Below are 71,175 nucleotides of genomic sequence, written 5' to 3' on the forward strand. Positions count from 1 at the left end.
TAAGAAGTTAACATGAGCTAAAAACCATAATGTAAGAGAGAAAAAGATACGTTGCACAAACATTTTTCATCTCCTAGTCTCTAGAACACACTGAAATCTTCAAAATTAATCTGATATCTTGGATTCAGTTCAGTTCAGTTCAGTCGTATCTGACTCTTCGCGACCCCATGAATCGCAGCACACCAGGCCTCCCTGTCCATCACCAACTCCTGGAGTTCACTCAGACTCACAACCATCAAGTCAGTGATGCCATCCAGCCATCTCATCCTCGGTAGTCCCCTTCTCCTCCTGCCCCCAATCCCTCCCAACATCAGTCTTTTCCAATGAGTCAACTCTTCGCATGAGGTAGCCAAAGTACTGGAGTTTCAGCTTTAGCATCATTCCTTCCAAAGAAACCCCAGGGTTGATCTCCTTCAGAATGGATTGGTTGGATCTCCTTGCAGTCCAAGGGACTCTCAAGAGTCTTCTCCACCCACAGTTCAAAAGCATCAATTCTTCAGCACTCAGCCTTCTTCACAGTCCAACTCTCATATCCATACATGACCAAAGGAAAAACATAGCCTTGACTAGATGGACCTTAGTCGGCAAAGTAATGTCTCTGCTTTTGAATATGCTATCTAGGTTGGTCATAACTTTTCTTCCAAGGAGTAAGCGTCTTTTAATTTCATGGCTGCAATCACCATCTGCAGTGATTTTGGAGCCCAAAAAATAAAGTCTGACACTGTTTCCACTGTTTCCCTATCTTGGATTGGGAAACTATAAAAGAGAATGTTTGTGCTTGCAGGGAAATAACACAACATGTGTTTACAACTAACACTGGAGACATTTTAACTGGAGACTATTTTGAGCTGATGTTCTAGGGTGAACATGTAGACAAATGAGTGTCTACCTGGACATGGGCAAACCAATAACAGCCTCATATCTCCTTTCCCCACACAGGTTTCTCACCCGCAAGGGGATCCTGCTGGATGCATGGATTTGAGAGATGAAGTTCCTTCTAGATATTTCCCTCAACATTCATCAATTCACTTAAGAAGGAAACGTAATGTCAGCAAACGGTGTGGAAAATCACATAGTCAAGGGTCATTCCTTAATGCACAGGGTCACATTCACAGTAGAGGCAAGTTTTGTGAATGTCCTCTGTGTAGGAAAGTATTTAGCAATTGCTTTAGCCTCAGACAACACAAGATGATTCACACTGGAGAGAAACCATACAAATGTGGTCTCTGTGGAAGTGGCTTTCTTCAAAGTTCTGACCTTAGAAACCACAATCGGGTCCACACTGGAGAGAAACCATTTAAATGTCATGTGTGTGGGAAACTCTTTAGTCAAAGGTCCTACCTGAAACAACATGAAAAGACTCACACAGGAGAGAAGCCCTACAAATGTCGTCTGTGTGAGAAAAATTTTAATCAAATCTCTTACCTTAGAAAACATGAGAAAATCCACCCCAAAGAAAAGCACTATGAATGTCATCAGTGTGGAAAAACATTTAGCCAAAACTCTGGCCTTAGTCAGCACAAGAGAATCCACACTGGAGAGAAACCACACGTGTGTCTCGTGTGTGGGAAGGCCTTCAGTCAGAGTTCTGAATTGACTCGGCACAAAAGGACCCACACAGGAGAGAAACCCTATAAATGTCAGCGGTGTGGGAATGCCTTCAGTCAATATACAAACCTGAGAAGGCATGAGAGAACACACACCGGTGAGCAACCCTATGAGTGTCAGGTCTGTGGGAAGTGCTTTAGTCACGGCTCTTCCCTTAGACGACACGAGGGAACCCAGCACCAGAGAGAAAACCAGGAAGGCCCTCAGTAGACTTTCTCATCTGAGGTGACACGCTGTTCCTTCCACATTCCACACATGAGGAATGTGGAAGGAACAGCAGCCATAGCGTTAGCATTTAAAGTCACCAAGTTCACACTCACTAAAGTAACTGTAATCAATATGGAGGCTCCTTCAGGCATCGCACTCCCCGGTCCAGACAGGAATCACCTGTGGACATGGATCCACATGTGCGCTGTCTCTGTGGCAAAGCCTTTAGTCACTGGCCTGACCTCAGGTAACTTAGCAGAACTCCCTCTAAATACAATATGGGTGTTTTCAGCAACAACTCCCAACTCTGAAGCCCCTGAGTACCTAGAGGTCATGAGCAGAGGATAAGCAACCCCTAGTTCTTTCTAATTGTTCAACATGAGCCGACTCCATGAAGGAAACCAGGAGGATTGTAATCACTATTAACATTCAGCGGAGCCCCAGGCTTGATGTGCTCAAGAAACTCAATGAAAAAAATAAACACTAAAACAAGAACAAAGGTGAAGATCCTTGAGAAATACTAAAGTATGTTGAACAATACCAGGGCATACTTCGAAATAATTTATCCTAGCAAAGTGACTTCATGGAAGGTTCTGAGAAATTCTTTCTCCGTAGATCAACCACTCTGCTCCAGACGTGCTCAGTCTGTATGACACACCCTCGGTGTTGTGAAGGAAGGGAAGTCTTTGGGGACTTACTTCTCAGTCAACACGAAATTATCACACTGAGAATGCAGCGATCCTAAAGTCACAGTGGAGCTACAGACGGATTTCATATCAGAAAAAAATGACCCTGTGCAGGAGGGGAAGCCTGCAAAAGAAACCTGTCACACAATCAGGCTTCCCAGGTGGCTGAGTGGTGAAGAATCCGCCTGCAAGGCAAGAGATGGGTCCAATCCCTGGTCTGGAAAGTTCCCCTGGAGAAGGAAATGGCAACCCACTCCAGTATTCTTGCCTAGAGAACCCCATGGACAAAAGAGCCTGGGGGTCTATGATCGATGGGTTCACAACTTAGTGACTACACCACAACAACCATAACAACAAACACACAATCAGGCAGATACCTTTTCATGAAAATGTGGCATAAAACGGACCATGAAGAGACCTGGCAACATGGAATGTAGAGTTTTGTAAGAAATTAAAATGTGTGTATAGAATAATAATTGTTCATATTCAAACAATAAAGTCCGTGACTAAAGGAGCTCAGTGTTGCTGTCTGGTTTCTTTGGGCTCCTGTAAACACAGGGACGCAGGTCTGCACTCTGGGAAAGTGGGCAGAGACACACCCCCGCTCGCTGAGTCTCCCCTTTCTCCACTGCTCTTTCCTCACAACTCAGCTCCACTCATTCCAGCGGCGCCCCCACCCCATCCACCCCTTCAGGCCCTGGCGGTGACACAGCTCTGATCTTCAGCTCCACTGGCCAGGTTTCCAAAATGTCATGATCCTGCTCAGGCAAGGTCCTGGAGGAGTCTCAGAGACATCTGGTCCTATGTTATTTGAGCTGCTCAACCTATGTCTGCAGGCTTCTCAGATGGTGCTAGTGGTAAAGAACCTGACTGCCAACGCAGGAGACATAAAAGACTCAGGTTCCATCCCTAGGTCGGGAAGATCCCCTGGAGGAGGTCATGGCAACCCATTTCAGTATTCTTGTCTGGAAAATCCCACTGACAAAGTTTTGGGATTTGGGACTCTCTATCTTACTCAGCTGATTCCTTAATTTTGGACCCAGCCGTCTCACTAAACAGGAACCCTGCCTTGTTACCACCACATAAGCTCATGAAATAAATCTGCATGGATATAAAATGCCTAAAACTATCAGTCAAGCAGGTTTTTTAAATAATTAGCACGATGTCTTTTTCCAAATAAAATGTTGTCACAGAGCAAATCTCCCCTCTTGTCTGCAGGACTTGGAAAGTTATCCTTTGACACACATCTATATTGAACCCATATCTCCAGAGAGAGTCTTCCCAGATATCCACTCGGATGAGGTGTGTTCCTGTCAAAGCAGTACAATTCCCCAACCAAGGCCTGAGTCCACTCACAGAAACACACACAAGGATGGTACTGATCCATAATGACTTTTTTTAATTAAAAAAAATTTATTTAATTTTGGCTCTGCTGGGCCTTCATCACTGGGAGGGCTTTTTCTCCACTTGTGGCAAACAGGAACTTCTCTCTCATTGCAGCGGCTTCTCATTGCAGTGGCTTCTCTTGCTGCAGAACTCCGGCTCTAGGCTCCTAGAGCCTAGCTGGGGCTCCTGGGGCTCTAGGACATAGGCTCAACAGTGGGTACAGGCTCAACAGTGAGTACAGGCTCAACAGTGGGTACAGGGGCTTAGCGGCTCGTGAGATCTTCCCAGAGCAGGGATCAAACCTGTGTCTCCCACTTTGACGGGAGGATTCTTATCCATCACTGGTTTTCAAAATTTCCACAAGGAATTCTGGGGGCAGACAAGATGGGAAAACAAGTCCTGGGTGAAGGTGATGAGCAACCAATTCTATTGTCTCTCTATTGTGACATGTATCATTCCGTGGGTACAAATGGCTCAACAAGGTCATGTGACCTTGGAGCAGTATGAAGGTCAGTTTGCAAAGACAGCTTTCCACATGGACACTTCCTCAGCCTCCTTGAAACTTCATCTCATCCAGTGGAGTTTGTCCAGCACCCACTTTTCTGTGATTCTAGTTACAGACAGGAGTGCAGCTGGATTTAAGGTTGGTTTGAAATAAATGTGGTGTTAGCTAAACCCCCAGATAAATAGGACAGCAGCCAAAATATGTAGTGTTGTGGCTTTAGACAATGGAGTAAAGGTTCTTTCATTTTCTTTAATTTCATCTCTATGTTATACTGAGCTATCATTGTTATAACATTAGATGAGTTTTACATTTACAAGTGGATTTCAGCTCCGGCATACCGTGCGCCTGCCCAGCACCAACACGCTATCTTCCCTCCTTTACTCTCCGTGACTGTGTTTCCCTCGGGCCCTCCCGCCTGCCAGCTCCCCACTGTATCCACCACTTAGTTCTGTGTATGTGTTCTTGGGTCATTTGTTTAGTTCCTTAATTTTTTTTTTCACTTGTTTTCTTTTGGTTTCTTGGTTTCTTCCTGCTTCACACATGAGTAGAGTCAATAGGTGTTTCTCTTCTCTGAATCTGTCTTCAGACACAGAGGGAACAAAGCTGATATATGACTTGGATTGGTCGGGAAAATCTTAACAAGGTCACACACCTTGGAGCAGTAACAAGTCAGCTAAGAAAGGGAACTTCCACCATGGACCCTCAGCTGCCTCCGAGGCTGCGTCTCCTCCAGTGGACGGTGTCCAGCGCCCACCATTCTGAGCTTCTACTGACAGATGGGAGGCACCCAGCTGGATTTCAGGTTGTTTGGCTTTATTTGGTGTTCAGTGTATCCCGCAGAGAAAAAAGACATAGACAAAATATGTACACATATGGCTTTATGCACTGAGGCATGGATAATTTTTCATGTAATTATTCTTCCGCCCATGGAATTTTCCAGGCAAGAGTACTGGAGTGGGTTGTCATTTCCTTTTCCAGGGGATCTTCCTGACCCAGGGATCAAACCCGGGTCTCCTGCATTGCAGACAGATGCTTTACTGTCTAAGCCATCATGGAAGCCGTTAATTATTTTTCTAGAGTATCATTCATTTGGTTACGATATTATGTGTTTTATTTACATGAAATACATTTCAATTTCAGTATGCCATAAAACTGACCTGCACCAAAAACGTTGAAGTTTTTTCTTTTACCATCCTGTGGACGTATTTCACTCAGCAGCCATTCCGTTGCTGGTACCCCCTGACATCCATGGCTCTGTTCTGTGAATGTGTTTATTTGCATGTCATTTGCTGTCTTAATATTTATTTTTTACTTATTTTCTCTTTTTCCTTGTATTTAGTGTTCCATATATGAATGAATTCATCAGGTAGTTCTGTTTTCTAAAGGTATCTACAAGACATTATTAGACCAAAGGTGATATATAACCTTGATTGGATTAGGAAAAACCTCATCAAGGTCAGGTAACCTTGGGGACAAATCAAAGGCAGCAGGAAAGGGAAGTTATCCCACTGGCCCTCCTCAGTCACCTTCAAAGGTGCAGAGTGCCTAGCACCCAGCATTCTGGGCATCTACTGACAGGTAAGAGGCATGTGACTAAGGTTCAGGTTGATTTAAATTTGATGTTCAGTTTGTCCATCAGAGAAATGAGACAGTAGACAAAACAGGTACCAATGTAGTCTAGGCCATGGGCAGGAATATTTTAATTTTTTAATTTAATTATTCTTGTAGGATATCATTCAGTGAAGATGGTAGCTCAGTTTTACATGTACAAAAATATATTTCAGTTCCAGTAGATCATAGAATTGATGAGCACCAACAACTTAGGTGTTTTTGTTACCAACTGTGGACCCGTTTCACTTGTCAGCCATCCCCTTGCCACTATCCTCTGACACACCCTGCTCTGCTCTGTGGGAATGTTTGCTTTTGTGTCATTTGCTTTCCTTGCTTTTTGTGCTGACTTATTTGCTTTTGAAATTTGTGTTTAGTGTTCCACATGGAAGTGAATGCACAAGGTATTTCTCGAGTGTCCTCTGCTGGTGATTTCTGCTGTTGAGTCGCTCAGCTGTGTCTGATTCCTTGTGACCCCCTGGACTGTGGCCTACATAACGTTGATTGGTTAAGAAAACCTCATCAAAAAAAAAGGGGCGGGGGGAAGAAACCTCATCAAGGTCATGTGACCTTAGGGGAGTAGAAAGTCAGGAAAGGGAAATTTCCCCTCTGACCATCCTCAGCCACCCTGGAAGCTGCATCTCCTCGGCTGGAGTGTCCAGCACTCATGATTCTGAGCATCTGCTGACAGACTGGAGGCTCACAGCTGAATTTCAGGTTGTGTGGTTTAAAGTCGGTGTTTGGCTAGTCCCTCAGGGAAACGGGACAAGAGGAAAGTTATGTAGTGATGTGGCTTTAGGCAGCTGGGGATCGATTCTCTAATTTCTTTGTACTTTTAATTGTTTTAAGTTTTGATATTATCCCATTGTAAATTTAGTGAAACTTTAGGTGCATTACCATACATTTCAGCTTCTGTGAACCACACACCTTCTCAGCACCAAAAACTGCAGGTTTCCTCTGTGACTATCTGCTGCCCCGTTTTCTTCACGGCTCCTCTTCTGATTCCCTTTACTCAGGTCTGTGTACCTTTGTATTTGCCATCATGTCAGCGTTGTCTTCTTTAAAATTCTTCTGTTTACTTGTTTTCTTTTTGTCTTTTGTGCTCCACACACGAGTGAAATTGTGAATAATTTCTCTTAACAAGTCTTCAGATGTCGTTAGACCAAAGGGAATAGATGATGTCACTTGGCTAAGAAACTTTCGACAAGGTCGTGTGACCTTGGAGCAGCCTCAGGTCAGCTGGGAAAGGGCAATTCCTCCTTCACTGGTCCTCGGCCACCATCAGAGCTGCATCTCCCTCAGTGAGGGCATTCCTCCCCCACCTCTCTGATCCTCTCCTACAGAGAGGAGGAGCACAGCTGGAGTTTAGGATGGTTTGCTTTTTCAAGCTGGTGTTCAGCATATCGCTCAGAACGAAAGTCCATCGTAAACTTATGTAGTGATTTGGCCTGGCAATAGGGTAAGGTGTCTTGAACTTTATAATTTTATTTTTTGAATTGAATAAACGTTGATGTTAATATTAGCTGTTTCATTTGTACTTTTTTTTTTTGCAATTACAAAGCTAATTTTAAAACTTTGAGGTGAACCCCACAGGAATAAAAATGACTGGGAAAGGATAACCCCCTCACCCTCTGAGAGTGGCCGAAAGGGAGAGAGGCTACCTGAGGGGAAGGAAGCACAAAAGGGACCCGCTGCAGACTCAGGGCAAAGGGAACGCCATCGGTCCTGGGGCCTGGGAGCCCTGCGGCAGGAAACCCCAGCGTGGGGGCACTGGCTTCAGGCACACAGGCCAAGGGCAAGAGGGTTGCACACGAAGCCCCAAAGCTACTTGGCTTCCCCCTTCCCTTTTGCCTTTCTCAGCTTCTGCTGCATGATCTGGGTGTCCCTCTGCTTGGGGGACAATCGCCCCGGCAGCTCAGTGCTTTCCCTTCACCGAGCGGCTCTGCCTTTCTTATTCTTCTGGCGGGCAAGCTCCTGCTGGTCACCTGGCTTCATGGGGACTGCAGCGACTCTGCCCTTTTGTACATGATCACATTTCAGCTTTCTGACCCTTATTCATGCTCACCACCCAGATTTTCCTCTCTCCCTGCCACTACACATTTGACCACAGTCACCATCCTGCCTTCTGCCCTGAAGCTTCCTCCCTCAGTTCAGTTCTGACGCTCAGTCGTGTCTGACTCTCTGCGAACCCACGGACTGCAGCTCGGCAGGCCTCCCTCTCCATCACCAACTCCCGGAGTTTCCTCAAGCTCATGTCCATTGAGTCAGTGATACCATCCAACCATCTCATCCTCTGTCGTCCCCTTCTCCTCCTGCCCCCAATCCCTCCAAACATCAGAGTCTTTTCCAATGAGCCAACTCTTCACATGAGGTAGCCAAAGTACTGGAGCTTCAGCTTTAGCATCATTCCTTCCAAAGAAATCCCAGGGTTGATCTCCTTCAGAATGGACTGGTTGGATCTCCTTGCAGTCCAAGGGACTCTCAAGAGTCTTCTCCAACACCGCAGTTCAAAAGCATCAATTCTTAGCTAGATACAAATGAGACGTTGAGGACAAAAGTTCCAGAAAACAGACTGTCAGCCGTGAATCATCTAATCTAGTAGTGAAGTGAAGCCGCTCAGTCGTGTCCGACTCTTTGCGTCCCCATAGACTGTAGCCCACCAGGCTCCTCTGTCCATGGGATTTTCCAAGCAGGAGTACTGGAGTGGGTTGCCATTTCCTTCTCCAGGGGATCTTCCCGACCCAGGGATCGAAGCCTGGTCTCCTGCATTCCAGGCAGACACTTTAGCCTCTGAGCCAGCAGGGAAGCCCCTAATCTAGTAGACAGGAAGATAATTTGAAGTCAGTTTGTACTTGAAAATTGTCTTCCCTGATGTCAAATGGGAGAATCCAGTTTTCAAAATTGATCACACTTATTTTTGATTTTCAAATGCCTATTCCTCAATATTAAGTGTAGCTTTCCCCTAGAACAAATATTTGTATACATGTAGGGAGATCTTTTATCTCCCAGAATGTGATACATGTAACCCAAGTCTCTAAACTTAGCCTTCCGAGGATGCAAATCCAAGTGCATGTTAGTCTGGGTCCTAATCTGTGTGTCAGTAATCAGGGGAGAATACAGAAATGTCTGAGCAGTTTTTCAGTTCAGTCGCTCAGTCATGTCTGACTCTTTGGGACGCCACGGACTGAAGCACACCAGGCATCCCTGTCCATCACCAACTACGGGAGCTTACTCAAACTCCTGTCCATCAAGTCGGTGATGCCATTCCACCATCTCATCCTCTGTCGTCCCCTTCTCCTCCCGCCTTCAATCTATCCCAGCATCAGGGTCTTTTCAAGTGAGTCAGTTCTTTGCATCAGTGACCAAAGTATTGGAGTTTCAGCTTCAGCATCAGTCCTTCCATTGAATATTCAGGACTGATCTCCTTTAGGATGGACTGGTTGGATCTCCTTGCAGTCCAAGAGACTCTCAAGAGTATTCTCCAACACCACAGTTCAAAAGCATCAATCCTTCGCCATCCACCTTTGTTTACAGTCAAATCTCACTCCATATATGACTACTGGAAAAACCATAGCCTTGACTAGATGGACCTTTGTCAGCATAGGAATGTCTCTGCTTTGTAATATGCTGTCTAGATTGGTCATAGCTTTTCTTCCAAGGAACAAGCGTCTTTTCATTTCATGGCTGCAGTCACCATCTGCAGTGATTTCGGAGCCCCAAAAAATAAAGTCTGTCACTGTTTCCCTATGCATTTACCATGATCTTAGTTTTCTGAAGGTTGAGTTTTAAGCCAACTTTTTCACTCTTCTTCCACTTTCATCAAGAGGCTCTTTCGTTCTTCTTCACTTTCTGTGAAGAGAAAGATCTGGGCAGAAGAAGTCAAATTGTCAGAAACCCGGTCGCGATGTCATGATCCCCATTTAGGGTCGATAGGGCAGGGATGTCTCTGTGTCTCTGCATCAATATGACAGTTTTTTCTTTCTTTTCACAGAGGAAATCCAAAAATTAAGATTGAGGAGAATCTCCAGTAGGTGTGGAAGATGGCTGGTCAGTACGGATGGCTGAGAGCCTGCCGACTCTTTCAAGACCAGAAAGTAAGGAAGCAAAACCCGGGACCTGGGAGGCAGACGGCTCCCCAGCCACAGGACAAAGACTCTATGGTGAGTGGAGGCTTGGACCTGCCGGGAATCTGTGGGTGGCAGGGACTGCAGAGACAGGGTTTAGACCTGGAATATTCTGGGTCCATAACTCACTAGTACATTTGCATCCAAAGATAGCTGCCTTGACCTCCCTCCCCAGCAGCTTGGGCCACTCAGAGCCTTGGAGGAACCACCTGGGCTCCTTGGGGTTATGTCTGCCCTGGCTTCACCCAGATCTTTCAGTGGGCTCTTACTGTTCAACTTACACCGCCAGCCTCTCCTCCTCCGATACTCCTGACGAGGGCTTTGGGAACCACAATATTGTAAATATCTCGGCACGTGAGGAACCGCGTCCTTTCTCCAGAACCAGCATTCAACCCTCTCCATCCGTCCTTGCATTCCCTTTGGACTCGTGCCTGTGGCTTCTGCTAACTCACTGACCTTCTCTTCCACCCACAGGTGAAGTGTAAGGACTGTGGAGCCTTTGGGCACACAGCAAGGAGCCTCAGGTGCCCCATGAAGCGCTGGCAAGGGGCACTGGTGCCCCTGCCCTTGGGGTCCAGATTCGGTAAGGAGAACCTGGCGTGGAAGCTGCAGGACCCACCGACCCCAGGGAGCCCTAACGCGGCTGAGAGAGAGGAGGAGGAAAGGCAGAGGTGAGCTGCGGGGAGGTGGGACCCAAGGTCGGGGCTGAAATCTGGAGGCGGTTCCTCTCCGTGTTGACACTGTGCTGAGCCATCTCTAGAAAGGACAGGGCAACTGGGGAGACAGAGACAGGAGCTACGTGCTCAGGGGCCACACTCGGGGGCTCACACCAGGCCCTGAAGTCACTAAGGAGAGTGGGGAACACACACAGCTTTGCACCTGACCGGCCCGAGGCCATAGAGATGAAGAGACAGGACTTCCTGGGAGACCCTGGAGGGGGCTCTGGAGTCGGGGAAGGACATGGGGGGTCTGCACAAAGGCAGAGGGCTTCAGGTCCAGTGTCACCCCCAAACTAGGAAAGGGGTGGGCCACAGCAACCGTGACAAGGACACTGGTTTCTGACACTTGACCCGTTCGTGTTGCAGGAAAGAGGAGCAGCAGAGGAAGCTCCTGCAGCGATTTCCCAGGAGGCCCCGCGCTCGGCAGCCGCAGAGCTGGAAGGAGGAGCCGGAGCCCGGCCTCTGCCTGAGGGTCAGTCTCTCGGGCCCCCTCCTTAATCCACTGGCCTCAGTCCTGTCTCTGGGAGGAAACTGGTCATGTTCTTTCCTGACCAATGTCAGCACTTAATTTTCAGATGCCATTTTTCGTGGTGCCTTTGATTTTACATTCTGATTCCCATGTCTGGCGAGAAGCTGGCAGGGACATGGAAGTGATTTTATCAGTAGCTTCCATCAGTTCAGCTCAGTTAAGTCGTTCAGTCGTGTCCGACTCTTTGCAACCCCATGAATCGCAGCACGCCAGCCCTCCCTGTCCATCACCATCTCCCGGAGTTCATTCAGACTCACGTCCATCAAGTCCTTGATGCCATCCAGCCATCTTATCCTCGGTCGTCCCCTTCTCCTCCTGCCCTCAATCCCTCCTAGCATCACAGTCTTTTCCAATGAGTCAACTCTTCTCATGAGGTGGCCAAAGTACTGGAGCTTCAGCTTTAGCATCATTCCTTCCAAAGAAATCCCAGGGTTGATCTCCTTCAGAATGGACTGGTTGGATCTCCTTGCAGTCCAAGGGACTCTCAAGAGTCTTCTCCAACACCACAGTTCAAAAGCATCAAGTCTTCAGCACTCAGCCTTCTTCACAGTCCAACTCTCACATCCATACATGACCAAAGGAAAAACATAGCCTTGACTAGACGGACCTTAGTCGGCAAAGTAATGTCTCTGCTTTTGAATATGCTATCTAGGTTGGTCATAACTTTTCTTCCAAGGAGTAAGCACCTTTTAATTTGATGGCTACAGTCACCATCTGCAGTGATTTTGGAGCCCAAAAAAATAAAGTCTGACACTGTTTCTACTGTTTCCCCATCTATTTCCCATGAAGTGATGGAACCAGATGCCATGATCTTAATTTTCTGAATGTTGAGCTTGAAGCCAACTTTTTCACTCTCCTCTTTCACTTTCACAAGAGGCTTTTTAGCTCCTCTTCACTTTCTGCCATAAGGGTGGTGTCATCTGCATATCTGAGGTTATTGGTATTTCTCCTGGCAATCTTGATTCCAGCTTGTGTTTCTTCCAGTCCAGCATTTCTCATGATGTACTCTGCATATAAGTTAAATAAGCAGGGTGACAATATACAGCCTTGACATACTCCTTTTCCTATTTGGAACCAGTCTGTTGTTCCATGTCCAGTTCTAACTGTTGCTTCCTGACCTGCATACAGATTTCTCAAGAGGCAGGTCAGGTGGTCTGGGATTCCCATCTCTTTCAGAATTTTCCACAGTTTCTTGTGATCCACACAGTCAAAGGCTTTGGCATAGTCAACAAAGCAGAAATAGATGTTTTTCTGGAACTCTCTTGCTTTTTCCATGATCCAGCGGATGTTGGCAATTTGATCTCTGGTTCCTCTGCCTTTTCTAAAACCAGCTTGAACATCAGGGAGTTCACGGTTCATGTATTGCTGAAGCCTGGCTTGGAGAATTTTGAGCATTACTTTACTAGCATGTGAGATGAGTGCAATTGTGCGGTAGTTTGAGCATTCTTTGGCATTGCCTCTCTTTGGGATTGGAAAGAAAACTGACCTTTTCCAGTCCTGTGGCCACTGCTGAGTTTTCCAAATTTTCTGGCATATAGAGTGCAGCACTTTCACAGCATCATCTTTCAAGATTTGAAACAGCTCAACTGGAACTCCATCACCTCCACTAGCTTTGTTTGTAGTCTTGCTTCCTAAGGCCCACTTGACTTCACATTCCAGGATGTCTGGCTCTAGATTAGTGATCACATCATCATGACTATCTGGGTCGTGAAGATATTTTTTGTACAGTTCTTCTGTGTATTCTTGCCACCTCTTCTTAATATCTTCTGCTTCTGTTATGTCCATACCATTTCTGTCCTTTATTGAGCCCATCTTTGCATGAAATGTTCCCTTGGTATCTCTAATTTTCTTGAAGAGATCTCTAGTCTTTCCCATTCTGTTGTTTTCCTCTATTTCTTTGCATTGATTGCTGAGGAAGGCTTTCTTATCTCTTCTTGCTATTCTTTGGAACTCTGCATTCACATGCTTATATCTTTCCTTTTCTCCTTTGCTTTTCACCTCTCTTCTTTTCACAGCTATTTGTAAGGCCTCCCCAGACAGCCATTTTGCTTTTTTGCATTTCTTTTCCATGGGGATGGTCTTGATCCCTGTCTCCTGTACAATGTCACGAACCTCATTCTATAGTTCATCAGGCACTCTATCTATCAGATCTAGGCCCTTAAATCTATTTCTCACTTCCACTGTATAATCAGAAGGGATTTGATTTAGGTCATACCTGAATGGTCTAGCGGTTTTCCCTACTTTCTTCAATTTCAGTCTGAATTTGGTAATAAGGAGTTCATGATCTGAGCCACAGTCAGCTCCTGGTCTTGTTTTTGTTGACTGTACAGAGCTTCTCCATCTTTGGCTGCAAAGAACATAAGCAATCTGATTTCAGTGTTGACCATCTGGTGATGTCCATGTGTAGAGTCTTCTCTTTTGTTGTTGGAAGAGGGTGTTTGCTATGACCAGGGCATTTTCTTGGCAAAACTCTATTAGTCTTTGCCCTGCTTCATTCCACATTCCAAGGCCAAATTTGCCTGTTACTCCAGGTGTTTCTTGACTTCCTACTTTTGCATTCCAGTCCCCTATAATGAAAAGGACATCTTTTTTGGGTGTTAGTTCTAAAAGGTCTTGTAGGTCTTCATAAAACCGTTCAACTTCAGTTTCTTCAGCGTTACTGGTTGGGGCATAGACTTGGATTACCATGATAATGAACTGGTTACCTTGGAGACGAACAGAGATCATTCTGTCGTTTTTGAGATTGCATCCAAGTTCTGCATTTCGGACTCTTTTGTTGACCATGATGGCTACTCCATTCCTGCCTGCAGTAGTAGATATAATGGTCATCTGAGTTAAATTCACACATTCCAGTCCATTCTAGTTCGCTGATTCCTAGAATGTCAACGTTCACTCTTGCCATTTCTTGTTTGACCACTTCCAATTTGCCTTGATTCATGTACCTGACATTCCAGGTTCCTATGCAATATTGCTCTTTACAGCATTGGATCTTGCTTCTATCACCAGTCACATCCACAACTGGGTATTGTTTTTGCTTTGGCTCCATCCCTTCATTCTTTCCGGAGTTATTTCTCCACTGATATCCAGTAGCATATTGGGCACCTAATGACCTGGGCAGTTCCTCTTTTGGTATCCTATCATTTTGCCTTTTCATACTGTTCATGGGGTTCTCAAGGCGAGAATACTGAAGTGGCTTGCCATTCCGTTCTCCAGTGGACTGCATTCAGTAGCTTCCATAGTCGAATCCTTTAAGTTAGAACAGGAATCTGTGAATTGTGATTCATCTTCCATGACCATGCAAACTCATTTTGCCATCAAGGTGCCTGCCAAACACCAAGCTGTATACAGTCCTAAGAAGAGGGTATACCAAAAGCTTGCTTCCCCTGACTTAATGAGGGATATTTTTATAACATTTCCATTTACCTATTTGATCCATAAATGTTTCAAGGTCATACTGTAATTTTCTTTTTTTATAAGCAAACCTGATGTTGACTATCTTATCATATAAAATTAATTCCTGTGAGGTGTTTTTCTGGAGGGAGAGGAGATTCTCACACCTGGCCTCTCTGTGTGCTCTTCTCTTACAGCACCCAAACATGCCCCTGCTTATCCACACATCCAAGAGGAAATCCGTCCAGGATCCAGATCACTCAAGAGGGTCACCCACCAGGAAAGATGATGTGAAATCCAGCCTCCCCGCAGTGCCTCTCATCGGCAAGAATTTGGTCCAGGCTTCCAAGGGCTGCATCGAAGCTCCAGGCAAGAGATGGGCTCAGAGCCCCACCAACCCCACTCTGACATGTGTGAACCCCCCAAAGAAACCTAGACTCAGCCCCGTCCATACCCCCCAGCAGAGCACTCCTACAGCAGATCTGGGGGCCTTCCTCAATCCCCCTCCTCCACCCAGCAGAGCTGGATGTGGACCGAGAATGGCCTTCCGTGCATCCAGGGAGACACCTGCCCAGGGGCAACGCTTTGACCTCCAGCCTCCCGCGGACAGATCTCCCTCCAAGAGCGTGCGCGGGGTCCCCGCAGCTCACCCGCCGCCCATCATCATCCGCGTTCGGGCCCAGCCTCTCAGGATGCGCTTCCTGAGAGATGCTGAAGGCTGCTGGAGCTGCCACTACACGGCGCCCCCGTCTCCGGGGTCCATGGAGCGGCCAGCCCCTCCTGCTCAGAGCCCGTCCGTTGACCAGGCGCCCGAGGGACTCGCTGTCCCCGGGCCCCGGAGCGTCCTCTACGATGACCTCCAGGTGTCTTCTTCCTCCGAAGAGAGTGACTGGGACGCAGACACCAGTGGCAACTGAGACTCGTCCTCCAGTGCCCGGTGCCCTGACTTGACTGTGAATCTGGCGGGTGGACTGGGTGTTAGAGGGAGCGGCTGTTCCCAGTGAAGCCAGACTCCCCACCCTGGTGGGCGAGACAGCAGTGGGACCGGACCTCCCTGGGGACACACAGCTGCACACACTGCCCTGTCTCCTCATGGAGTCCGCGTCTGTCCCATGGCGCTTATCCAACCGGACGGCAAGCCGTCAACCTAAAACGATTATAAGCAATTGAGGCAAACTCTAGGAGTGACTTGTAACCATTGTGTAGACAGGAAGTGATGGTAGTATCTGTATTTGATGGTAGTATCTGTATCTGAACATTTGGAACCTGCCTAAAGGGCCTGCCTCTGCTCTGCAGAAGGTCAGCAGTGCCTTGTCCTGAGATGAGACTCATGGACTCTCTGGAGTCTTTCACTGTAAATCATGGTGGGGGACCTTCCCATGGCTGTGTTTATTATGTTTTATTAGTGTTAGTTGCTCAGTCATATCTGACTCTTTGCAACCCCATGGACTGTAGCCCGCCACGCTCCACTGTCCATGGGGAGTCTCCAGGGAAGAATGCTGGAGTGGGTTGCCATGCCCTCCTCCAGGGGATCTTCCTGACTGGGGTATCAACCCTGAGTCTCCTGTAGCAGGAAGATTCTTTACCCTCTGAGCCACCAGGGGTGTTACTATAAAGCTTTGTTTAAATTTTTTCTATATTTATAGAATAAATAAGAAAAACTATACAATCATATCAAGAGATGTAGGAAGAGCATTTTGTGGCAGGCAGGCCCTGAACCCAGCCCTAGCAGGGCCTTCCTGTGCCCTAAATCAAATTTGCAAGTTCCTGCCTTCCTTTTTAATGATAATTTTGCTAGGATTGATATAATGTCTCTCAAAAATTTTATAAAATTTACCATAGAATAAACATTTTCTTTCAATTTTAATAAAGTTCTACCATAGAAGACATGTTTTATGTGGTTTTTATCTCTAAGTCTTGAAGAGGATCTGAATATTATTTTTACTCAAGATAGATTTTGTAATTGAGGGAAAGAGGAGCTTCAGGGGACCTTATTAAAAATACAGAATCAGGCCCTCCCAGATCCCCACAAAAGCACATTGACAATGCACCGTGTGAGTCTCGTGCGTAGAGAATATGATAAGCATTTGTACTGGTTTATTCTCACTCTGGCCACACTGGACTCAGTTGGTGAGTTGCAATGTGTACATACGCCCGAATCCTCCTTTCAGGTAGAGCTCATTATCTGTTCTGAGGCCTGGGCACTGGGCTTGCCGCTGCGCTGAGGTCATCAGACGAGCAGCAGGGTTTGAGAAGCACTGGAGGTGCTGGGCAGAGATCACCCACCTCTCCGGCTGCCTCTCTTCTCCAGCAGGAAAAGACCTGAGTAGGTCCAAGAACAGCCACTGAGCCACGTGGAGAGGACTTCCTTGGAAGAGCAAACTGTGCTCCTTCCTTCCTACAGAGCAGCGGTTGGGGGAATCTCCTCATTCTGCAGAGCCCTGCACCTCAAGGGCAGGGAGCCGCTGGCTGAAGGCACAAGGGGATGAAACTGTCAGGGAGACAGCTGGCACTCTGGGGCTGGGCCCAAACCTCCCCAAACTTCTGAGACTGTCTTTCTCTGTGACCTGGGTCACAGCCTAATCCTTTTACTCCCTTGTCTCAGGACCTAAATCCTCCTCATTACATTCTTAGATTCTCACAAAAGAAAACATCATCTGATCTTCAACTTTGTCAATTCAAAGGCTCTGAATGGGCCTGAGAATGCTTTATTTTATGGAATCCTCTGAGCATCACAGGAGTAGAGAGGAGTCTGTCGCAGAAGCCAGATGAGATTGGAATTATTAGGGATGGGCTGATATTCTTGGGCCTGCGCCTCCAGGGGGAAGGGGTTCAGGACACAGGATGATTTTAGTGAGATGGCACAGATCTGGGCTCCATCAGAACACGTGCTGTCAGCTGTGAGAAGATGGTCGTCCTCCATCTGCCCAGGTGATGGCACACAGCTCTTTAGCCACACTTGACCCAAAATATTTAGAATAAGCAAAGAGGGGTCCAACAATTTCCTACTTTCAAAACAAAAATAGTCATTTAAATAGCCTAGGGAAGAAAGATAACAAAAAATGTGTAATGACAATATATTTTGAAAAATTGAAAAAGTGTGAGATAAGATTTATGTTTTTAAAAACTTATTTGAATTTATACATCATTTCAAGATGTGTGAAATAGAACTCATGACAAATGAAGAATGAGAAAGAATGTACATAGGTTGACATTATATAGACGTTAGATGCACACAGCATCCTGAAGTTCTTTTCACGGAATTCCTAAGCCCTTCATCCTCACTGACCACATTCTGGTCTTATGAAATCCCCGAGCAGAGCTCTATGTTAAGTCTCTGCCTCCTGAGGGAATGGACAAAAGACATGGAAAATGTTCTGAAGTCTTTAGTGTGAAACAGCGCATTCCCTCCTACCCTAGTCTGGAGTTTCACATTAGTTTCCATCAAGGTTTCCTGGATCCCGAATTTCCCAGATCAAGGCACAGATGGATTTCTTTGTCCCCGAGGCCTGTGTCCATGTACAGCTGACAGGAATCAACTCACTGTGTCCTCACAGGGCCTTTCCTCTCGCTCAGGCCCCTGGTGTCTTCTCCTGCTTCTAAGGACACAGATGACATTGGATTAGGGCCCCACCAGAAGGCCATCACTTTAATCTAATCCTGGCTCTCATTGCAGGCTCACCAGGTAAAGTCACCTTCTGATGCACTGAGTGTTCCCGCTTCAACATATGAACTTGGGGGGCAACACAAAGCTCATTATACATACTTGACAGAAAATATTAAGCTACATAATATTTTCAGAAGAAAAATCATCTGTCAAAACCCTCAAGGAACAAAGGCGATTCCACTCCAGGGTACATATCTGAAGAAAAGGAAAGAATGCCAAAAGATACAGTGCACTTCCCATATTCACAGAATTATTACTTATAAGAGCCAAGACAGGGACGCAACCTTAGTGTCCATCCACAGATGAATGGATAAAGACGACGTGGTATATATTAGAATGGAATACTACTTAGTGAAAAAGAAAAGAATGAAATTTGCCATTAGAAACAATAGGGATGAGCCTAGGCATACAGTGCTTAGTGAAATAAGTCAGAGAAAGACAAATACTATATGCTATGATACATATGTTAATCTAAAAAAAAGAATAACGGAACAGAAACAGATTCACAGGTATACAATATAAACTAGTGGTTACCATTGGGAGGGGGAGGTGGGAGGGGCAAGTTAGGGGTTAAGGATTAAGAGATACAACCTGCCATATGTAAAATAAACAGACTACAAGGATATGTGGTAAACACAGGGAACACAAACAATATTTTATAATAATTTCAAGAGGAGTATAATCTGTACAAAATACTGTATCACTAAGTTGTATATCTGAAACAAATATGTTGTTCATCAACTATACTTTAAAAATTAAATGAAAATAAAATAAAGTGTATACTTTTTGAGTCAAAACATACATTCTAATGTGCCAGGAGAAAACAGGAAAGAATCCAAGTGTAGAAATAAATTCCCAAGCTTAGATGAAAGGCAGTTCCTTTCATTACATTGGGGAGATGGCATAGTTAATACATAACCCTACAAGAGTTCTTTAAATCTTGTGGTAGAAAGAGTCCACACTCAAAAGTATCTATTTCATTTTGGAAACAGTCTGTACATAATCTGATGGATGTAAAGGAAAAGGATGAGTCCATGGAGACTGAATGGTTATGGCATAAGTTTAAAATATTCTTTTCAAAAATTGAAGTACAGTGGGTTTACCTTAATATACTAGTTTCAGGTGAAATATTCTTTAATGAATATGGGAGATGGAATTGAAATGCACAAGATAACAGGATCACCAGGCATTGTATGAGGTATAAAAAAAATGTCCTCGGATACAGTGAAATACTGTGTCCCTTGGTTAAATTTTTTCCACTTGGCAACCAGGAATTTTAAGCTTAAAGAGCCATCTCCACATCCATAAGCTTTCCACTCAAATGTTTAAATAACATAACATGTGTATAACATGGAAATAAAATTACTTATAATAGTTTAACATGTAGGAACACTTGTATGGATTTTCCTACTAACCAAGAAGCAAAGTATAAAGTTGTCTTCCCATTTTCTTTACACAGTTAATAGATTTTTTTCTTTTTGAGAGCAAACATTTTATTATTGATTTCTTGTAAATTACACATGACTGTGTTTTAATGGATTTTCCTTCCAAGCCTCAGTCTCACAACATGAGTAGTTATACAGATTTTTATTATGATCTGGAATACTGACTTTTAATTATGCACTGGTTAACAAAACAAATAAGGCTGTCATTTCCATCAAGGGAGCGTTAAAGATGGAAGGTATCTTTTGACATCCCTCCTGCTTTCCCATCCTAGTACTGTTTTTTTTTAATATAAATTTATATATCTTAATTGGAAGCTAATTACTTTATGATATTGTATTGGTTTTGCCTTAATAGAGTCTTAACATGTTCTTGAAGGTACTGTGTCGTCAGTACTCTACAGCCCAGCAATAGATTCTATGTTGTCACCTCATTATTTATATTTCAAATGTTCATAGTTCTTCATCTTGTATTTTACTTTTAATTCCAAATTTCTCCCAGGGAACCCCAGCTTCATTTCCACAGAATCCCAGTGTGTCTGATGCCTTGTTATTTGAAGACAGTACAGAGAATGAACTCAAAAGTATTTATGAATGAAGAAGAGAATGATGGATCTTCTCACTGTCCCTGGACAATGTCATTACATCTTTGCTCTTCAACACCAGGTGTGGGTTACAATTTCAATTAATCTGGAAAATCCGGACTTTCAAACTGGATGGGGCGTGGCTCACAGACTAAAACCCTATTAAGCTCAGGATCTTGATAGGGTGGATCAGGTTGGGTTATAAACTGCTATTCAGGTTTAAAAGGACATCAAACAGACGGAGGGAGGCATTTGTTCAGAGAAGAAGCTGGACTGTTTAGGAGGTTGGAGGAAGAGGAACAAGCTGCTTGCTATGGAATCCTTAGAATCCACTTGGCTTGACCCACTCCTCCAATTTAGGATTTTGGTGAGTGCTCCAAACTGTGAGATAGGAGTGTGCTTCCTTCCTTTAATGTTATGTCTTACCTTTCTCTAGACACGTCATGGTCTCTGAATCACACTGTGTCAACATTTTCTCTGCCACTGTCATTCCAACCTTTGACTGTTCACATCCCTTTTTTCAGCTCCAACATTTCTGTCTTGAATCTATTTATTCGCCTAATCTAAGATCCTAATCTTGTGCTTTCAAACACACTACCATGTAGCTTGAACATTTAAATTAATCCAATTAAACAGCTAAATTTCAGCCATTGCTACTGCCAGCCAGACTTCATCCCACGTGTGTGACACTTTCTGTATCACACGATGCAGATACAGAGTATGTCCTTCGTCTTGAAAAGTTTTATTGGTCATTGATCTACATCTGATGTTTTTAAATATTTGTTTCTAAATATTTAGATAATTATCTTCTAAGTATTTCATTTTCTGCTTCTCTGAATTAATTTCCTTTAAAGGATTTCATCAGGTGATTTTCCTCACTTTATTTCTTATGTGTCTTGAGATCTACTTTTATGTTGAAATAATTATCTCAAGGTGGAATAAATCACTTGAAATACTTATTTTAATTCTTCCAAAAAATTAATATATATTAACCTCCTTTGATTCTTATGACATCTAAGCTGGACATAGCCAAAGTTGCCTAGGTTCCATCTTCTTTCTATTGTAGGCAGCCTGTTACATATGCCTGGGGTTTCCCTGGATATCATAGTAATTTACCTCTTCCTATTATCAGTAGAAGAAATATTCTAAGAATGAAAAAGAACACTTCACTTCACTTTGGAAATTGTCTGAAGTAGAATCGAAACCAAAGGCAATCCACGGTCAAGTCGGGATTGGTTTTCCTAGATAGTCCCTCCCAGCTTGGGTTTCCCCAGGTGCTCTATATAATCTAATCACTAATCCAATCACTTTTTCTTGAGTGGATTTTGGGATCTGTGCTTTGTCCTGGACACTAGATTCCTCTCCACAGTGAGCAGAGGCGTGGATCCAGGAATTCATTTCTGATAGGAAATGACACCTAGGCTTTCACTTTGGCTTTGAAGGGAGGACCCGAGAACAGAAGACTGAGAGCAAATGTCTCCAGGGAGACTTCTGTTTCAAGACAGAGGGGATGTGGTGAGGGGATTGGCTTTGGAAATATGGAGACGTTCCCCCCAAACTAAGCGATAAATACAAACAGAGAAATAACAGGAGTTTCTTCTGTATTGCTGTTAGAAGTCATATTACAGATAAAACCTATTGATCTTTGTTAGGCTAAAGGTATTTGATCACAAGACACAGACTGAGCAAAATTAAATGACAGCTGCTCCTTCCTCTAGTAGAACCCTGTCAGATATTAAAGATTTTGGAACCTCTGGGTGTCCATTGTAAATTGCTAAACAATTTCCTTCTAAACCTACATATTTCTGACCATCCTTGACCAGGAGGATTGAGATAGTCTAGGACAGTAACACTGTGACTCCTGGATTCCCGCTACTTTCTGGTGCGGGGGATATTAAGGACGAGGCTGGGTGGGTGCTATGGTCCCTCCAAATGGAAAAAGTCCTCCATTTAACTCCATCCTAAAAGAGGTCCTCAGTTCAGTTCAGTTCAGTTCATTTCAGTCGCTCAGTCATGTCTGACTCTTTGTGACCCCATGAATCGCAGCACGCCAGGCCTCCCTGTCCATCACCAACTCCCGGAGTTCACTCAGACTCATGTCCATCGAGTCAGTGATGCCATCCAGCCATCTCATCCTCTGTCATCCCCTTCTCCTCCTGCCCCCAATCCCTCCCAACATCAGTCTTTTCCAATGAGTCAACTCTTCTCATGAGGTGGCCAAAGTACTGGAGTTTCAGCTTTAGCATCATTCCTTCCAAAGAAATATCAGGGCTGATCTCCTTCAGAATGGACTGGTTGGATCTCCTTGCAGTCCAAGGGACTCTCAAGAGTCTTCTCCAACACCACAGTTCAAAAGCATCAATTCTTCGGCGCTCAGCTTTCTTCATAGTCCAACTCTCACATCCATACATGACTACTGGAAAAACCATCCTAGGCTAATTGATATCCACATCCATGGGGACAGAACTAACCTCAGGGCTGAGGGAGAGCTGGAAGGCAGTGTGTTTCCAGAGGACTGCCAGGGCTGTTGGAGAAGCACTGTGGGCACATAAGGCAGGGGATGATCTGGGGGCTTCAAGAGTGTTTACCTACAGCAATAACCACCATCCACTCTGGCGAGAGTCAGGGTCGCCGAGGGCTGGAATGAGGGAGGACACTGAGCGATTCTGGGTGCCACGGGCTGATGAACAAAGTCAGTGCTTAGCACGTCCTTATTTGCAGACTCTGACTTTCTGTGTTAGCAACCGCAGCTCTAGCTCTTCACATGGGATCTGGGAGAGAAGAAGCTGCATAGTATTCCCTGGACGCACCACCAGTTTCCGAGTGCTGGGCTGAGGCTACACCCAGGTGAAGGTTGGGGGCTTGAATTCAGGTGGGTCTGGAAGCACAGGACTGGAGTCTCGTGGCTTCTCCATCCTCAGGTTGGCCTGCCTAGTGCCTGATCGGCTGAGTGAGATCCCGAGAAAGGCTCCGGGTTACTGAGCTGTTGAGCATGGAGCCCCTGGTGAGTAGGGGTGCTTCCTCCTGACGCTGCCCCCAGTCCCCACTCTTCCTCAGCTCAGCCACCCACTCTGGACAGCGGGAGGGCTGCTCTGTCTAAACCAGAACATCCCTGATGTTTTAGGAATCGGTGACGTTTGAAGATGTAGCCGTCGACTTCAGCCAGGAAGAGTGGAGCCTGCTAGACAAGTCCCAGAAAAACCTGTTCAGAAATGTGATGCTGGAAACGGTCACCCACCTGGTCTCTGTAGGTGAGTCTGTCAACAGGGATGTGCCTGAGCCTGTGTCCATACTGTTCATTCACTCACTGAACGAGCATTTAGAGCAGCTTCCCTGGGTCCCACTCCAGCTGCTCCCTGATCCTCTGCTAGTCCTCCTAACTACATAAAAGGAAGATGTTCCTTTCTAGGTACTTTTTATTACCACATGGAAGGCGTATCTTGGCCAGGTTTCATATATTTGTTGCTACTCAGTCTCAACATTCAGAACAGAGCTGAGGATTCAATGGATATTGTAATACATAAATAATAGGATAAAGGATGAAATATTTTTAAAAATAATTCTTTTGTTCCTGTCACTGCATGAAGGCTTGAGACCAGAGTTCATGTATATGTCATATTCATATGTCTGTATATGACTTAATTTTGATTCTTCCTGTAAGGTGAATCACTCCTGGATCCTGTTTGACAGAAATATTCAGCCCACTGTAGAGTCTCTTGATCTTTCCCATTTGGAAAAGATTCTGTGGCCTCTCTCTGAACTGGTGCAGGGGCATCAGCCCTTAGACAGCCTCACTGTTCTTGCTGCTGCTCTGGGTTTCTTCCTGGTCTGCTCAAGGACCTTCACTGTTCTGTCTGGTAAAGATGTTGCTGCCTGCACTGACCTTCCATTATGTCTTTATTTTCCTCAGTACCTTACCTGTTTTGAGCACAGCAAAGAGTAATTAGCCTGGACTCAACATCCACAGCTTTTTTTTTTAATCAAACAGGCTATCAGATCAGCAAATCAGATGTGATTTTCCAACTGGAACAAGGGAAAGAGTTGTGGCCGGAAGCAGCAGGAGGCCTCCAAGGTCAGAGTCCAGGTGAGCATCCTTAGAGATACCAAATGGAAGTGAAGTGAGGGCATTGGGCATATTCCTCAGATTCTTATCATCCTGTGCATCTATCACTACAATTCATATTACTTCCTTTCAGCCACTTTTCTTTCAGGGAAAAAGTGCTGTGGACTTTCTGAATTTAAAACTTCTACATAGTGATTCTTGTCCTGATCCTCCCATTTAATGTTTTTTCCATCATTTGTTGACCCAGTGTCTCTTCACCACATAACATTTCTATATTTAATCCTGGTTTTCTTCTAATAGACAACAACTCTAAAATATATATATATATTTTTTAATATGGACCATTTTAAAGTCTTTATTGCATTTGTTAGTATATTTCTCCAGTTTTATGGTTTTTCAGTCACAGGACATGTGGGATCTCAGCTCCCCTATCAGGGATCAAGTCCACACTCCTGTACTGGAAGGTGAAATCTTAACCACTGCACCACCAGGGAATTTCTTTGTTATACACAGTTTCTCCATCTAAGTACCAATTTTTGAAACACAGGCACATGGACCTTGGTATTTATCTATGTTTTCATTTCTCTAATGCCATTCTAAAATCTATATATTTTTTCCATTTCTGTAGGCAGTGAAAGTCTCTTTAGACAACAAGAAATGATATTAAGGCAAAGTGTTTACTGGAAGCACACATCCCCAACCAGGACAATGGTAAGTTTCATAGGTGAGAAGTCCAGGCATCAGCTGAAAGACCTAGTGATGAGATAAGTTGGTAACTGAGCACAATTTCCTGTACGTAAGTTGAAATTGAGCCTTTTCTAGGCAAATTTTTAGATATATGAAGCTACTTAATAAGATAGTATGAGCTCAAAACCATAATATAAGAAAAAAACGTTGTAGAAACATTGCTCATCTTATAGTCTTTAAAACACAATGAAATCTTCAAAATTAATCTGATATCTGTGGTCAGGAAACTATAAAAGAATGTTTGTGCCTGCAGGGGAGTAACACAACATGTGTTTGCAACCAACCCTGGAGACACTTTAACAGGAGACTATTATCGGCTGATGCTCTAGGGTGAATATGTAGACAATGAGTGTCTACCTGGACACGGGCAAACCAGTAACAGCCTCATATCTCCTCCCCTCAAAGCAGGTTTCTCACCCACAAAGGGATCCTGCTGGATGCGCTGATTTGAGAGATGAAGTTACTCCTACATCTTCACTTCAATATCCAGTAGTTCCCTTCAGAAGCAAACATAATGTCAGCAAACAGCATGGCAAATCACTTAGTCAAGGGTCATCCCTCAATGGACAGGGTCGCATTCACACTAAACGTAAATCATGTGAATGTGCTCCGTGTGGGAAAGTTTTTAACAGATGCTCTAGCCTTAGCAGACATAAGATGATTCACACTGGAGAGAAACCATTCAAATGTCAACTGTGTGAGAAAGTCTTCAGTCAAAGATTCTCCCTGAAGGTACATGAGAAAACTCACACAGGAGAGAAGCCCTACGAATGTCATCAGTGTGGAAAAGCCTTTAGTAGATGTGCCAGCCTCAGGAGACACAGCATGATTCACACTGGAGAGAAACCATTCAAATGTCATCTGTGTGGGAAAGTCTTCAATCAAAATTCCTCCTTGAAACAACACGAGAGAACTCACACAGGAGAGAAGAGATATGAATGTCATCAGTGCGGCAAAGCCTTTCTTCAAAGCTCTGGCCTTAGTTCACATAAGAAAGTCCACACTGGAGAGAAGCCACATGTATGTCTTGAGTGTGGGAAGGCCTTTACTCATAGTTCGGGGCTTCATGTGCACAAGAGAATCCACATTAGAGAGAAACCATACGTACGCTCTGTGTGTAGGAAGGCCTTCAGTAAATATGCTAAGCTGAGGGAACATGAGAGAACCCACAGCGGAGAGAAGCCGTATGAATGTCAGCTCTGTGGAGGACACTTCACTCATGCCTCTTCCCTTAGACGACACAAGGGAACCCAGCACAGGAGAGAAAACCAGTCACACCCTCAGTAGACATTCTGACCTGAGGTGACATAATCAGTATGGAGGTTCCTTCAGGCACTGTGCTGTGCAGTCCAGACAGGCGCTGCCTGTGGGTGTGGATCCACACGTGTGCTATCTCTGTGACTAAGCCTTTAGTCACTAGCCTGACCTTGTGTAACTTAACAGAACTCACTCAACAAACACAATATGGGTGTTTCCAGCAACAGCCCCCAACTCTAAAGACCTTAGAGGACATGAGCAGAGGATAAGCAATCCCTTCTTTTCTTCGATAATTATTGATCAATGTGAACCAACTCCACGGAGAGAACCACCAAGACTGTAATAACTGTTGACAACCATTCAGTTGAGGTGCACAAGAAACCTTGAGAAAAAAATAAACACAAGAACAAAGATGAAGACTCTTGAAAGATACCAAAGGAGGTTGAGCAACACCAAGCATACTTTTAAATAATTCATCCTAGAGAAGTTATTTCATGGAAATGTATGAGAAATTCTTTCTCCATAGAGCAACCCTCCCAGTTCACACATGCTCAGTCTATAGAACACACTCTCAGGGTCATGACAGAAGGGAAGACTTCAGGGATCACTTTCATTTCTCAGTCAACATTAAATTCTCACACTGAGGATGCAGCAATCCTAAAATCAAAAGTGAATCTACAGCTAGATTTCATATCAGAAAAAGAAAAAAGAATACTGTGTGGTAAGGGGAATCCTATAAAGAATCCTAAACTGCCTAAAAGAATCAGGCAGTTTGTGACTGAGGGAAATACCTCTTCATGAAAATGTGGTATCACATGGAGAGTGAAGTGACCCAGCAACATGGAATGTAGGGTTTTGTAAAAATTAAAGTCTGTCCAAAAAAGTCATAGTTGAAAATATTCAAACAATAAAGTCTGTGGCTAAAGGAGCTTAGTGTTGCTGTCTGGTTTCTTTGGACCCCTGTAAACACAGGGATGGGCTTCCCAGGTGGCACTAGTGGTAAAGAACCCGGCTGACAGTGCAGGTAGATGTAAGAGACACAGGTTCGATACCTGGGTCAGGAAGATCCCCTGGAGGAGGGCATCACAACCCACTCCAGTATTCTTGCCTGAAGAATCCCCATGGACAGGAATCTGGTGGGCTACAGTCCACAGGGTTGAAGAGTCAGACATCACTGAAGAGACTTAGCACAGGGGTGCAGGTCTGCACTCTGGGAAAGTGGGCAGAGACTCAGCCCCACTCTCTGAGTCCCCCTTTCTCCATTGCTCTTTCCTCACAACTCGGATCCACTCATTCCAACACCCCCCTGCCGCATCTACCCTTCAGGTCCTGGGGGTGACACAGCTCTGATCTTCAGCTTCACTGGCCAGGTTTCCCAGAATGTCACGACCTGCTCAGGCAAGGTCCTGGGGGAGGCTCAGAGACATCTGGTCCTACATTATTTGAGGCCCTTCAACCTATGTCTGCAGAGAGAAGCCACCTGGGGCTCAAGAGACAGACGTCTCTGCCCTCCCAGACCTCAGAAATCTCTGTTATTCTGTACCAAAGCCTCAGAACTGTGCCAAGTGGATGGAGGGTTCCTTCCATGATCATACTAACTTACTCAGCTGATTCCTGAATTATGCACACAGTTGTCTCACTAAACAGGATAAGCTCATGGAATAAATCTGCAGGAATATGAAATGTGTAAAGCTACCAGCCATCACACAAGCAGGTTTTTAAAATAATTAGCGCAATGTACTTTTCCTCCCTCAAAAAATGCTGTCACAAAGCAGATCTCCCCACTCTGTCTGAAGGACTTGGAAAGTTATCCTTTGACACACATCCATAACCTCTTCCTCACAAAAACCCTCCCATAGCTTCAGGGCCCAAGACATTCACTGTAGCTCCTGTTCAATCTGCTGCTGGCCCAGGAGTAAGACCCTCCTCCAAACCTTTAATCACTGGATTCTTTCTTAACATATGAAAGTAGGATACATATTTATGCCTCCAATAATACTTAGGAATTTGGGGAAACATTCTTTTTTTCCAAAACTTGAAACACTGAGGAAAGTATGGAATACCACAATGATTCCTTTCCTCCCAATTCCAAATTCTGTAAGTGACTCCAATTTTCTATCTCTTTTCTAGAGGAGGAGAGTCCTGCTTCCAATGTGTACACATTATGACATGCTCCTTTTGGACATGTTTCCTTTTGGACAACCAGGAAAAGGAGGTTTTGGGGACTGGAAGCCAATAAAAGGGGAGGTAGTAGTCAGCCAAAGGGAGTGGGCCTTTGAACATGGCGGTTTTGGTGAAAATGAAGCCGAACATACGGCAACCCAGATCTTAAACCTGCTCCCTTGCATTGATATAGAGGGAAAGTGAAAGTAAAGGTCACTTAGACCTGTCCAACTCTTGTGACCCCATGGACCAAAGAGTCTATGGAGTTCTCCAGACCAGAATACTGGAGTAGGTAGCCTTTCCCTTCTCCAGGGGATCTTCCCAACCCAGAGATTGAACCCAGGTCTCCCACATTGCAGGCAATTCTTTACCAGCTGAGCCACAAGGGACGCCCTGAGGGAAGCGTTGCCAAAGGTTTACAAGGGGTTTGAACATCTGTATCACAGAACTGAGACTCTGAAATGGGGATAGACCTAGAAGACCAGAATTCTGATGAGAAATCCAGAAATGCATTGAAAAGTGAGTGGAAAACTAGGAGGGAAGCCTCTTGGGATAAATACACACTGCTGTTCAGTTGCTAAGTCATGTCCAACTGTTTGCACCCTCCTGGACTGTACCCCACCAGGCTCCTCTGTCCTTGGGGATTTTCAGGCAAGAATACTGGAGTGGGTTGCCATTTCCTTCTCCAAGGGATCTTCCACACCCGGGACTGAATCAGAGTCTCCTGCGTCTCCTGCACTGCAAGCATATTCTTTACCACTGAGGCATCAGGGAAGCCAAATGCATTACCTTCAATGAAATAAAGCATTTTTTTTTTTAAGAACTGCATCCAAACCGTAAGGAAGAATCAAAGATGTCTGACTCTGCAGTTTTATTTTGGTAAATGAAAAAATAATTATGTTTTGTAGCTTCACTTGATTTAGAGGGTCACCTGGGTCACGCCCCTCAATTTTTTCCCTTCAAAATATAAGTTCTTCAGCTGGGGCATTTTCTACTGTAGGGCTTTTGTAGGGAAGGAGTGGGTACTTTATCTCATTAAACCAGTGGGTCAGCTTAGCAAGGTCCTTTGGAAGTGGCAAATCCTTGACTTAAGGATGCACGTGGAAAACTCTCCCAAATTAAAAAGAGGAATGTGTGTGTGTGTGCATCCATGTGTGTGTGTCTGTTACTCACTCAGTCGTGTCCGACTCTTTGTGACCCCATGGACTGTAGCCTGCAGGCTCCTTTCCATGGGATTCTCCAGGCAAGAATACTGGAATGGGTTGCTATTTCCTTCTCTAGAGGATCTTCACGACCCAGGAATCAAACCTGGGTCTCCCACACTGCAGGCAGATTCTTTACCATCTGAGCTACTAGGGAAGCCCAAAAAGGAGGAATAGTTTGGCTAACTGCCCACTTTGAAAGTTAAACGGCCCACCTGCATCATCAGCATCACCATGCCTAAATATCACTTCTTCCTTAAACTACAGCTAGTTAGATAGACAGATAAGACACACACAGAGATAGATAGATGTGGTGGTTCAGACAGCAAAGCATCTGTCTACAATGCAGGAGACCCGGGGTTCGATCCCTTGGTCGGGAAGATCCCCTGGAGAAGGAAATGGCAATGCACTCCAGGACTATTGCCTGGAAACTCTCATGGACAGAGGAGCCTGGTAGGCTACAGTCCTTGGAGATGCAGAGTCGGACACGACTGAGCGACTTCACTTCGCTTGGTGAGACAGGCCTGGGACTGACACTTTGCTGCAGTGCTGGAATGCTTGCACCCTACAAAATACAAAGAAACTGTAGGAGACTGAAAATAACTGCATGCATGTGCAGTTGGGGTGAATTCTTCACCCCAAAAGACACACAAAGACAAAAACAAACTCGGCAGTCATTTCTGGAGAGCCAGGAGCAAAAACAGTGTAAGAACAAAAGTAGGGTACTGAGCACCCTCTGCTCTCACCACCACAAAGAGGCGGGCAAACCACCTAAGCCACCCATCCAGCCTGACCCCACCCCAACCCTCACCCCAAACAAGGAAGAAGCCAGGAGCCCCAGTAAAGCCTTGCCTGAATCTCTCCTCTGCCCTCTACTCAATTTCTGCAGATTGCGGAAGGCCAAGACTGGTCGTACCACGTGGGGGAAGGTGTTTCCAAAGAGCAGTTTTACTTCTCGCACGTGGGAATCTTGATTAACCGTCAAGTCCATGTGGGGAGGAAAAAAAAACGTTGTGCGGACAGAGATCATGGTGGATTTAAGAGTGAGAAACCGGGAAGATGCCAGCTTTCATGCCCTCCAGGGTTTCGAAAAGACTCCTTAACGGTTCCAAGTCAGCTCCTCCCACAGACGCCCGTGTGCTCTCAGACTAGTGGTTCACCAGACTGCCGCTCAGCGGCTCGAGGCGGGGCAGGTTTCCGCGGCCCTAACACTCACCGAGTCCTGTCCCAGGGCCGGTCACAGGGCTGGGGGTCCGCCGCTGCGCACATCCAGAGGCCGGGCGTAATCCGTGCTTTACCTGACTTAGCAACCAGACCACTCAAGCTGCCTCTCTTCCCTCCTTCCGCCCTGTCTAGTTACCCGGGAAAAAAACCCGAGAGAAACCCGGGAAAAAACGTTGAGCCGAAGAGCCCAGCACAAACGCAACCTGCAGTGGGGTCTCCGGCCGGAAACCTCCCAGTCCCGGGTCGGCCAGAGGGGAAGGGGCGGGAGCGCAGGAGGCGGGCGGGCGGCGCGGAGGATGCACGCAGGGGTTCTGGGCCTGTCTGCCCTGCTGCTGGCGGCCGAGCAGAGCGCGCGTGAGTGCGGGGCAGGCCACGCTCGCCCCTCCGACCCACCCTGACGCCCGGGAACCCTCACCCCCGCCCCGCCACGGCGGCAGCCTGCACCCCAGCACTGCGCGCCAGTGCTAGCCCTGGGCACCCCGCACCCCCGCCCAGCCCCTCGGGGATCCCCGCGAACGCGTGACCCTTCCGGGGAGGCGTAAATCCCCCGGAGGATGCATGGACCCCCGCCCCGCTGCACGCACGGTCCTCCGGATGCTGAGACCCCTCCCCTGCGGATGCACAATCCTCTCCCCGACCCCCAGCCCCAGCCCTCGTCCCCAGCGGACGGGCGATCCTCGCCGGGAGTCTGGGAACTTCTGACCCGCCCCCCCGCCTCCCTCCAGAAGGCCTCTCGGTGCTGCGGGGCCGGGGCGCTGCACGCGGGCCTGGCGCGCCCTGCTCGTCCCTGCCCGCTCCCTCGCCCGCCTGGGGTCCGGGCGGCGCGGGGACCCGTTTGGGGCCGGGTTGGGGTGGGACCGAGCTCGACGTCGGCGGAGCTCTGGAGGACAGTTCACCTCCTGCCCGGAGGCGGCCGGTTGGGGACCCCGAGGCCGAGTGCTGAGCGCGGTCCCGCAGCAGCGGCGGAGCGAGCGCGGGGAGCGGTTTCGCGCCTTTCCAGTTTGAACGTGTAACTCCTTCAGTGCCGGCGCCGAGGCCTCCGCCGCTCTCTGCCCCGCTCCCTGCAGCTCTTCTTCCTCCGCGGGGTCCCGGATGGCGGGTGCGGAGTGGATTTGATGGGGCTCCAGCTTCGAGACCCCCAGGGTTCCTCGCCCCTCCCCAGCTCGCACCACATTTGAGTGCCGGCCCTGAACTTGACCCCTGGGAGCGAGTTGCCCGCCACCCCCCACCCCCGCCCCCGACCTAGTGTTAGCGGGGCCCTTATGGACTGCGGTCCGTGCAGTTCCCCTGAGGTTTCTAAGGTGCACAGAGGAGGCGCCAGGCTGAGATCTGCACCTAAACTCCCGCCCGGGGCCAGCGCCCCCTATGAGACAAGGACCCCAGTCCCAGCACCCACTCCAGGGGGTGCCGCAGACCAGCTTCTTCCTTCCCTCCCAGCCAGGGCTTGGGCATTCCTCAGCTTGGGGAGGCTGTGACTCCACCAGACGCTTTTTGCCTGGGGGACCCTGGTTTGCTCTGTGTGCCGGGTGATTAGAGCAGGGGACCGAACCAAGGAGATCCAACCAGTCCATCCTAAAGGAAATCAGCCCTGAATATTCACTGAAAGGACTGATGCTGAAGCTGGAGCACCAATACTTCAGCCATGTGATGTGAACAGCTCACTCTTGAAAAAGACCCTGATGCTGGAAAAGATTGAAGGCGGGAGAAGAGGGCGACAGAGGATGAGATGGTTGGGTGGCATCACTGACTCAACGGACATGAGTTTGAGCAGACCCCTGGGAGACAGTGAAGGACAGAGAAGCCTAGTGTGCTGCAGTCCATGGGGTCTCAAAGAGTCAGACAGGACTTAGCGACTCAACAAAACACAGAGCCTGTGGACCAAGGAGGGGCTGCCCAAGCTTCTCAGTCCAGACCTGCAGGGCTCCTGTCTGTACCCGGGGCTGGTACCCTCTTGCTGCTGCAATTCACAGCCTTATGCACCCATAAATCCATGTTAAACTCTAACATTGGGAAACCCAAGCAACAGTCGTATCAAACAATTCCTGTGAGTCCTCAGCACCCACCTCTACTGTCATTCATCAGGGAGGGCAGATCCAAATTAGATTGGTCAAGCTCCTTCCGCTACCTGACCCTGTCTTCTACTTGTTGCTGTTTAGTCGCTAAGTCATGTCCAACCCTTGTTCCACCCGAGGGACTGTAGCCCACCAGGCCCCCTCTGTCTGTGGGATTTCCCAGGCGAGAATACTGGAGTGGGCTGCCATGTCCTCCTCCAGGGGATCTTCCCAACTCAGGGATCAAACCCATGTCTGCTACATTGTGGGCAGATTCTTTACCACTGAACCACCTGGGAAACCCGACCCTGTCTTAGGATCTTCTGTCCCCAGAGGGAAGGTTTTACATTTGTTAGCACATGCTAAGTATCCAGTGTTTTGTGCACGCGGCCCTATGCGATCCAGCAGTCTCCTTCTTGGACCGTGGTGTCTGATCCTTTGGGTAGCTCTGGCCCTTCCTTTCAACCTCTTTCCCATCTAGGCTGCTTGTGGGCTCTGCCGGCTCCCGGGCTGGGTCTAGCAGGCAGCCCGGCCAACTCTGGGGATGCAGTGTTGCCCAGGCGCCCCTCGCCCCCAGCCTCCCACTAATCCTCTGGTCCTTCCTCTTCGGCCCCAGGCCTCTGCGCTGTGGTTTACGACTTCACCACAGGCCGGCTCCTCTGGGCCTGGCTGGTCCTCTCGGTGCTACTGCCTGGCTTCTTGGTCCAGGGCCTGAGCTATCTCTGGTTCCGAGAAGATGGACGTCAAGGTGGCTGCTTGCTGGTGGTCCTGCACCTCCTCCAGCTCGGCGTGTGGAAGCGGTAAGAACAGACAGCCCCTTTCACCCCGCTGGGTGACTTCACACCTGAGATAAGAGAGTCGTTCCGCACATAGAAAGCCATAGAAAGTGAGTCAGTTCGGGGCAGCCCGTGTGAACCCCACCCCGTCACCCCAGGAGGGCGGCACAGATTGAAGCAGCGGAGTAGGTTGCATGGTGACATTTGTATTAAGTTTTTATTGCGAGAAGAAACCATTTGAGTGCCAGGACCAAGAGTGAGTGAAGTCGCTCAGTCATGTCCGACTCTTTGCGACCCCATGAACTGTAGCACACCAGGCTCCTCCATCCATGGGATTTTCCAGGCGAGCCAGGGCCAACGTTTCTCATAAAAGGCAGTTTGGACAGGCAAGTGCTCAGCGGGCTGGCCTGTGGGAGACCAGACCAGCGCAGCCCCTTTGCTCAGAGTGCAGGAAGGCGCCAGGGTGGGAAGGCCGTTCAAGGAGTGGTTGTCTAGTCTCAGATCTCAGGCTTGCTGCTGGGTATTTTATGCCCTCAAGCTGTAGCCCAAGGCTTTCTTTAGAGGAACTGAAGTGAGTTTTATGGTGTCTCAGCAGACTCTGAGGAGGAAGTGAATCTCAAGTTGGAGGCAGAGGGTGCTTTTTTTTTTTTGTCCTTGCTGCCAGGCATGTGGGATCTTAGTTCCCTGACCAAGGATTGAACCCTGGGCCCCTCTGCAGTGAAAGCCCAGAGTCCTAACCATTGGACTCCCTGGGAATACCCCAGAGGGTGCTTCTTATAAAGATATCACGCAGCTAGCCAAATTTCACTGGGATTCTCTGAGCTGGAACCCTCCATCTCTAAAGGCACCAAAAGCATTTTCAGCCACACCAGTTTAGCCTAATGGTGGGCCATTGTGTTCAAGCTGTGTGGTTTCTCTGAAAAGATGAGATTCTGACCAGTGGGGAGAGAGCAGAGGCGGCTTTTCCTTCTGGCTCGGGGGGATTGGAGCCTGTCGTGGGCACTACTCACGCGTGCAGATGCTTCTCTCAGCCCAGCTTGGTCTGAAAACCATTAAGGGCTCGAGTCCTTCTGGGGACCACCTGGTACATTATAGCCAACAAGCATGTGACCTCAAAGACAGACCACCTCTTGAAAAAAATGAATCAGCTTTCCCATAAGCAAACATGTCATAGCTCAGAAGAAGAGTAAAGTCTGCGCCAGTCACTTGAGAGAAGCTTCCTGAATAATTGTCAGATAAGTCTGCCTTCTGGGGTCCTGTGGGGACCCTCCAGCCCATCTGATCCAGTACCTTTTTCAGAAGTGGGGCAGGGTCAGGGTCATGTGTCCACTTTCATGCTGGTGTCCAACACTGACCCCCTTATTCTTCCCCAAGTCTCTCCAATGATGTCATGAATACTAAATACATTTTTTAATGGAAATAAATGAAGAGATACATAAAGATTAGAAACTAGGAAAAACAAATAGTCATCTATATCTCTTCTTATTTTAAAAGTCAGTTAAGGTGACTAAAAAATATATATATAATTTAAAAGGACCAAAAAAAAAGGCAAGAAGAAAGAAAAGAAATGAGAACATTCAGGAAGTGGAAGGGAATGTTGGAAAAGAAGGTAATGGCAAAATGCAGTTACTCGAGGTGAACCGTAAATTTGGGTCTGAGTTTTGTTAACATAAGAAGCTCCGTGGTTTGCAGTGTTTCTGTGTTTAAAAAAAATTGAACAAATGGAAATCTACTTCCTTAGAAGAAAGCTTTGAAAGTTAAAGTAGAAAACAAATCTATTTCTCATCCTGAAACCAGCATATCTGGCTTTCACAAAGAAGACACTGGATAATGAACTGTCTTTAAGCAAATCCACACGGAATTTTGTAATGGACTCCCAATCAGGGTCAGTCAAGAAGCCTCTCAGCAAACTGCAGTTCAGTAAAAGCGCCTCTAGGTGGAGCCAAAGGAACTCTGTTTGCTAATTCTCTATCAGTTCCGTTCAGTTCAGTCGCTCAGTCCACTGCAACCCCATGGACTGCAGCACCCCAGGCCTCCCTGTCCATCACCAACTCCCGGAGTTTACTCAAACTCATGTCCTTTGAGTTGATGATGCTGTCCAATTATCTCATCTTCTGTCATCTCCTTCTGACTTCAATCTTTCCTAGCATCAGGGTCTTTTCAAATGAGTCAGCTCTTCACATCAGGTGGCCAAAATATTGGAGTTTCAGCTTCAGCATAGGTCCTTCCAATGAATATTCCTAACTGATATCCTTTAGAATGGACTGGTTGGGTCTCCTTGCAGTCCAAGGGACTCTCAAGAGTCTTCTCCAACACCACAGTTCAAAAGCATCAATTCTTCGGCGCTCAGCCTTCTTGATAGTCCAACTCTCATCCATACATGACTACTGGAAAAACCATAGCTTTGACTAGAAGAACCTTTTTAAAATGGGATTCTGGCTTGGATGGTAAAGAATCTGCCTGCAATGCAGGAGACCCAGTTTGATCACTGGGTCTGGAAGATCCCCTGGAAGAAATGGCAACCCACTCCATTTCGTGCCTGGAGAATCCCATGAACAGAGAAACCTGATGGGCTACAGTCCATGGGGTCACAAGGAGTCAGACATGACTGAATGACCTAGCACACATGTGGCTTGATACAATGCAGGAGACTGTACTAACTACAGAGAAACCAATTAAATAAAAACCTCCTGACATAAAGTAGCTTATAAAAAGTTCAAGGAGTTAAAACATAAATGTTTTCCTTTTTTTCTTTTATCCAGCCACATGTCATGGGATCTTAGTCCCCCCACCAGGTACAGGGATTGAATATGTGTCCCCTGCATTGGAAGTGCAGAGTCTTAACCATTGGAAGGCCAGGGAAGTCCCATGTATTTTTTAAAAATTCCAAAAAATACCGATAAGTTAAGTCTGACTGTTCCAAAGAACTTGACATTAATAACTACTTGTTTAAACAAAGTCAGTTACATTTTGTTTTTATATTTCTACTCTAATGCTACATGTTGCTGCTGCTACTGCTAAATCGCTTCAGTCGTGTCCGACTCTTAGCGACCCCATGGGCTGCAGCCCACCAGGCTCCTCTGTCCACGGGATTTTCCAGGCAGGAGTACTGGAGTCGGGTGCCGTATGTTACCACTGAGTAAAAAAAATTTTAAGCCTGTAAATGCATTTGTAAACACAGCATGAGATGATAGAAGAATACCTAAACCATCTCATCCTGAGCCTGTGTTTTCGGTTAAAAATATTTGTTTAGTGGAAGGGAAAAATTATTACAAAGATAGTTGAGATGAGCTTTAAGGATATGTAAGGCAAGCTTAATATCGATGGGTATAAATTTAACATTTAAAAGTTTCTAATGTACATTCCCATCAATAAGCTTATGAAAAGGTGTTCAACTTCACTAACCATTAGGGAAATGCAAATCAAAACCACAATGAGATACCACCTCACACCCATTAGGATGGCTACTATCCCCCACCACCACCAAAAAAAAAAAAAAAACCAAGAACAGGAAATAACATGTTAGCAAGGATGTGGAGAAATTAGAACCCTTGTGTACTGTTGGTGACAGTGTAAAATAGTGTAGCTGCTGTGGAAAGCAGTATAGTACTTCCTCAATTACTTAAACACAGAATTACCGTATAATCCAGCAAGTCCACTTCTGGGTAAATATCCAAACAAGTTGAAAGCAGTGTCCTGAAGTGATCTTTGTACACCTATGTTCGTAGCAGCATCATTCACAATAGCCAAAACATGAGGCAACCCAAGTGTCTATTAACAGATGAAAGGATAAGTAAAGTGTGGTCTCTACATGCAATGGAAAACAGAAGCAAATTCTGTAACACGCTGCAACATGGGTGAGTCTCGAGGACATGATGCAGTAAGGCGCATGTATAATTCCACTTACATGAGGTGCTTGAAGTGACGTGAAGTCGCTCAGTCATGTCTGACTCTTTGTGAGCCCCTGGACTGTAGCCTACCAGGCTCCTTGGTCCATGGGATTTTCCAGGCAAGAGTACTGGAGTGAGGTGCCATTGCCTTCTCCAGGGGATCTTCCCGACCCAGGGATTGAACCCGGATCTCCCGCATTGTAGGCAGACACTTTACCGTCTGAGCTACTGGGCCCCAGACATGAGGTGCTTAGAGTAGCTGGAAACAGAGAAATTAGAAGGGGGGTGGCCAGGGCCGGGGAGAAGGGACCACGACCATGCCACTGGGTGCCTTTATGCCCACCTTGTCCTCTCTCCCCAGGACCCCTCTCATCCCTCTTGTATTGGCACATCTTTCTTCCTGCTTAAAACTTCGAGCGTGTATGGCATTCTTTCCATAACTGAATCTTGGGCTTCTAGAGAACGTCTTCAATTTCTTTTGTGGCCTCTGCAGTCTCCAGCAGGTGGGGGCAGCCCATAAAGATGCCTGCTGAATGAACTGGGGCAGCTGGGAGAGCAGGAAGGGGGCTGGGGTGTCCCCAGAACTGAGGATTCAGGACCCAAAGGGCAGCTACAGGTTTGTCTTCATCTGCTTTTTCTTAACATTCTGTTTGGGTCAGAGATCACAGCTTCAAAGACTCAGTGAGAAATCACTTCACTCCGGGATCCAAGTCATGAAAAAGGAAAGCTGTTTTCTCCTGAGCCCCTTTCCTGGGCTCTCGGTACCCTGATTAAGAACATTTCAAAGAGGACCCCCTCCTGTTCTGGCTGAAGAAACGCTGGCTGGAGATCAGAGGGAGAGGGCGTTTGGGGTAACTTGAAAGGCACACCCAGCTCTGGTTCAGGAATCAGTAAGTTTAAATGATTTCCAGTTTTTCTTAACTTGGATAGGAGTGAAGTTTGCGATCGCCCTGGACTTGGCAGGCACGCCTGTCCCCGCTGCAGGCAGGTGTAGGGATCACCTTGTTCCTGCCCCTGGGAGGGTGAGGGGGAAATTGCTGTGAAAACCTGAAGTCCTTAGAGCCTGCAGTGACATTTTTATACATGCATAACCGTCCAGGTGGCACGGACGGTGGTCCATGGCACCTCCGGTGGGCTTTCATGACACTAAAGCATCAGGAAAGGTTTCGAGGATGGGTTTATCAGAAGCAGAATGAAACAGGAATATTTACTGACTTTTTTTTTTTTTCTCTTGTGTTGACTCCTTTTCCTGGACGTGAGGCAGGTGGCCGCCACTGGAGGAGCCAGTGTATCCCTGTGCCCAGGCCAGCCTGGTCTTGCAGACCCCCTAGTAGCCCCCTGCCCTCCCTGCCGTTCAACAGGACTGCATTAATTCCCATCACAAGAGGCTCTGGAGAAGGGCATGGCAACCCACTCCCATATTCTTGCCTGGGGAATCCCATGGACAGAGGAGCCCGGCAGGCTACAATCCAGAGGGTCACACAGAGCGACTGACGCCGGCGGCCCCAGGGTCAGAGACGGGGCTCAGGCTAAGCTCAGGATTCCCAGGGCTCAGAGAGAGCCCCCAGCAAACCTGTCTGCTCCCAGCTCCCAACCCAGTGGCCCTTCCACGTGTGGGCAGAGTGAGGTCCGCTGGTCAGGGTCCCCGCACTGGGAACAGGAGCGCCACCCACAGCCTAGAGTCAGGGCTTAGGGACCTGGGGTGCGGACGTGGCGGGCTAGGCCCTAGAAGGCTCTCGGTCTCTAGGTGGTACGCCAGGAGAGGGGTCCGACTGAGCCCTCGCAGTGCGGTTCTGAGTCCTGGCCCTCCTCTGTCCCAGGCATTGGGACGCTGTGTCCGCCAGCCTCTGGAAGGAAGGGCAAGCTGCCCCCCAGGCCCCGCTGCTGCTGTGGGAGGTGGATCTGGCAGCCCTGCGCCTCCTCGAAGCCCTGCTTCAAGTCGGGCCCCACCTGCTGGTCCAAACATACATTTTCCTCGCCTCTGACTTCACTGCTCCCGTGCCAGGTGAGTGACTTCTACCCCCGACTGCAGACTGCCTGACTTCTCATGGGGGACAGAAGCTAACGCCTTGTTTAGCAAACCCTGGCAACCTAAGATGTCCTCTGTTAGGCAGAGTTAGGGCAGCCCAAGCTCACTACGGTGCACAAAAGTGAAAAAGTGAAAGTGTGAGTCACTCAGTTGTGTCCGACTCTTTGCGACCCCATGGACTTTAGCCCTCCAGGCTCCTCAGTCCATGGGATTCTCCAGGCAAGAACACTGGAGTGGGTCACCATTTTCTCCTCCAGGGGATCTTCCCAAACCAGGGATCGAATTCAGGTCTCCTGTATTGCTGGCAGATTTTTACCATCTGAGCCACCAGGGATGTTACCTACAATGCCCAAGGTGACGGTTAAAACTTGCTTTTGTTTGGGGTGGTGAGTTCCCAGGGGGTGGACTTCCTTCTTGGGGGTCGGTCCGTGAGAGGAAAGTTGCAGGTGGTGAGAGGACCCTGAAAGCACTTTGGGGAGGCCTGCGCTGCCCCTTGTGAGATCAGTGTGTCGGTTTCTCCTGGGACTAACTCCGTGCAGCCTGAGCCTCACCCCTTGAGAGCAGTGGGATCAACACCTCGGGCGCCGGCAGAGGCACTAGCACTCAGGCCAGGGCTCAGGGTGTCTCCTCCGGGCCTGGCACCCCCTGCTGTTCTGGTCTTATCTGGTCCTTCGTATGGACTGAGGGTTTGCCTAGTGGCCCAAGTGGTAAGGAATCCACCTGCCAGTGAGGAGATAGAAGAGATGTGAGTTTGATCCCTGAGTCGAGAAGATTCCCCTGGAGGAGGACATGGCCGCACACTCCAGTATTCTTGCCCGGAGAATCCCACAGACAGAGGAGCCTTTCGAGCTATGGCTCACCAGGGGTTGCAGAGCTGGACACAACATACATGCACGCGTATGGATTGAACTGCAAAGTACAACTGACATGAAATACCACGTTCAGAGCTATTAAGAGCTGCTTCGTCATAAACCAGAGGTGCCCGAGGGGCAGTGGCTGGGCTGCTTTTTTTCTTTTTTTAATAATTTTATTTATTTATTTATTGACTGCCCCGGGTGTTCGTTTTGCTGTGCGGGCCTTTCTCTGGTTGCTTTGAGTGGGGGCTACCCTCTAGTTGTGGGGTGCGGGCTTCTCGCTGCAGTGGCTTCCCCTGTTGCTGGGCACAGGGTCCAGGTGAAGGGGCTTCAGTAGTCATGGCAGGTGGGCTCGGTAGGTGCGGCTCCCGGGCTCCAGAGCACAGGCTCAGTAGTCGTGGTGCTCGGGCTGAGTTGCTCCCTAGCACATGGGATCTTCTTCCCAGACCAGGGATCACACCCATGTCTCCTGCATTGGCAGATGGCTTCTTTACCCCTGAGCCACCAGGTAAGCCCTTGAGCCTTTTTTCCTTAAGTGTGAACCCACGGAGAGCCCAGCCTGCCTTGGCAGGGAGGAGTACCCAAGTCCTCGTTTCTTCTGCATGTTTGCATAGAGGTGGCGATGCCCTCTGTGAAGGCAGGTTCTGTCGGTTAGCAGTCATGGGGTCCCGCTTGCCTTCCAGGAGTGAGTGCCCTGTGCTCCTGGACCACGCTCTCCTGGGCCCTGGTGTGCTACGCCCGATCCCTGGGCTCCATGAAGCCAGACCACCCCTCCGCACCCTGGATGGCCCTCGGCTGCCAGCAGCTCTGGAGGATGGGCATGGTCGGGGCTCGCGTCCTCAGCCTGGTTCTCTTCTTCCGGGCTTACGGTGTCTGGGTGCTGGTAGTCACAGGTAAGCTGAGCTGCTGTCCCAACCGTCTACGGCTGCACGACAAGCAACCCCAGAGCTTAATGCCTGAAAAGAACCATTGGTGAGCAACGACCAGGCCTCTGAGGGCCAACCGGGGTTTGCTGGGGGTTCCTGCCTGCAGGGTCCTCACGCCATCCCTGTAGGCTCGCAGGTATCTGGACCCACCGAGGGGCTTCCCTGGGCTGGCTGTTCAGACATCCTGCACCCGGGGCCCCTCCACCCTGTCCATGCAGGCGAGGCAGCTGGCTTCAGACGAGGCAGCTGAGAATTCCAAGAGCAAGGGGGTGGGAGCGGCCAGTCCTCTTAAATCGGGCCCAGACCTGGATGAGCATGACTCCGGCTGAATTTTGCCCGGCAAAGCGGTCTCGGCCAGCCCAGGTTCAGGAATGTGGAGGGAGACCCTGAGTGTCCCTGAGTGTCCAGAGCGAGAGGAATGCACGAAGGCTCACGTGACATTAAATGTTTTGTGTCCCTCGGATCTCTCCTGGGTTTTCGTCCGTCTCCTTGGATGCCAAGTCACACGCAGTCAGAACAGAGGAGGGTTACGGCCCCGGATTCCGAGTCCCTGCCCCAGCCCTCCTGTTTCCCCCAGCCCTGCCCCTTCACTGGGCCCTGACTCCTGGGGCTGCTCTCTCCAGGTGCCCACTGGCTGGTGATGACCTTCTGGCTCGTGGCTCAGCAGAGTGACATCGTGGACAGCACCTGCCGCTGGAGGCTCTTCAACCTGCTCGTGGGTGCCGTGTTCATCCTCTGCTACCTCAACCTCTGGGACGGCCCCTCCAGAAACAGGATGGCCACGTTCTACACGGCAAGTGATCCTAACTTTACTGTATGCATGGAATGTGGGCATGCATGCGTGTGTGTGTGCGCATGTGTACAATTGTGCACGCATATCTATTGTGAAGGAATAGCTTGATTTTAGGAGAAACTATAAAAGGAATTATAGTCTTGAGCAGAGATGATGACCTCTGAAAGGAGCAACCGGATGTCTGTTTCCACGTAGTTACCATAGCGAGGATTGTGGTATATTTGGTGATGCTTTTCAGCGACTCTCTACATCAGCCCATCTGATAAAGATAACCACATTTCTATTCTTTGTCATATGCGTGACATCCTTGTCAATCAACTCAATTGCTGAGTTACAGCTGTGGTCATAGTTAGCGTGAAAAGCACAAAGGTGACATAATGCTCATCTGTAGGCAGCTTCTAGTGCATTAGAGGAAATAAGCTTGTACCCAAGTAATAATAAAGAGGCAGAAAGTGGACCAAGGCCAGCAGAGAAAGCAGTGTCTGAATCGCATAGGATTATCACTTCCTGCTCGTATGACCAGGGACACTTTTGACGAGAGGCAGGAAGTTGAGCTGTATCGCAGGAGGCAAAGGAGAGCCTGGATCAGCCACAGGCTTCAGAGCTGAGGCTTTGGAACCAGAGGGCTTCCATGGGGACCCTGGCTCTGTCATTAACTGTTACCAACTGTGACTGAGAATTTAGACTCTCTGGACCTATTTTTTCATCAGCGCATCAGAAACTCACCTCTTGGTGTTGCTGAGAGAATAATGTTAATACCTACCTACTTTTCCGGGTCCCTGTGAAGAGTAAATAAGATAATAAACTTGGGCTGAAATAAGCAACCAAGAGTGGCCTTTACCAAAAATAGAAGTTGCGACTTTCAGAGGTGCTGGTGCTTCAGGATGGAGACCAGAGTGAAGGGAAAAGCTGGGGAGGCAGGTCCGGTCCAGGGCAGGTGACGGCATGGTCACTTCTGGGTTTAGGAGAGCCCCGTAGAGCTCGCTGACCCCCGAGGCCACAGGCCCACAGAGGACCCACGATACTGGGTGAGTCACGCCAAGCCTCAGTCTCCACATCTGGAAACTGGGAGTAACCAGGCCCCTCACACCGTGTGGGCTGAGGGCTGGGTGTGTGGTCCAGCCCAGCCCACACACACTGCAAACGAAAAAGGGTGAATTTCATTGTCCGTTTGTGGGCGCTCACGTGCTGATGTCCAGAGGCGCCCTGAGAAGCAGAACTAAATGAGGAGGCGTTTCACGTTTGCTCCTCTTCTGCTTGCTTTTGTTATGTTCACACCCTCATCAGCAGCTCGTGTCCCGGGAGTTTTACGGGAAGGGGGCCTTCCCAGGTGGCTCGTGGGTAAAGAATCTGCCTGCCACGCAGGAGAAGCAAGAGACTCGGATTCAACCCCTGGGTCCCAAAGATCCCCTGGAGCGGGGCATGGCAACGCACTCCAGTGTTCTCGTCAGGAGAATGCCATGGACCGAGGGCCTGGCGGGCCCCACTGCAGGGGTTGCCCAGAGCCATGACTGAAGTGATTGAGCGCACATGCGCACACACAAGGAAGGGGGGGAAATGCTTCCTTCTTTCCAGCCGTCTTAGGCGCTGGACCACTGAGCTCCGAGCGATCAAGCAGGAGAGGCAGAAGTTAGACACTGCGGAAGTGCCAAGTGGGGAGAAGCTGCAGAAGCACAGTGTAGGCTGTGGGACCCGGGGGGTGCCCAAGGGAGAGCGCATGTGGATGGTGCTGAGATAACAGATCCAGACACGGAGGAAAGGCGAGGGACGCAAATGCTGCTAAGTCAACTGCAGGAAGGAGAGGGGTCCCGCATGGACTGACCCCTCACCTCCATTTATGCGGAGGCGACTGCACGTTTTAAAGGGGGAACAGGGGCAGGGAACAGTGTGGTCTCCACCAAAGTCGGGGAGTGACTGCACACCATCTGCACACCACTGTTCACACACTTCCCACGTATTCATGACGGGAGGCAGTGTGAACACACTTTAGAGCTGGGTTTCCCTGGTGACTCAGATGGTAAAGAATTTGCCTGCAGTGTGGGAGAACTGGGTTCAATCCTTGGGTCGGGAAGCTCCCCTGGAGAAGAAACTGGCACCCCACTCCAGTATTTTTGCCTGGAAAATCCCAAGGACAGAGGAGCCTGACGAGCCATAATCCGTGGGGTCACAAAGAGTCAGACATGCCTGAGCAACTGACACACACAGACCTGGGAGAGCCGTCTCCTGGGATGTCTGTGTTTCCGAGGGCTGGTTCCCAGGTCCTGGAGAAGACGGCTCTGGGCGGTAAGAGACTGACATTTCAGAGGAGCAGAGAGAACCTGTGTAATTGCAGGCTTTCTAAAGTAGCTCCCCTGCGTGGGGGGGTCTGGGCCATTTTTGCATCGTGACCAGGTTTTTTCCAGAACGAACAGTAAGTTCTCCAGGCAGCACCGAGTTTTCTCAGGGGGGAACTTCTTTGGGGCTGGGTCACCACGCTAGTGATGCAGGCTTGAGCTATTAGAAAGTACGTTAGTGTTGGTTTCAAACAGTCATTTCGGCTTCAGGTCTGCAGTTGTTATAGGCCAAGAAGAGTGCTCAGAGAGCCCGTCTGAGTCAAGTTTGGTCCAGAAGAGCATCTTTGTCAGTGGAAAGTGGTTGCATTCACATCCTGTTGGTTCCGTTTCTCTGGAGGGCCCTGACAAATGCAACCGCTAGAAACAGAACCAGTGAGATGTGTCTAGATACATAAGAAATGTGTTACAGGGATTTTCTCATGCAATTACAGCGCCACCAAGTCCCACAGTCACCCTCCACAAGCTGGAGAACCAGGAAGCTGGTGATTATTCAGTCCAGGCCCAAAAGACCAAGAACCATGAGCTCCGGTCCCCAGGGACGGGAGGAGATGGGTGTCTCGGGCAAATATTTGGGGGAAAAAAAACATTCTGAAATTGTTATCAATGTTTGTGACTCACTGGGATCCAGTGTCACTGTGAGCTCTGCAGGTACTTTTAATTATCGCATGATAAAACTAACATGTATACAATTAACACGAGACTATGCAACAGATAAAGCAACAAAGAATTCCCGGTCAGCCCCCTCGACTCACCAAAGGGACCCCTGCCGCCTTGCGAGCTGTGCCCTTCCGCTTCTCGTGCGTTTCTGCCTCTGCAGATACTTGGCAAGCTGCAGTGAGAACAGGAGGGCCCCCTTGGCGGGAGAGGCTCGCTCAGCCCTGCCCTGCTGCTAGGGGGACCCAGTCAGCAGTGGGAACCCCCAGCCCTGAAGGGGCTGCAGGAGATCGCGAGGCGGGAGCGTGCCCAGGCTGTGTGCACTGCAGGGCGTGCTGACTCTCCTGTTCTCACAGGTGATGCTGCTCGAAAATATCATCCTCGTGTTGCTGGCCACCGACTTTCTCCAGGGAGCCTCGTGGACCAGCCTGGGGGCCGTTGCAGGCGTCTTGTCTGGATTTCTGATCGGTGAGCCCCGAGGTCGCTTTCGCTGCCCCCCTCCGTCCCCTACCCACCTCCCACAACTTGCTTCTTTGCGGTCAGCTCACCCCAGGGGTAGGAATTGGGGCTTGGAAGCGGCTGGATGGAGACCAGGGCCGGGCCCTGCGAGGAGGGTGGCCAGGCCACGCCCCCGGGCGTGAGGGCCTGGATCGGCCTTTGTCTCCTTCGCTCCGTCGTGCTCAGAGCCGCAAGCCAAGCAGGGGCCGCCCCAGAGGTGGCCTGTTGGTGAGGCCGGGGTGGGGCTCAGGCAGAGCCAGGCTGGCTGGCCCTTCCCCCCAGCTCCCGGGGGCAGCGGAACCCCGACTGTCCAGTGCCCTGGACTAGAGTCTTCAGCGGGGAGGTGGAGCCAGGCTGTAAAGCAGCAGCTCCAGCTTCCATCTCGAGCTGCCTGGATAAACATTTATTGAGTGTCTACTGCATGCCAGCCTGGGGCTGCCACCAAGAAACCAGTTAAACAGCAGGCTTTTGAGGAAAGTCTGTCTTCCCTGAACACACACAGCCCTGCGACTGCGGTGCGGATGGGGTCAGCTCCCCTTTCTTGGTCTCGGGGGGCTCCTCATAGGAGAAGGGGGACAATCCCTCCTGTCCACTGACCGTGAAGACTCAAGACACTGGGTGGAAATGGCCTGAGCCGTGCCCCCTGCAGAGACAACACCGGGTGACCCTCCGTTAGGAGTTCTGACCCCATTCCCCCAGAGATGCTGACAGCAGGCGAGGGGACGTCTGTTCCTTCTAGCTGCATCCTTGCTGCGTTTCCTGGCCCTGCCAAAGCTCACACCACCCCCCAACCCCCGCCCCCATATCAGGCTTCACACTGTTTATTACGAGCTCCCTGAAACCCGGCGCTTGGTCCAGTACAACAGGAAACTGGAAATAACGTGGGAGGATTACTGGAATGCTCTGCTAAATAAATTATTGCCGCAGTCAACACTTCTGATCAAAATAAATGAAGCTGACAACAATGTGATTCAGATGTTTGTGCACAAAGGAAGTTTGTTGCTGCTCGTGGAAATTCCTTGATATGGGGGTTTTGATGGGTATGTTTAACCTCTGCTTGGGTCTTGTTTTTGAAACGATTATCTCTCTCTGCCTTCACTTTGGAATCCATCAATCAGTATGTGGATGGTTGTGTTCTGGGTATTTGACCCGGTTTTCTGAAAGTGAAATTACCTTTTTCTATCAAACCTCTCTCTCTGTCTCACACACATGCACGCATACATCTAAAGGACTCGGTTGGAGCCTCCTTCAAGGAAGAAGTTATAAAATCTCTAAGATTTAAACTCTGTTCTTACATTTTTTAACAGTAGAAATATTTGCAGCTTATTGGAACTGTGTATGTGTGTATGTGTGTGTATGGATGCACACTCAGTCACTCAGTTGTGTCTGACTCTTTTGCGACCCCATGGACTGTAGCCCATCAGGCTCCTCTGTCCATGGATTTCTCCAGACAAGAATACTGGAGTGGGTTGCCGTTTCCTTCTCCGGGGGATCTTCCCAACCCGGGGATCAAAGCTGCGTCTCTTGCCTCTCCTGCACTAGCAGGCGGATCCTTTACCGCAGCACGACCTGGGAAGCCCTAAATTCCCCCAAATACCCCTTCTGATGCTCCAACAAGAGTCCTGTTTTGGATCCCAGATATCACTCTACTCAAAACTGGAGAACCCGGAATTCTGCAAACCACAGGGAGGATGCGGGACTTCAGAGAACGTAACCTTGTGCTTTTTTCTCCTCCCTGTTTTGCAGGCAGTGTCTCTCTGGTCATTTACTACAGCCTGCTGCATCCGAAATCCACAGACATCTGGCGGGGCCCCACAGAGGGCGATAAAGCAGAAGAGGACTCTCCTCCACAAGCCCTGGGCCCAGCAGGGGAGGGACCAGACAGCGTGGGGCCCTGCCCAGAGGAAAGCGATGAGCTCCCAAGCCTGGGGAAGCCCCCCAGCCCACAGTGGGCGCCCCCAGAGGCTGGGCTGGAAAGCCAGACGGTGGGAGAGGCCTCTTTCCTCAGCCACCACCACTGGCTTCTGGTGAAGCTCGCTCTGAAGACGGGGAACGTGTCAAAGATCAATGCAGTCTTTGGAGAAGATGGCCTGGCCCGCTTCTGCTCCCCTGAGTGGGGGTTGAGCCAACACCGCAGCGGCTGGAGGACGCCCCCACCCCCGCAGCAGGAGCCCCCTTCATCACCCCGGGACCCTCTAACCTCAGAGGAAGGCTCCGAGTTTCCAGTGGTGCCCAAAGCAGAGGCTGACGAGACCTCCAGTTACCTGTCTTTTGCCAGCGAGAGTCCTGACCGAGCTCCAGCCCAGCAGCCGTCAGCTGCAAGCCGTCAGCTGCGGGAGGGCGGCTCAGAGGAGGGAGCTGGGGCCGCCCCGGGGGTGAGGGGTGCAGGGGGGCGCCCGGGGGGCGGGGGCGGGCAGGCCGGCTCCACGCTGTACTTCAGCGCCACCGCCACCGCCGAAGGGGCGCTCCCCTCCCCCGGGGAGCCGACGTCCCTCTCCGGGAAGGGGCTGGGGTCGGGCAGCTCCGAGCGCTTTCCCCTCAGCGTGGCCGACCTCAGCCCCATCTTAGGCCCCGGAGGACGCTTACAGCCCAGCGGCCGGGCCTGGGGCGGCTCGGGGCTCCGGGGGCAGCGGGAGTCCCCGCGATGCCCCGTCGCGGCTGGTACCCAGAGGCCGCTGCCCGAGGGCCGCCCGAGGCCGGCGGACGCGCCCTGCCTCACGTCCACCCCCAAGTGCACGGCCCCCGCCGGGGACTGCGGCCGCAGGGCGAGGCTGGCGGCCGAGGCGGGTTTCCTCCGCTGAGCACGGTCAGTGGGTGACCCACAGGCCGGCCCGTCAGGCTGGTCGCTGGGGTGGGGACTTCCGACACCTCCACCCGTGAGTGTGTCACAGCCCCTCCGACGTCCGCCGCGCAGCCTGAAAACGAGGGAACCGGATTAGATTGTTTCTAAGGTCCCTGCAAGCACCACCCGCCACACGTTGGCATAGGAGTCCTGCTCAAACACCTTGAGGGAGGCGACCAAAAAGCTTCCTTCCAATCTCCTGCTTCTGATTAGCCATTCCCTCCTCCGGAGGATCTTCCCTGCCCCAGGGGTTGAACCCGACTCTGCATTGCAGGCAGATTCCTCACCATCTGAGCCATCAGGGAAGCCCCTGACAAACTCTATGATCCTTCCTGTGGCTTCCCCAGTAAACTCAAGGGTAAAACCCAGAGTCCTATTTTATTCTGTTAATAACACTTAAGTGGTTGTTAATCATTCTTCTTTTAAATGTATTTTAGCTGCATTATTTTATGAAATCCCTTGTAAGCCTCAGGACACCTCAGGCCTCTGTCCTGTAGAAGGAGAGTTGAGAAAAGCCAGAGCTGGACAGAGTTGACGTGGTGAAAACATTTTATTCAGGAGCTGTTGCAATAGGGGAAGAGGCCTCCGTGTAGAACTGGCTCAACTCAAGTCAGTGTGGACAAGTGGGGTTTACAGCCGAGGAGCAAGTGGGGCTTAGTGGGTGGAAAATTATAGAGAGGAAACATCGGGGTTAGGGGGCTTCTGGCTAAACCAGTGTAACAGGAAGCTTGCTGAAGGCAGACCAGTGAGGTCAGACATCCTGGGTCGTAAGATCGGGTGACTGAGGAACCTGATCGGGTGTGGAAGGTGATCAGATACTGAGGGTGGAGGCTTCTGGCCAAGTTGACTTAGGAGGATTCATGCTAAAACTGGACAAAGCAGAGAGGAGCACGGAAGAGGACTTGGCTGGAAAGTTCAGGGGAGCCTGAGCAGGGTTTTGTCAAAGAGAATCTTTGTCAGGAGGATGCGGAGAACAGCATCAGTGGCTCCACCCCGGGCTTCTGGCCTTTCCCCTCCACATTGAAAGCTCGGCAAGAACTGGATGCTCTGTGTGACCTTGAGAAAGCTGTCACTGGAGGGAGCTTCCTACCTGACTCCTCCTTGTCTGGATCTCCGTGGTCGGGACGCGCACTGCCTGAGCGTGACGTTTGGAGATGGCATTGCACGTGTCCTCAGGGGAGGACCACCAGGAGCCACCTGAGCTGGAACCAGCAGGTTCAGGACTCATCACGGTGACGGGGAATGAGCCCCGCAGCGCATCTCAGGATGAGTCTGAGGACGGACCGAGGCTGGGGCTGCGGTGTGGGAATTGGGAAGGACCTTGGGGAGCAGGTGTCTGCTCTGATTCGGGTGCAGTTCTGTGACCTGGCCCCTGCACCTGCAGAGACTCACGCTCACCTGCAGAGGCTAGACCAGACTGGGAAAGAAGCCACACTTGAAAACCGGGCCAGCCGTTGCCCCTTTGGGTAGAAGGGGTGCATCTTGCGAGGTGCAGTGATGCTTTTTCTCTATCGTCGTCTCCAGGTGGCCTCTTCTGAAGCTGATAACCTGTGAGACCCTGTGAATGACCACGCACAGCCCGGCTGGGAGCATCCCCTGAGCTCCCAGATTTGGGGGGCTGCCCTCTGCTCCCTTGGAATATCGGTAGTCACTGCACGGCTGTTTGTTAGGCTAAGTCACGTATTGGATGTATTCTGTTGATGTTCCTGCTTCAGTGAGTGGCCGTCACCCAAACCTGGAAAGTACAGGCTGCCCCCGGATATTTGCTTGAGGACATTTATCTCAAATCTGCTGACGCACATGCTTTTCTTGTTTCTTTTAAGCCTACCTCACTCCCTTCTCCCTTGAAGCTGCATAGGAAGCAACGCAAGGACTTGCAGGATCGCCTGCTACCGACTGCCCTCACGTCCCACACAAAGAAGGGAAAGCGGGCTCTCCAGAAGCTGGTGAAATCACGCTTGGTCTCCACGAATGTTTCTCTGATGGTTCGCTCCTTGGGACAGGCTGTTTTCTTCAGCTGTTTGCCTGGTGAGGCCTGGCTGGCAGACAGTTTACAGCACACAGTGAACACCCCTAAGTGGAATTAAATTCTAGATTTTTCTGAAGGACTAGAGATTGCACCGGTTGTAAGCAAAGCCTCTAAATAACCGTCTGGGGAGGGGGTTTTTGTAAAAACAGTTGCACGCGCCTGCCTTTGTTGCTGAGGTCCCTGCTCTCCTGGAGCACAAGTGGCTCGTACATTCACAGGCTGGTCGACAGTCTGACCCAGGGGGTGGTGTGCAGCGTTCTGGCTGGAGTCCCAAGAACCAGAGCACCCTAGCTTGCAGGAGGAGGGGCTTGCACCAGCCCCAGGAGGGTCCTCTTGCTGCAGTGGCGCCCTGGGTGTGCTGTGCTGCTGGTGCTGGTAAGGACCAATGCCACCCCACAGCGAGCAGGCCACAGGAGGCCACGGGAGTGAATGCCCCGGGCCCGCTCTCCACCGCCACTGCCAGAAAGGGAAGGCAGAGGACACGAACTCTCCAAAAGTGGGCGCCCTGAGCCCAGTAGCTTTGGAGGCCAGCCTGGGGCGGGTGGCGTTGAAAGTAACCGCCCGGTTCCCCCCAGCAGTGCTCTCAGCCTCCTTCACAATCTGTAGCGCGCTTGCCTCTAAACCAGTTGCCCCCAAGCAGGGATGTGGCCATTCTAAGTGTGCTCTGCTTGCCTGTCTCGATGCTGGACCTCAGAGCTATAGAATCTGCAACAGCAGAGATAACACACATCCACCAAGGCTCTGAGCTTATAGAAACAGCTTCTATTCCTACCCCAAAACCTCAGCATTTATAACCCCAAAGACGGGTTTAATATTTGTGTCCCAAGCTGCCTGGTTTTAGAAGCCAGAAGGAGGTTTGACACGTGTATCTTCTCACCCCTGTGCAGAGCTCCCTCATGTTTTGGGATCTTGTGTTGGCCATTTTCTTCAAGATTTTTTTTTTTTTATGTGGGTGACTTTTAAAGTCTTTATTGAATTTGTTACAATATTGCTTCTGTCTTATGTTTTGGTGTTTTGGCCCCAAAGCATGTGGGGTCTTAGTTCCCTGACCAGGGATCAAACCTGCATCCACCCCGCATTCGAAAGTCTTAACCACTGGACTGCCAGGGAAGTCCCTGGTGTTGGCCATTTTTGCCTAGCCTTTGATTCCTTACTCTTCCGTTTCTTCCTACCCCAGTCAGCCTCCCAGTCCCTAAAAGGCAGAGGCTTCTGCAGTCCTTAGGAAAGGCCATCAGAGTGAACTGAGAGAGACCCAGAAGGCCACCTCCGGGCCAGGGCACTGAGTCGGGGCCCAGAGGGTGCACCCCGGCTCCACGCCAGCCCTGATGCCTTCACCCCTGCATCCTTCCCTCTGTGGGCCCCAGCAGTGTCTCCTGGGACGGCCAGCATACCCTCGAGCCCCTTGTCCTGCTCACGCCTCCAGAGTGGGATCAGTCAGCGTAAGAAATCGTTAAGCAGCATGGTGGTGTCTTGGGCTTTTCATACTATATTGTGGCGAGCCAAGCATGAGATTGAGACCTTATTCCTTCTGAGACCCCGCTCCTGTGCCCCCAATTCAGTTCTCATGCTAAGGGCTGATGACACTTGAGTTTTTTTAAACACACAGAAAGGATTTTACTTTGAAACTCAGCTCAGTTGTAGAATTTGATTCAATTTCTCCCACTTTTTAAGATGACCGACCATCCTGGTTTCCCTAAGACTGGGGGTTTCCTGAGATGTGAGACTTTAGAGTTAAACCAGATAGTCTCCCAGGCCGTTTGGGATGGCTGGTCGCCTTGATACCTGTCCACTCTAGACACTTTTTCTACTTCATGTAGCCACTCAGCAGAGAAAACAGTCTCTGGTTTAAAAATCTGGGCAACAATGCAAGGTTCCCAAAATACAGTCCTCCAGCACCAAACCCTTATCCCCCAGCCCCATCAATCTTGCAAAACTCAACTTGACTAATGTCCCGCTTGCTAATGCTGTCTACCAAAGCCAATATGATGGTCGACTTTAAGCTCCGCTGATGCCAGGAGAAGTCTGCTCTGAAGTCAAAGCTATAGTCCAGATTTTAAGTTAACATCTCCCAGGGAGGAAATCTCCCATGGAAAAATACCATGGAAAAATCCACGACTGACCACAGAGATACATTCATTATGGCAAGACTATAATTACAACACTGCCCGTCAGGGTTTCCATTATAAATGGGGTCTAAATCTTGGTGGAACGCAATTCTTTCCAGCTGGAGCAAACCATGGACAGGTTTCCAGCCCACTGGGGATTTTTCTTTTTTTTTTTTTTTCTGATTTGTTTACAAATTGGCAAGGCTGGGGGTGGGGGGATGGGAAGAGGGGAACAGCAAAAACAATATGGATTTTTGTTCTTAGTGTATCCTTCAAGCTGAAACTAAGAGAACACAGACCAACCAAAAAATAACCAGTGTTACTGAGAATGACATCCAGACCTGAGAATTTTGGATTTCAAGGCGACATTTTGTCTTTTCGTTGTTCAGTTGCTGAGTCATGTCTGACTCCTTGTGACCCCATGGACTGCAGCATGCCAGGCTTCCCTGTCCTTCACCATCTCCTGGAGTTTTCTCAGATTCATGTCCATTGAGTCAGTGATGCCATCCGATCATCTCATCCTCTGTCGACCCCTTTTCCTCCTACCCTCAATCTTTCCCAGCATCAGGGTCTTTTCCAATGAGTCGACTCCTCACATCAGGTGGCCAAAGTATTGGAGTTTCAGCTTCAGCATCAGTTCTTCCAATGAGTATTCAGGATTGATTTCCTTTAGGACTGACTGGTTTGATCTCCTTGCAGTCCAAGGGACTCTCAAGAGTCTTCTCCAGTACTGCAATTTGAAAGCATCAATTCTTTGACGCTCAGCCTTCTTTATGGTCCAACTCTCATATCCGGACATGACTATTGGAAACATCATAGCTTTGACTATATGGGCCTTTAATTTACTTTAAAAGATGGAATATTTGGTAAGAGAATGAAGATTCACTTTTTTTTTAATGCCTGAAAGAGATGAGATTTGGTGCACTGTACCTCTGAGGGAAGCTCTGAGGTGGGAGATCTTTGCAGGAGATGAGACCTGGGCTCTCTTCTGCTCTTTCTCCAGCTAAAGTCTGACTGAACAGAAGTCAGTTCAGGGTTCTGAGCCTTGGGTTCCTCCTTTGTGATTCAGACCCTGAGCTAGCCTGGCTGCCTCACAGAATCCCTGTGCACGGCCTCACAGCCAGCGGAGACGGCCTGCCCACCTCGGGGGCAGGGCCCTTCAGTTTGTGCACCCCCTCTCCCAAGCCCAGTGTCCCGGCTGCCCTCCAGAGAAGGTGGAGCCCGAGTCACTCCATGCAGTTGGGGGTGCTTTGTTCCCCAGACCATGGAGGAAAGGGGACACCACCACCTGCAGGATGCTGACATACCCCAGAGCCAGTGCATCCTGGGTCCTCATGGAGACTTAAGCTTGTTTTGACTTAAAACCTTTTACAGTAATTGCTTCAAAGCCATAAACTCACTTCAGGGCATCTTGCCACAGTCTTATGACCTCGTGGGGTCACAAGGTCAGCCTCCTGCAAGAGTCCTGTAGGGTGAGGGCAGAGACCCTTCTCAGGCTTTGTGGGCTCATCGGGTGATCATTAGAAATGATCAACTGACCCTTAGAAACAACTGACAAACAAAACAGGAATTCCTGAAATGTTCAGTCCCAGCCTCCCCTTCTAAAAGCCCTGGACTTCTAGGAACACCAGAGGAAAAGAGATTGGTTCTGGTGGCCGGTCCTGTGTTTGCTTTAAATCACAGCCATTGCAAATCGAGGGATAAATATTTCCTTAGATACTCAGACCCCACTTTCCCTTCTCAAACGCCTGAAGAATTTAGAGGTCAAGATTTTTTTCTCAGCAGTCAGGAAGCAATGTGATTAATCTGAGTAATGGAGTTAGGTGGACAAAGGTCCAAGTTGCATTTTGTAAGGTTATACAAACTTTTAGGATTTCAGGTCATTTATTTTAAATAACTATCAGCTAAAAAGCTTAATCTGGCTTCGTTTTGACTTGGGTTTGAAATAAATGGCCAACTGCTTTCTCCTCTCACTTAATTCATGACAAGGTTTAGCCATAATTCTAAGTTGCAAAAAGCCCGTTCTGTGCAGAGATGAGCATCCCCTGACATGTTAATGCATTAAATGGCCATAGATCTTGCTTACTTTTGTAATGAAGACGTGCTGTGTGGGGCTGTTACTAGATGTGTGTTATGGAGTTAAGCATACTATACATCTGTGTTTTAAGAGCAAGCGCTAGCATCACATAATCCCCAACCCTGAGTAGCAGGGGCAGCGGACAGGGATTTCACTGCAGTCTCAGGCTGGCTCCCCGCACCTGCAGGGTGGCGTGGGCTCAGTAGGTGGCGCTCTTGCCCCTCCATCAGCCCGCTCCATCCTTCATCCATTTATGTACAAGTTTAGTTGGTTGATTTTAATCCGTTGCTTTCAGGCATGCACCCAAACACCCTGCATGGGCGGCAGCTCGAGCTCTGAAAAGCTACACGTGGCCTTTGCGTCTCCCAGCCAGCTGAGGCCCTGCCCTTATCAGCTGTGGGCTTAAGGGTTTATTGAGATAATTGTTAAGAGCAGAACTGGGCTTCCCAGGTGGCAATAATGGTAAAGAACCTGCCTGCCAATGCAAGAGACATGAAACTCAGGTTTGATCCTGGGTCAGGACGATCCTCCGGAGGAGGGCGTGGCAGCCCACTCCAGTGTTCTTGCCTGGAGAATCCCACGGACAGAGGCGCCTGGTAACAGCACACACAAGAGAAAGAAACCGATCTAAAAAGACTACGTCCTGTGTGATCCCAATTCTGTGACGTTCTCGAAAAGGCAAATATGGAGACAGTAAAAAGGTCAGTGGCTGCCAAGGCTTGGGGGCAGAAGGCAGGGGGATGAACAGGTGGAGCACAGAGGATGTTTGGGGCAGTGAAACTACTCTATGTGATGCTATAATGATAGATACACACAGTCACACGCTTGTCCCAAACCATGGAGGCCACAGAGCCAGGAGTGAGCCCTGACGGAAGCTGTGGACCCTGGGTGGTGATGGTGCATCCGTGTCGGTTCATCAGTCGCAACAAATGTGCCATCTGGTGGGGATGTTGACGGTGGGGGAGGTGACACCTCGGTCGGACAGGGGATATCTGGGAATCTGTACCTTCCTCTCAATTTTGCTGTGAATCTAAGGTTGCTATTTAAAAGCACTCCGTTGTTTTAAATCTTAATTATCCTCTCTTCTCAGCCATGAGCCAAAACCTACTTTTATCTCTCAGAACATTACATCAAGCACCTATCTGTGCCAGGCCCCTCGCCAAGTGCTGGAAACACAAGGTCCAGCTCTGGAGTGTGCAGTCCGGTGAAGACAGCGGCACAAAAGGCAGAGGGCGTGTCTCCCTCTCGGGCTGCGGGCGTCAGACACAGCCCACCTGTGAGGAGCTCAGCACAGTTTTCAACCCGATAAGGTGCTTTGCAGCTGTTATACCTGAACCTTTGAGTCTGTTAAAAGAGCATCTTGGGCGAGCTGATTGAGACCTGGAAAGGCCCAGGAGTCATGACACTTCCTTGCTGGGCATTTCCTCCAAGTCCAGTCGGGTGGTTAGCAGTCAGCACTTCAGTCTGCCTGACTGGGTCTGGGTCCCTGCTCCATCCCTCGTGAGCTGAGTTAACCTTTCTGTGCGGAGTTTCCCTCAGGGCTCTGAAATCAGTGTGACAGAAACAGCCTCTGTTACAGGATTGTGTGTACAATCGAGTGAGGTCTAATATAAAGCTTTCTCTTTTTTTGACTGCACCTCGCAGTACATGGGATCCTAGTTCCCCGACCAGGGATCAAACCCACGCCCCCTGCATTGGAAGCATGGAGTCTTAACCACAGGACCATCAGGGAGGTCCCCTATACAGCTTTTCAGCAAGTATTTGGCACAGATGAAAACACAAGGTTAGTAGAGATTACTCTCCCAGGTGGTAGGCATGTGGGAGGAGGTGAGTATGCCACGAACTCCTTATCTTCATGACCACATTTAAATATATTAAAACCTCTCTTCTCTGAGACATTTGGAATCTCTCAGATTTGCAGACCTACCTGACAGCCTTTGTCTGCTGTGTGGTCCCAGGAGGGGTGCCCCGGGGGTGCTCCCCAAAGGGAAAGGACACCAAGACTCCACTCTGTGCCTGCGGGCTGGCTGTCAACCAGACTCCCCTAAGGCAAAGAGGAAACTCCCGTGAGAGTTTCCCCTATCCTTTGCACCTAGGATAAAAGCCCGGAGCAACTCACATAGAACTTTCTTTAAGGGGGGCAGGGGAAGGTTACAATTTTTTTCCTGGTTCAGAGTTTCTGACGTGTTTCTTGTTTTTCTTCATGCTTGGGGACAGGAGGAATGACACGCGGCTGCCCCATAATTGTGGGGCCTTCTCCAGTGGACCATGATCTATTTACTGAGAATTTTTTAATAAATAAACCACAGCCTTGAACCCTTGTGCCCTTATAAACCAGTTGGTTCTCATGGGGAGAGTTCAGGAGTTTTTATGGAGCAATAGTATGTTCTCATGAGAATTTTATTAGAAATCAGAGACTTGAAATGCATCAAGCAGGAAATTTATGAGGTTACATGGGAACCATCCCTTCATTTTGTCATTCTGGGTTAATTTACTTCTTCACAGTGTGTTGATTTACTTTGTAAATTTCAGTCATGAATTCTAAGCTTCTCAGCAAATTTAAGCCTGCTCATCAATTTCTTGAACTTTTCCCATTTTTTATCCTTAAAATAAGATAGCTAATTATTGATAGCCTATATAAAAAATCCAAACATCTATGGGGAACACATATTCCTGGGCAGAAATGTGTCCAAGCAGGTCTTTCCAAATGGCAAGGAATAAACAGAGCTTAGAGAAAAACATTTTTATAACCCACATGCAATTCTTTACGTCTTGAACTTTTCCACTTACTAGTTTCTCCAAATAATGTTTTTAATTGTGTTTTGCAAAATACCCAGTTAAAGTTTCAGTCATAAAAAAAAAAAAAAAACAAAACACCAAGCTTGTTTATTATCATGTAACACAACTTGGAAAATAGCCCAAACCCAGAATAGATGTTTGTGTGCTGGTGAAGTGGGGAGGAAGTGTTCTAAACAAGTTTTTCGTCTGGGCCAGTTCCAGCATTTCATTAATTGTGTGCTGATGGGTGTGAGGAGAGGGCAGGCCGGGACTGGCCTTGGCTGGAGCCAGGAAAGTGAGTGAGGAACCCCAGGAACTAGCCTTCTGTTAACCAGCTCACCCCTTTGCTGATAACTCAGCCTGACTCCTGGGTGAATCCCCATATTAGGTAATGTCTCCTAATCTTTACATTTAATTCTCAAGTCGTAACTATGTGTTTCCAGCCAAATGCTTGCTCCGGGAGTTGAAGTTTATCAAGCTGCAACCATGGCATGGTGGCTTTGTCTTAACCTTTTCTGCCTACTCATCACCCCAAACTCCTAGGCACCTATTTTAGAGAAAATAAAAATCTTCGTAATGAGACAACACAAGAAGGCAGCCTGGCAGCTGGCTTCAGATTTCTTGGCGCTGAGAATGATTCCAGCTCCCCTGTCCCACCTCAGCCGTTATCTGAGCTAATGGAAGCTGGTCCTTCCTCCAAGATGCAAGCGGAACAGTCTCGGTCACCATTCTCTAATCTTTCCTGGGGTTGCCCATGTGCCAGGCTCAGAGCTATGCTATATACAGCAGCAGGTTTACTACTGGAAACAACTCGCTAAAGAAGGTCCTGGGCCTCTCCCCATTTCACAGGTGATGAGCTTGAGGCTCAGGTGGGTGATGTAGCCTCTCTGTGATCACACAAGCAGATGTCCTCTTACCCCACAGTGCCCAGACTCCCCAGGGTCAAGGTCTGACCTGGGAGACACACCCTGCCCTCAGCAAGCTCTCTTCCTAATTTCAAGAATAAGGAATGAGAGGCCAAGTCCAATGCTCAGAACCCAATGACTGCCCAGCGCGACCCTGTCCCTGTGTGGGAGAAGAGACGCTCTGATGGCAAATAAGCACATGGAAAGATGCTCCTCGCATCTGGTGTCATCAGGGAAATGCAAATTTAAGCAGTAGGGAGATGCCCCACACCCCTAGGAAAATAACCGGACCTGGACACTGACATCCCCAAAGGCTGGTGAGGATGTAGAACAGCAGGAAAGTCTCATTCATTGTTGGTGGGAATGCAAAATGGTACAGCCACTTTGGCACTTTCTTAGAAATTAAACATACTCTTACCGGCAATCACGATCCGGCAATCATACTCCTTGGCATTTCCCCAAAGGAGTTGAAAACTTAGGTCCACACAAAAATCTGCGCATAGATATTTTTATCAACTCTATTCATACTTGCCAAAACTTGGAAGCAATCAAGGTGTCTCTCAGAATGTGAATGGCTAAAGAAACTGTGGTTCCTCCAGACAATGGGATATTATCCAATGATAAAATCAAGCCATGAAAAGGCATGGGGGAACCTTAAACGCATAGGACAAAGTGGAAGAAGCCAATTTGTGAAAAGTCTCCATGCTGCGTAATTCCAACTCTGTGACATTCTGGAAAAAGCAAAACTGTAGAGACTGTAAAGATAAGTGGTTTTCAGAGATTGAGGGGTGGTGGGATGAAGAGGTGAAACATAGAGGATTTCTAGGGCAATGAGAAGACTCTGAATGATGCTATAGTGGTGGATACACATCCTTTTACACTTGTCCAAACTCATAGGATGCACAACACCAAGAGGGAGCCCTAAGATTTGTCAGTGGAGGTTCATTGATTGAAACAAATATGGCATCTGGTTCAGGATGTGGTTCCTGGGAGAGGCCATGGTACAAAGGGGTCATGGGGAGTCTCTGCACCTTCCATTCAATTTTGCTGTGAACCTAAACTGCTTTAAAAAAAAAAAAATGAAGACTATTAAGAGAAACAAAACCGAGTCACAGGTGTCCTGGACTTAGGAAACATGGAACCCAGTGGCCTGAGAGCAGACAGCTCCAAGCAGGGTTGTGCCATCTTAACAAGCATCAAAGCAAACCAAAGCGATGAATCCAGCTCGTGGCTGTGCACAATGCCTCCTGCAAAGAAGCAAAGAGAGCCGAGCACATCACCAGGAGGAGAAGGGCTCGAAGGCTTCCTGGAGGAGGAGGACTTGCAGGGGTGAGGGTGAGGGGCCAGAGGAGGAGGCAAAAGCAGAGCCTGGACCCAGGCCTCTCTCTGGGCTGACTGGGATTTTGCCTCTGGATTCTATTCTCCTGCTACCCACCCGGCCTCTTCTTTTTCTGAGGATTGTTAACAAATTGGTTTCTTCCACCTCCAGGCAAGCTGTGCTTTGGTGACGAGCCAAGAAAAATATCCACTGAATGCAAACCAGGCTCGCAGAACATGCCCAGCGAAGTGCACAGGAAACACTCTGTTCTCCGCGAGCCAGCGCTGAAGGCGGCCTCTCCTCTCTGCTTCCTCGAGGCCCCAGCCGCAGGTTTGCAGGGACCACACCTCCCCGGGCCTGCGGGGAAGGACAGGAGGGCCCTGGGAGTCCACCCCCCACCCCCACTGCCCTCAGCTGGGATGTTCCCAGAGCGCACGCAGAGGAAGGTCCTCCAGCCCTGGGAGAAAGCTCAGTCCCCCAGGGGCCATCCCAGAGAAGACAGCCTGCAGATTAGAGGCGTCCGGGGGTGGGGGCCGCAGCAGAGTCAGAGGAAGACACGCTAAGTCCCAGGGCCTGGGCTGAATTCCAGCCTCCACCCCGCCCCCTGCGTCCCAGACCTCTTTGCTCCTGCCCAGACAGGGGCGTCAAGGGCAACACAGCCGGGAATTCAACCCGGCTCCCCCGGGGGGCCCTCGCTGCGGCCAGTCCCGAGGCTGGTTACCATCCAGGCCGGGAAGCGATGGCTTTTCGGCTTTTCACCAGCCGTCCAAGTCCAGGGTTAAGGTGATGGGGGCTCCTGGTGCCTTCCTGGCTTTGCACCTCCGGAGCCTTCCCCCCAGCATTCGGAAAGGCGCTGCACGGAGCAGCGATCCCCTTTCTTCAAGGAAAGGTTGTTTCTTTTTTTTTTTTTTTTAATATATATTTATTTTAATGGGAGGATAATTACAATATTGTCTGACTCTTTGCAAGTACTGGAGTGGGTTGCCATTTCCTTATCCAGAGAATCTTCCCGACCCAGGGATCGAACCTAGGTCTCCAGCACTGTAGACAGACGCTTTACCGTCTGAGCCTCCAGGGAAGTCCGTAATTACAATACTGTGACGGCCCCTGTCAGCCGTGTGTGAGTCGGCCACAGGCACACACGTGTTCCCTCCCTCCTGCCCGCCCTCCCAACGCCCCCTCCCCCCCATCGCTCCAGGTTGCCGCAGAGCAGCCGCCTTGGGTGTCGTGCCGGGTCACGCATCCAACTCCACGGGCAGGTGCTGTCTCAGCCTGGGTGCCGTGTGTGCCAACAGCGGCAGTGTGCCCGCCCGCCTGCGCCCCTCACCGCGGAGGCTGAGCTGCGGCACCTAGACGCCGGGGCCCCGCCGTCGGAGAGCGGCTCCATCCAGACCCCAGCCAGGCCCCGCGGGTGTGAGTGGAGGCCCCGGGCTTCCGCGAGTCTGCTCTGAGCAGCGCGGAGCTGAGATCGGCGGAAGGTTCTGGTTCCCGGGTGCTGCTTCTCCGCACAGGGATTTGTGGTCCCTTGTGCACCTGGCATTTGTGGTCTCCTGGACATGGAACAACAGACAGGTTCCAAATAGGAAAGGAGTACATCAAGGCTGCATATTGTCACCCTGCTTATTTAACTTATATGCAGAGTACATCATGAGAAACGCTGGGCTGGATGAAGCACAAGCTGGAATCAAGATTGCCGGTAGAAATATCAATAACCTCAGATATGCAGATGACACCACCCTCATGGCAGAAAGTGAAGAGGAACTAAAACGCCTCTCGATGAAAGTGAAAGAGGAGAGTGAAAAAGTTGGCTTAAAGCTCACCATTCAGAAAACGAAGATCATGGCATCTGGTCCCATCACTTCATGGGAAATAGATGGGGAAACAGTGGGAACAGTGTCAGACTTTATTTTGGGGGCTCCAAAATCACTGCAGATGGTGATTGCAGCCATGAAATTAAAAGACACTTACTCCTTGGAAGGAAAGTTATGACCAATCTAGACAGCATATTAAAAAGCAGAGACATTACTTTGCCAACAAAGGTCCATCAGCTCAAGGCTATAGTTTTTCCAGTGGTCATGTATAAATGTGAGAGATGGACTGTGAAGAAAGCTGAGCGCCGAAGAATTGATGCTTTTGAACTGTGGTGTTGGAGAAGACTCTTGAGAGTCCCTTGGACTGCAAGGAGATCCAACCAGTCCATTCTGAAGGAGATCAACCCTGGGATTTCTTTGGAAGGAATGATGCTAAAGTTGAAACTCCAGTACTTTGGCCACCTCATGAGAAAAGTTGACTCATTGGAAAAGACTCTGATGCTGGGAGGGATTTGGGGCAGGAGGAGAAGGGGACGACCGAGGATGAGATGGCTAGATGGCATCACCAACTCGATGGACATGAGTTTGGGTAAATTCCTGGAGTTGGTGATGGACAGGGAGACCTGGCATGCTGCAATTCATGGGGTCGCAAAGAATCAGACACGACTGAGTGACTGAACTGAACAGAACGTGAGCCCCCTGCAGCGGCCAGGCCCCCTCGCTCCTCACTGCACCCCGGAACCTAGGACCCTGCCTGGTTCTAACACTCTGAGTAATCAAGACACGTTTATGGAATAAAGAGTTTTCAGTGTCTGTTTCTGCAGTGGCACAGCAAGGAGGCTCCAGCTGGCCCTTTGGTCACCGTGAGCCCCCAGTGAAGAGCATCTACAGAGCCTGAGGAGAGGGGCCCTGGAAGTGCCCCCCCACCCCCAGAGGGGGTGTGTGCAGCCACTGAGGGACCACAGTCCCCCAGCTCCCCCCAGCTCCCCCAGGCCCCCACAGGCCAGCCCATGACTCAGAAGTTCGAGAGGTTTGATGGCAACTTCAGCTCACACTCAACAGGGATAGCCATTATCCAGGCTCTGGGAGAAAACCCACAAAGCAGGAGAGAGCCTCTTTGCTTTGATGCACCCTCTTAGCTTTGATCCGGGCTTTTTGTGTGTCTACAATCACTTTCCCCACCTCCCCTTCCTCCCTGCAATGGTGCCCACAGCATTGATCCTGAGGGTCTTCTCCGTGCTTTAGCTGAACTGGGAAGATAGACCCCATCAGAAGGGAAGCAAGCCCCTTGGCTTCCCATGTCCTCTTGCTGAAAGCGGTTGGGATCTTTGCTCAGCCTCTGTGCCATCTCCGGTCCTTGTCCTTACAAAATACCATCTCCCACCCCTGCCCCTCCGTCCCTTCCTGTTCCCTCCTGACCTTCCTAGGTGAGTTATCCCCACCACCTCTCTCTCCAGGTGCTTCTGCTAAGATTCCACACCCACCTGCATGTCCACTCAAACAAATGTTGCCTCAAAACATTCCCCAGTCCCGCTGCCTCCTCGGACCACCCTTTCCCTTCCCTGCCACCTTGCCAACTCCAACTCCATCAACTGACATCACCTCCATCCTCCAGGCTCTCTTGGAGGCTGATCCTAACTGCATCCCTTTCTCCTCCCACCTTCAGTCTTTCTCAGAATCAGGGTCTTTTCAAATGAGTCAGTTCTTCACATCAGGTGGCCAAAGTATTGAAGTTTCAGCTTCACTATCAGTCCTTCCAATGAATATTCAAGACTGATCTCCTATAAGATGGACTGGTTGGATCTCCTTGCAGTCCAAGGGACTCTCAAGAGTCTTCTCCAACACCACAGTTCAAAAGCATCAATTCTTTCTTTATGGTCCAACTCTCACATCCATACATGATCACTGGAAAAACCATAGCTCTGACTAGGTGGACCTTTGTTGGCAAAGTAATGTCTCTGCTTTTTAATATGCTGTCTAGGTTGGTCATAGCTTTTCTTCCAAAGAGCAAGTGTCTTTTAATTTCATGGCTGCAGTCACCCATCCGCAGTGATTTTGGAGCCCAAGAAAATAAAGTCTGTCACTGTTTCCACTGTTTCCCCATCTATTTTCTGTGAAGTGATGGGACTGGATGCCATGATCTTCATTTTCTGAATGGTGAGTTTTAAGCCAACTTCTTCACTCTCCTCTTTCACTTTCATCAAGAGGCTCTTCAGTTTCTCTTCGCTTTCTGCCATGAGGGGGGTGTCATCTGCAGTACAGGTATCTGCTGCATAAGACTCAGATATGCTCTATCTGGAGTGCTGGTCAGAGAAATCTTTTTTTTTTTTCTCTCCCTTCCAACATATCCCCAAGTCAGTCCTTCTGCAGAAAAACAAAAAAGCAATTCTAGGACATGTCCACTAATAATAGAAACAGTAACACTTTGTGCAATAATGTATAATGAGGTTGTTTAAAAAACCTTCTTTGTAACACTTGGCAATTTTCAAGATACTTTCTCATCAGCTTTGGCTGCCTCCCAGAAAGAGTCTATTTTTATCTGAACATGTACACAACGTCTATAAACTTGGGGTGAAAAATAAATGCATCGTTGAGCCACAGGACCTGGATCTCCATGAGGAGCAGCCAAAGGCAAAGGGCAGGGCTTGGCTTTGCATCAAGTGGGCCTGCTGTGACCTTGGCAGGGGTCCTGCCTCACGCCTCAGTCTCCTCATCCAGGAAGTGGGCCGGATGCTAGCGCCTGTCTTGCACGGACCTCATCAGTGCTCCTGAGGTCACACAAGGATCCTGCCTACCATGGTGTTGGGCATGTGAGACTCAAGATAAATATTAGCTACCAAAAAAGGGAAGAAAGAGAGGAATTAAGGTGAAATCCTGTTGCAGTAAGGCTTCACACTGTTGGTTTCTTTCCCCTCTGTTGACGGTCAGCCCTCTGCATTGCTTCATGTCCCCTGCCCTCACTGTGGGGTGTGCATGGGTGTGTTCCGTCATGTCTGACACTTTGTGACCCCATGGACTGTAACCCACCAGGCTCCTCTGTCCATGGGATTCTCCAGGCAAGAATCCTGGAGTGGGTTGCGATGGCCTCCTCCAGGGGATCTTCCTGACCCAGGGATCAAACCCACGTCTCCTGCGTTGGCAGGTGGATTTGGCAGGCACTTGCATCTGAACCACCACCAGTTCCCGTCACCCCCTCCTACATGGCAGGAAAATCTGCCCCCTCTGGGTAGGTTTTAGCTTGTCTTTCCCCCAGCCAGATGCCTGCTACAAAACACAGCTTCCACAGTGATGCCCCACCTGGTCAGCCTCAAGACCAGGCCTCAATCACTGGAACTGCAAACAGTTACACAGAGTTCAATCAATAGTTGAATCAATAGTAGCTGAAGTATCAGGAGAGGACTCAGTCTGCCCTGGACATGAGTTTCCTTTTCATTTTTTATATCAGTAGTGATTTTTCTTACCACTAAAACATAATGGTAGCTAATTTCTGTTTAATGTCTATTTGTAAAGCTCTTTAAAGGAAATCAAATTTCTATTGAAAAGCATGATTACTATAGGCTCTAGAAAATACCAGGAAAGAGTTTAATCATCAATCAAATTACTAAGATGATAAGTTCCTCGTGGAAGTATTGACAGTGAGAGATGAGAGTCAGAAATACATAACCAGTTTCTAGGGGAAATGCATTTGTAAATTCAGATTGTTAGATGAAGGGCAAATATATATGGTCAATACATTAGGTAATATACTAACTGTTAGAGTCTCCATTGGGTTATTCCAATCTGCATACAAACTTGATGTCATTTCTCCCAACTAGAAATAAAAATAAACAAAAACAAACAAAAAAAGCCAGGTATAAACAGATTTGTGTGTTGGGCTGTCTAATCAGTTAGCCTCACCTCTGCAGGTAGGTAATTGCCTCTGGGGTTTCATTCTTCACCAAGACCCAAGTTTAAAAGGCCTCCACGAGGCCTGGGATCTTAGCCAGATAAACCTGTAGAGGCCTTCGAATTCCTCTCCTGAAATCTAACCCGAATCCCCTGGTGGGGTCTTCGCGTCTGCCAGAGCACAGCCCTCTGCGCTGGGACCGTGGCAGCTCCCAGGAGGAAGGGCGTCGGCTGGAGGGGTCACCCCTGACTGCAGGCAGTGAGAGAGCTGCCCTGCAGAGCTCACGGAGCCCAGGGCTGTGGGGACTCTGTGTGCCTTCCCCTCAATTTCACTCTGAACCGAAAGCAGCCTTAACAATATAAAGTCTGTTTAAACGGGGTAAAATCCAGGGGTGGGTGTGTGCATGCTAAGTTGCTTCAGTGTGTAGCCCGCCAGGCTCCTCTGTCCATGGGATTCTCCAGGCAAGGATACTGGAGGGGGTTGCCATGCCCTCCTCCAGGGGCTCTTCCTGACCCAGGGATCAAATCACATCTCTTATGTCTCCTGAATTGGCAGGCGGGTTCTCTGCCACTAGTGCCACCTGGGAGGCCCTGGAGGCGGGAAGTAATAACTGATATAGAACAGTGTGGACACATTTAATGCCACTGAACTCTACCCCTAAAATGGTTAAAAGGGAACTCACGTAACTCAATGGGCTTCCTCAGTGGCTCAGCTGGTAAAGAATCTGCCTGCAATGCTGGAGACCTGGGTTCGATCCCTGGGTTGGGAAGATTCCCTGGAGAAGGGAAACACCACCCACTCCAGTATTCTGGCCTGGAGAATTCCAGGGACTCTGTAGTCCAGGGGTCACAAAGAGTCAGACACAACTGAGTGACTTTCACTTTGACTTTTCACTTTCACATAACTCAATAGCCAAGAGGAAAAAAAAAATCTCATTTTTCATTTCCTCTCATGGGCAGAGGACGCGAGTGGACATTTTTCCAATGAAGACATACAGATGTCCCACAAGATGAAAAGAGGTTCAATGTCACTAGTCATCAGGGAAATGAAATCAAGGCCACAAAGAGACAGCACCTCACACCTGTCAGACAGCAAAAAGACCACTAGTAACAAGTGTTGGGTGGATGTGGGGAAAAGGCAGCCTTGTACACTGTTGGTGGGGATGTAAATTGGTGCAGCTACTGCGGAAAACAATACAAAGTTTCCTTGAAAGACTAAATAGAACACCATAGGATCCAGCGATTTCAATTCTGGTTATTTATCTGAAGGAAAAGACCACTAACTCGAAAAGGTGTCTGCACCCCCGTGTTCATGGCAGCGTTCTTACAGCAGCCAAGACGCAGAAGCAACCTGGACGAGTGGATAAAAAAATGATCCATCCATCCATCTGTCTCTTTGCAGATATAAGTACATGCGATGGGACTTCCAGGTGCCACTAGTGGTAAAGAGTCCGCCTGTCAATGCAGGAGACATACGAAATGTGAGTTCAGTCCCTGGGTCGGGAAGATTTCTGGAGGAGGAAATGGCACCCCACTCCAGTACTCTTGCCTGCAGAAACCCATGGACAGAAGAGCCTGGTGGGCTACAGTCCACGGGGTCACAGAGTCGGACCAGACTGAAGCCACTTGGCACACATGCAGATATGGTGAGCCCCGATGGCGCCCTCCAGGGTGGACAGAGACTGGAGCTGCCTCCCTGGACGGACTCCAGTCCCCGGCAGAACCTGAACCGCACGGCTCCTGCAGGCCCAGTGGTCTCCAGGGGACAGAGGGCTCAGAGGAAGAGACCCCACAGCCCTCTCTGCCCCACCTGCCCCCCACCGAGCTCGGGGTAGTCACTTCCTGAAACAAAACCAGGGGAACATCAGCCAAGTCCTCCAGTGATTTGTACCATTTACAGCTCACCTCCAAGCCAGTGTGGAAAACTACTAGGCTGGAGAAATTTTCCCCACGTTACTGCTTTTGTGTTTTATATATGAAAAGGGTGTGTACATAATAGTGATCACCCTCCCCCAACACACACACACACACACACACACACACACAGGGTAACTGTGCAGAGGTGATGGATAAGTTATTTAGCTTGACTGCAGTGACGTTTTCGTAACGCATACATTTACCAAAACATCCAGTTGTACACCTTAAATACACACAAATTTGACATGTCAGTGACATGTCAATAAAGTTTAAAAATTAAGCCATAAACTAAAAACAATGGAGGAAAGGGTAACAACAAATAAGATAGCCACATGAGACACTCGATACCCCTTGTGGGGAGAAATAGGCCATTTAACCATTGCTGCTGTTGGGTGAAGTCTAGTCGATTGCTTGCACACTGGCTTTTAATCATTAAAAATATTATATCCTTTGGTCAAAACAGCGGCATCAAAAGGTACATGAAAATGCTCCCAGAAGGGACACGGCAGCGTCCCCAGCACTCAAGACACCAGGAGGCCTGTTTCCGGGCTGGCTTACCCCAGCCTTGTCTCAACTTCCATCGGCTGCTCTCTCTGGGAAAGTTTCCTGCCCGGAGCTGCATTTCCGCCCCCTCCAGGAGGGCACCGTCTCTCGGATCATCTTTCTGTAACAGTTGTGTCTCCTCCTGAGCTGCCTCAAAACAAAGCTGTGGGCTTTGATGCCCTCACAGGGAGAGAACAGAAACGTATTATCTCGGTTCTGGAGGCCGGATGTCCAGACCCTGGGTGTCAGCAGGGCCCCACTCCCCTGAAGCCCTCGGGGAGCCTCTCATCTCTGTGGCTGCTGGTGCTTTGCTGCTGTTCCTTGGCTCACGGGGGCCTGTCTCCAACCCACTGGCTTCACGTGGAGGACCGTGTGTCTCCCGTGCTCACACTGTCCTCCCACTGCGTGTGTGCTTATCACTGTCTTTGTGAAATACAGCTAGGACTTATATATTTTTAATATATCACACGCACCTACTGTTTCAGAGACTTCTCTGTAAGTCTCCAGGAAACAGAATTTTTCCCCCTGAACACACACTGGATGAGTTACCTGGTGCTGACCTGTCCTGCTGAATAAATAACTATCTGCCTTTGACATATGGTTACCAATGTTCCTCGAGCTCGCTCTTAGGGTTTCCACAGTCCCTCCGGTACCTGATCCTTGCCAACCCACCAGCCTTTCCCACCCATGTCCTCATACACAGCCACTATCTATGCCTCATCTGAGCATCATATAACAAAACGCCACACTCCTCGGTTTTCTTTTCTTTGTTGTCATTCAGTCACTAAACAAATGTGGAAAACTCAGCAGTGGCCACAGGACTGGAAAAGGTCCATTTTCATTCCAATCTCAAAGAAAGGCAATGCCAAAGAATGCTCAAACTACTGCACAAATGCACTCATCTCACATGTTAGTAAAGTAATAATCAAAATTCTCCCAGCCAGGCTTCAACAGTATGTGAATCGTGAACTTCCAGATGTCAAAGCTGGTTTTAGAAAAGGCAGTGGAACCAGAGATCAAATTGTCAACATCCGCTGGATCATGGAAAAAGCAAGAGAGTTCCAGAAAAACATCTATTTCTGCTTTATTGACTATGCCAAAGCCTTTGACTGTGTGGATCACAACAAACTCTGGAAAACTCTGAAAGAGATGGGAATACCAGACCACCTGACCTGCCTCTTGAGAAATCTGTATGCAGGTCAGGAAGCAACAGTTAGAACTGGACATGGAACAACAGACTGGTTTCAAATAGGAAAAGGAGTATGTCAAGGCTGTATATTGTCACCCTGCTTATTTAACTTCTATGCAGAGTACATCATGAGAAACGCTGGGCTTGGATGAAGCACAGCTGGAATCAAGATTGCTGGGAGAAATACCAATAACCTCGGATATGCAGATGACACCGCCCTTTTGGCAAAAAGTGAAGAAAAACTAAAGAGTCTCTTGATGAAAGTGAAAGAGGAGAGTGAAAAAGTTGGCTTAAAAGCTCAACATTCAGAAAACTAAGATCATGGCGTCTGGTTCCATCACTTCATGGCAAATAGATGGAGAAACAGTGGAAACAGTGACAGACTTTATTCTTTGGGGCTCCAAAATCACTGCAGATGGTGACTTCAGTCGTGAAATTAAAAGACACTTCCTCCTTGGAAGAAAAGTTATGACTAACCTAGACGGCGTATTAAAAAACAGAGACATTACTTTGCCAGCAACGGCCCATCTAGTCAAAGCTATGGTTTTTCCAGTAGTCATGTATGGATGTGAGAGTTGGACCATAAAGAAAGCTGAGTGCCAAATAACTGATGCTTTTGAACTGTGGTGTTGGAGAATACTCTTAAGAGTCCCTTGGACTGTAAGGAGATCCAACCGGTCCATCCTAAAGGAAATCAGTCCTGAATATTCATTGGAAGGACTGATGCTGAAGCTGAAACTCCAGTACTTTGGCCACCTCATGTGAAGAACTGACTCATTTGAAAAGACCCTGATTCTGGGAAAGATTGAAGGCTGGAGGAGAAGGGGACAACAGAGGATGAGATGGTTGGATGGCCTCACCGACTCAATGGACATGAGTTTGAGTAAACGTCAGGAGTTGGTGATGGACAGGGAGCCCTGGCGTGCTCCAGTCCATGGGGTTGCAAAGAGCTGGACACGACTGAGCGACTGAACTGAACCGAATCACTAAGTTGAGTCTGACTCTTTGTGACCCCATGGACTGCATTATACTAGTCTCCTCTGTCTTTCACTGTCTCCTGAAGTTCACTCAAATTCATGTCCATTGAGTCGGTGATGCCATCCAACCACCTCATCCTCTGCCACCTTCTCCTCCTCCTGCCCTCAGTCTTTCCCAGCATCAGGTCCTTTGCCAGTGACTCGGCTCTTCGCATCAGGTAGCCTATGTATTGGAGCTTCAGCTTTAGCATCCGTCCTTCCTCACTGATGAATACACAGGAACTGAGAGAGAAGGATTCCTCAAGATCACACGGTAAGTAATGTTAGGATGTAAGACCAGGTTGTCTAGATCCATCCCTCTTTCAATGAGCTGCCTGTGTGAAGTCCATTCCTGTTCAAACCTAGGCAGCAACCCCAGGAGGAAAATGCTTTCCAACTCGAGGCTAATGGCTGTGGTTTGGGGATGGGCTAGTTAAAGCAGATAGCCTTTCATGCTTTCAACAGAGTCAGCACCTTCTGGTGGTCAAGGGAAATGAAATGAACTAGGAAACGCTGTCCATCATGAGACACAAAGGGTTCCATGATCATGATCTCTCCCATTACAGGCAGTTTTTCCATGTGGAAAGAAAGCAGTCACCTAGTCACAGGCCTCAGATGGGTCAGGACCCAGGGGGAACCATCCTCACAGCCCTGCAGATGGAAAATCAGCCTGCATCATTTTGTCCAGTCCCGGGAAGGGCATTCTCAAATGATTCCATGGCCTGGAATCATGAAGTGATGGCTTCTCCGAGGCCCCCAGGGAGGCCTTGAAATTTAATGACTCCACATAGCAGCAAATTTCCTTTAGTTCATTTGCTCATTTAAGTTTGCGGAGAGGTTTTTTT

General features: G+C 48.8%; 2 protein-coding genes across 2 annotated transcripts; both read left to right on the forward strand.

The window, feature by feature from the left end:
• Positions 23,448-26,552, forward strand: ZNF596 (zinc finger protein 596). Its single transcript, XM_018041814.1, has 4 exons — positions 23,448-23,459; positions 23,580-23,706; positions 24,444-24,511; positions 25,608-26,552. The coding sequence occupies exons 1-4, from the start codon at positions 23,448-23,450 to the stop codon at positions 26,550-26,552; spliced, it is 1,152 nt and encodes a 383-aa protein (XP_017897303.1).
• On the forward strand, positions 30,995-48,716 carry XKR5 (XK related 5). The gene is made up of 7 exons (XM_018041815.1): positions 30,995-31,465; positions 33,779-33,962; positions 39,649-39,833; positions 41,395-41,604; positions 42,261-42,430; positions 45,774-45,885; positions 47,662-48,716. The coding sequence occupies exons 1-7, from the start codon at positions 31,408-31,410 to the stop codon at positions 48,714-48,716; spliced, it is 1,974 nt and encodes a 657-aa protein (XP_017897304.1). The 5' UTR covers positions 30,995-31,407.

The sequence above is a fragment of the Capra hircus genome, chromosome 27, assembly GCF_001704415.2.
Source record: "Capra hircus breed San Clemente chromosome 27, ASM170441v1, whole genome shotgun sequence".
Taxonomy (NCBI): Eukaryota; Metazoa; Chordata; class Mammalia; order Artiodactyla; family Bovidae; genus Capra; species Capra hircus.

Bases quoted from the DNA above. Each gene is read 5' to 3' on its own strand.
- ZNF596 (XM_018041814.1), top strand. The intron at 23,707-24,443 runs GTGAGTCTGTCA...TTAATCAAACAG, and splicing joins CACCCACCTGGTCTCTGTAG to GCTATCAGATCAGCAAATCA. The intron at 24,512-25,607 runs GCAGGAGGCCTC...GTGAATATGTAG, and splicing joins AAGAGTTGTGGCCGGAAGCA to ACAATGAGTGTCTACCTGGA.
- XKR5 (XM_018041815.1), top strand. From the start codon at position 31,408: ATGCACGCAGGGGTTCTGGGCCTGTCTGCCCTGCTGCTGGCGGCCGAG. The intron at 39,834-41,394 runs GTGAGTGACTTC...CTTGCCTTCCAG, and splicing joins CTTCACTGCTCCCGTGCCAG to GAGTGAGTGCCCTGTGCTCC. The intron at 41,605-42,260 runs GTAAGCTGAGCT...TGCTCTCTCCAG, and splicing joins CTGGGTGCTGGTAGTCACAG to GTGCCCACTGGCTGGTGATG.